At 40.2% G+C, this 72,089-nt stretch overlaps 1 pseudogene; it reads left to right on the plus strand.

Moving 5' to 3' along the window:
- Window positions 1–22,853: 22,853 nt before the first annotated feature.
- LOC101415504 (ferritin heavy chain pseudogene) lies at window positions 22,854–23,568 on the plus strand (annotated as a pseudogene).
- Window positions 23,569–72,089: the final 48,521 nt, after the last annotated feature.

The raw sequence follows: 72,089 nt of genomic DNA on the forward strand, positions 1-72,089 counted from the left end.
TTCTAGTCTACACTTTTATTTTTGTTTTGTTTTGTGTTAAGCATCCTTGTTAACCATTGTTTTGACTTATTCTCTGTCTTTGTAGTTTCCCATCTTAAATTTGAAAATATTGGTTTCTTCCAAATGGAAGAAGAGGAAAAAATAAAAGAAGTAAAGAAGGAAGGAAGAAACAAAATAAGAAACAGAAAAAAATAAGGAGGTAACAGTAATAAAAAGGAAGAAAAATGTTTACAGGTGACAAAAAGAAATGGGAAAAAATGAATTAAAACTAAAGACCTGATAAATGAGAGTAGAAGAAAGAAAGTCAGGACACTGTAATGCAGAGTGGACATAATAGAAAGAAAGAAAATAGGAAGGAAATAAAAAGAGGAAAGTAATAAGAAATAAAAAGTGGCTAAAATCATAATTATACAAAATAAAAAATAAAATGAGAAAAAACATAAAAAGATAAAGGGAAAAAGACAAGGTAAATGGAAAGGGAATACAGAAATGAAGACAGCAGAAGGAAAGAAAATAGGGAAGAGGATGTGAAAAATTAAACAAAACAAAGCAATCCAAAAAAATCTGAACTTCTTCAGACCACCAGTACCACTTAGGCTCCTCCTCTCAGGCTGCATGTTTCAGCCAAGGAATCATAACCTGAATTCCCTCTCTGCAGAGATCTCAGTGGAGAAAAAGAAAAAAAATGAAAACAACACCACCACCACCAACAACAAAAATAAACGAGACCTACCTCACAGGCCACAAGTGCTCCACCAGTCTACTCTCTATCTGCTAGTAACTGAAAATCAGTCATCCCAGAATTGTTCTCTCCACCAGCACCAAGATGAAGAGAAAATAAAAAGGAAAAAGGAAATAGGAAAAATCCTTCTGGCTGTATTTCCTCAGTTCTCCCCATTTCTGCCTCACTCCCCCTAGCCTAAGCAGGCTGTGGTCATGGACACCTGTGGGATCTCTTCTCAGCAACAACCCTCTCCCCAGATTTGACTATGTGGCTCCCCAGCACCCTGGGACAGCAGATATTTCCCTTTTCCCAGGAGCTGGCAGAGTGGTTCCCCTTCTACTCTCACTACTCACCTAGGCCAACTGGAGTGCTCCATTCTTTTAAAGCTGTGAGGCTACTCACTTCCCCAAAGCTAGTTGGATGGCTGCCCTCTATCCAAAGTTGCCTGGACATTTCCCCTCTTTCCCATGGAATGCATGGGGGTTTTCCTCTCCTTGTAGGGCAGCTGGTCTGCTTCCCTCTACCCCAAGGCCAGCTGAGTGGCTCCCCTTTTAATTGGTGCCTAGTTGGCCCTTTCCTCTAAAGCCACCCTCTCCTATCACCACTATGAATTTCTAGCTTCCCTTTTGCCCTGCAAACCTCCCTAACTTCCCAGTCTGGAAAAAGAGTGCAACCTGCCATTCCCTAATGTGTTATTTTGGATCAATTCTGTGTTCTCACTTTTAATTATCTTAAGTTAGTTATTGATTTTTCTTGCAATTTCTTCTTTGATCAACTAATTGTTTAAGAGTGTGTTGTTTAACTTCCATATATTTGTGAATTTCCAATTCTCTGCTCATTATTGATTTCTGGCTTCATTCCTTTTGGTAAGAGAAAGTGATCTGGGTATTTTATTTTCAATCTTTCTAAATTCATTGAGACTTGATCTATGAACTAACTTGTGGTCTATCCTGGAGAATGATCTATAAGCACTTAGGATGAATGTATATCCTGTTCTTTCAGAGCACAATATTCTGTATATTTCTGTGAGGTCTGGTTCATTTATTATATTATTAAAGATCTGTTTCTGGAGGGAAACAGACTTGGCCCAGTGGTTAGGGCATCCATCTACCACATGGGAGGTCCACGGTTCAAACCCCGGGCCTTGACCCGTGTGGAATAGGCCCATGCGTAGGAGTGCCCTGCCACGCAGGGGTGTCCCCTGTGTAGGGGAGCCCCATGCGCAAGGAGTCCACCCCATAAGGAGAGCTTCCCAGCATGAAAGAAAATGCAGCCTGCTCAGGAATGGTGCCACCCACATGGAGAAGTGACACAACAAGATGACACAACAAAAAGAGACAAGATTCCCATGCTGCTGACAACAATAAAAGTGGACAAAGAAGATGAAGAAGATGCAGTAAATAGACACAGCGAACAATGAGGGGCAGGGGAGAGAAATAAATAAATCTTAAAAAAAATATCAGCTGGCTAGAAATGTGAAGGTGGATTTCTGAACTCTATTCAATTCTGTTGGTCTATATAGCTGTCCTTATGACAATACCATGCAGTTTTAATTACAGTGGCTTTGGAGTAAATTTTAAGACCAGAATGCATGCATCCACAAATTTGTTCTTTTTCAAGATGGCTTTTTCTATTTGAAGCTTACCTCTCCATGTACACTTGATGATTGGCTTTTGCATTTCTGCCAAGGCTGGTGAATACTGATTGTGATTGTGTTGAACCAGTAGATGACTTTTGGTGGAATTGACAACTTGACAATATTTAGGCCTTCAATACATGAACTTAGAATATCCACCCATTTATTTTGTCTTCTGTGGTTTTCCTTAGCAACTATTCATAGTGTAGAAGGCCTTTCATACTTGGTAAGATTTATTCATAGATATTTGATTCATTTAAATGACATTTTCTATGTTTTTTTTTTATTTTTCCCTGCAGATAGTTCATTACTAATGATTAGAAACATTACTAGATTTTGCATGTTGATCTTGTACCCTGATATATTGCTGAATTTGTATATTTCTTTTAGAGGCTTTGTTATGGATTGTTAAAATTTTTATTTATATGGGATCATGTCATTTGGAAGTAGGAAAATTTTAATTCTTTCTTTCATTTGAATTAATTTTATTTAATTATATTGTCTAAACAACTTCCAGTGCAATGGTAATTATGGTAGAGACAGTGGGCATTCATCTCTTGTTATGGATTGTACAGGAAAGGCATTCAGGCTTTCAGTATTGAGTCTGAACTTAGCTGTAGGCTTTTCATATTTGCCATCTATCATGTTGAGAAAATTTCCTTCCATTTGCAGTTTTCTAAAAGTTTTGATTAAGAAGTTGCTATATTTTGTCAAATGCCTTTTCTAAGTCAATGTATAGTTGTTTGTATGTGTGTTTCCCTTCATTCTGCTAGTGTGGTATATTATATTACTTAATTTTCTTATGTTGAACCATCCTCAGGTACTGAGATAAATCCCAGTTTTCATGGTATAAAATTATTTTAGTGTTATTTTGTGCATGGCTTTTTAGTATTTTCTTGAAGACTTTTGCAGCTATAAACGTATTGATCTGTAATTTCTTTTACTAGTGTTTTTTTTCTAATTATTTTTTAAAATTATTTATTTATTTTTAAAAATTACATTCAAAAAATATGAGGTCCCAATCAACCCCACTGCCCCCACCCCCCACTCCCCCCACAGCAACACTCTCTCCCATCATTGTGACACATCCATTGCACCCGGTAAGTACATCTCTGAGCATCACTGCACCCCGTAGTCAATGGTCCACATCATAGCCCACACTCTCCCACGTTCCATCTAGTGGGCCCTGGGGGGATCTACAATGTCCTGTAATTGTCCGTGAAGCACCACCCAGGACAATTCCACGTCCCAAAAACGCCTCCACATCTCATCTCTTCCTCCCATTCCCCAAACCCAGCAGCCACCATGGCTACCCTTCCCACACCCATTCCACATTTCCTCTGTGGACATTGGATTGGTTGTGTCCATTGCACATCTATTTCAAGTGGGCGCTTAGATTCCACATGGATACTGGATGCACTCCTCCTGCTTTCAGTTGTAGACACTCTAGGCTCCATGGTGTGGTGGTTGACCTTCTTCAACTCCATGTTAGCTGAGTGGGGTAAGTCCAATAAATCAAAGTGTAGGAGCTGAAGTCTGTTGAGGCTCTGGGCCTGGGTGTCATATTATCAGTCCAGAGATTCAAATCCCCTAAATATACCTTAAACCCCAGCACCAACTACAATTCCAATAAAGTAGCATGCAAGTCTTGTGAGAAGAGATCCCCTCTAAGTCCAATTCCATCATGCAGAAACACCAGCTCCAAAGAAGGGCCATCTGCCATGGCAGTGACCCACATCTGCCATGACCATAGAACCTGTGGGTCTCTTTATCCCTCAAAAGAACCAATACCTGGGGTTGTATCTACTTTATCTGTCTCTTAGACTCTGCTCAGTTGTGCATAAGGGCATTCCTTCTGACAACCTCCAGACTCTTTTTCAGAGACTCCTAGCCTTATAATCTCATTTCTCCTTTCCATTTCCCCCTTACATTAGGTCAAACAGCATTTTGAAGTCATGTTATTATATGTAGACAGGGATATTCTGCTGATCCGTATTGAACCTTTAATTCAAGGTCATTTTCTAGTTGCATCTTCAGCTGGTATGTGGTAGTGATCCCTTGGTGCCAGGGAGACTCATCCCCGGGTGTCATGTCCCACGCTGGGGGGAATGCACTGCATCTACATGCTGAGTTTTGCTGTGAGAGTGGCCACATTTGAGTAACATGAAGGCTGTCAGGAGGAAACTCCCAGGCACAGTGCTGCTCTAGGCCTTGTTCTTATTGCAGGTGTATAGCCTCAAAAGCATAGCCATTAGTATCAGGAGCCCACTGTTGGGCCCTCCTTCCTTCCTGGTTCTTGCCGTTGCACCTGGGGGACTGCCGCTGCTCCCCCAGGGTCCACGACAGTGACCCCCCGGCCAGGGGCCCAGTACACCCCCAGCTGTTGTTTTAATTGTTTCCACTATGAGTATATCTAGACATTACTATATACCCTGGGCATATGCCCTGTATAATTCACTGTCAACCCTATATATCCTGTCAATAACATCCTATATCAGTATTCCTCCGCTGCCATTGTTGAACCACTCTGTGATCCAAAACTTCCTGTAAAGTGAATCCCAACATATTGTCAGCTTCACAAGAGTCTTAGATCACCAAAATTCATATATACAATATACAGTACTTCCCCATATCCACCATAAAACCTTTTCCCTTCCACAGTGATAATCTTTTAGCTTATTCATATCATATTTCCTGATACTGGTGTACAGATTCTGATACAATAGCTTTCAAACAAGATGACATCTGTGCTTACTATGTGGTCCATACTTTAGGTTGTACAGTTTTCTAAATTTTTTAGTTATTCTATGTTTTGCCTTATGGTTTACATTATTAGTCTGTCGTTCCCTATATTTTTTTGGTGTAATATTACATGTTTTATATTCATCCTTGTGTACTCTCACAGAACTCCTCTCTTGCCCCCATATTTACCTTGGTTCCATCCATTCCACATCCATTTTCCCCTCCCCTTGGGGCCCACAACTCCAGCCAATCTCCATTTCCCAAGAAGCCATGCCCAGAGATACTTGCAGCAGTATTCAGGACCTGACTTTCTCAACTGCCCTAATGCCCTGGGAGCCATCCTTTCTCACGAGAGATACAGTTCTCTCAATTTGACGGCATTAGTCCTCCCCAGGATGTGGGTCCACCCCAACTCTCACTTCTTGGGTCTCTTCCCAATGGTACAACCCACCTTGGCAAAATGAGCCTTCAGCTATTCCCCTGAGTCCGTCCCGCATCAGATCATACCCCCTGAGCATCCTAAACAGGTAACCTTCCTACTTATACTTTGATACGATTTTCTCAACATTTTGTTCTCAACGAACACCTGACACCCTCCCATGTTCGTATGTTGCCCCTCCCTCCCCCCAATTTTTGGACAATATTACCCCTCTTCCCATCCCCAGCACCCCTCAAACCCACAAAGCCCCACCCAAAAGCAACCCCTTGCCCCCATTTTGTCCCTTCTTTGTGCTCATACTTACCGCCAGCTCATCACTGATTCCACCCCTGCAGACGTTAACTCACATCCTTCCTCCACCCCCCGATTTCCTGTAAGCCTCTTTTCCAGACTCTAGCTCTCTGAGGCAGTTTGCTTATTTCATATCATTGAGGTCATGTAGTATTTGTTCTTCAATGCCTGGGTTGCTTCACTCAACATAAGATTCTCAAGGTTCATCCATGTTATCACGTGTGATTGTAGTGTATTTGTTCTTACAGCCGAGTAGTATTCCATTGTGTGTATATAACTAGTGGTTTATTTAACTTGTTTTTTCTTAAGATTTTTTTTCTTTCTTTTTTCTCTACTTTTTAAAATGTTACATTCAAAAAATATAAGAGGTCTCCTATATCCTCACCCCCCTCACACCATTCCTCCCACATCAATAACTTCTTTCATCCTTGTGGCACATTCATTGCATTTGGTGAATACATTTTAGAGCACTACCATACCATATAGAGAATGCCTTATATTGCAGATTAAACTCTCCCCCAGTCCACCCAGTGGGCCATGGCAGGACATACAATGTCCAGCATCTGTGCCTGCAGTGCCACCCAGGACAACTCCAAGTTCTGAAAATACCCCCACATCATATCTCTTCTTTCCTCTCTCTACCCTCAGCAGCTACCATGACCACTTTCTCCACTTCAATTCTGCAATTTCTTCTATTACTAATTACAAAATTTCAATTGTACAATATCAGTAAGCACATGGTAATCCGTACTCTATTCTTCCACCCTGTGGACCCTGGGAAGTTTCTGTCCACTCCACCCCTATATGAAGAGGGGGCTTAGATTTCACATGGATGATGGCTGCACTTCTCCTGCTTGCAGTTGTGGGCACCTTTGGCTCCCTGGTGTGGTGTTTGACCTTCTTCACCTCCCTGTTACCTGGTCTGGGTAAGTCCAATAAACCAGAGGGTAAGAGCTGCAAGTCTGCTGAGACTCAGGGCCTGGCTGTCACATGGACAATCCAGAGATTCAGATCTCCTGTGTATACACCAACCCTAGACCAACCACAAATCTGGTAAAAGTAACAGAAGAGGCATGTGTAGAAAGGCCACATCTAAGTCCAACTCCATCATACTCAGGAACACAAATTCCAATGTAGGGCCAACTGACATGGCACTGAACTCCAGAGCATCTGCCATGACCATAGAACCTATGAGTCTCTGTAGCCCTCAGGAGAACTAGTACCTGGGCTTCTATCTACTTTGGCTGTCTCTGGGACCCTGCTGAGGTGTGCATAATGTGACTCCTCTGATGACCTCCTGACTTTTTTGAAGACTCATAGCCATATAAACTCATTTGTCCTTTCCATTTCCCACTATTATTCAAGGACATAAAATAGTTTTTAATATCTGGTATTACGTGTAGGCTGAGATATTCTTGTGGTCTGAGTTCACTCTTTTATTCAGGGTTTTTTTCTAGTTACATTATCCACTGGTGCTTGTTAGTAATCCCTCAGTGCCAGGGAGGCTCATCCCTGGGAGTTATGTCCCATACTGGGGGGAAGGTAATGCATTTACATGCTCAGTCTGTCTTAGAGAGTGGCCACATTTGAGTAACATGGAGATTCTCAGTAGGTAACTCAGGCATCCTGCTGCACTAGGCCTATGTTTGAAACTATAATGTTGAGAAAATTCTTTAGAAAATATACTAAGTAAGTTTACCTGTTTAAGATGCTTAAGGGAGGCATCTGACACAGGGCAGGTTTCTAGGGAGTGTGTGAGTACTCATTTTGTGATAGTGGGTTATATCATTGGATGGAGACCCATACAATGAATGTGAAGGTATACCCACTTCCTGGGGAGGACTGACGTTCTCAAACAGAGGGAATTGCATCTCTCAAGAGAATTGTTGGCTCCCAATGGGTTAGGGCAGTTGAGTATATATAAGTTGTTTTGATATGAGGGTGATGTTGGCCCCCAGAACAAAATTGGGAGTTTTCCATGCTCTTCATTTTTGGGTAAGTTTGAGTAGAATGAGATTTTATTTTTCTTGGAATGTTTGGTAAATATACTGGTGAAGTTAAAATAAACAAATTTCCTATATGAAATGATGAAATGTTTTGGTAATGGGTCGTTGTAGTGATAGAACTACACTACACATGCAGTGAAACCAGAGTTAAACCATGGACTTTAATTAATAGTGCAACTGTACAAATGTGCTATCATGAGTTGTAACAAGTGTCCCATAGCAATAGTAGGTTGATGTTGGAAAATACTGTAGTTAATGCATGATGATTCTTTCAATCCATAAATTTTCTAAAGAAGGAAAAGAAATAAATGAGATGTAACTACACACTTACTATTATGACTAAAATTTTTAAAATCAGTTACAAAAATCCTGGTGAGGATGCAGGAAACCTGGATCATTTGTATAATAGTAGTTGGAATGTAAAATGATACAGCCCCTTTGGAAAACAGTTTGACAATTCTTAGAAAAAGAAATATGCAAATATATGATCCAGCAATTTACTCCTTGGAATATATTCCAGAAAAATTTTTTTCCAAACTAAAACTTGTGCATACATATTTATAGAAGCTTTATTCATAATAACTCCAAACTGGTTACCACCTCAATGTCCTTCAATACATGAAATGTTAAAATATGGCGTATGCATACCATTGAATACTATTCATCAATAAAAAGGAAGAAACTTTTGCTAAACATAACTCCCTGGATGAATTCCCATAGAAGTATTCCATATTAATAAATGTTATATCCCAGGAAGTTAAATATACTATTTCATTAAAAAATACTCTGGTGAAGGGAAGCAGCTGTGGCTCTATCTATTGGGCTCCCATACACTATATAGGAGGCCCTGGGTGCATGTCCCAGGGCCTCCTTGTGAAGGCAAACTGGCCTGTACCTGTGGGGAGCTGACTGTCTGCACCCGTGGAGAGCTGGCACAGCAAGATGATGCAACAAAAGGAGACAAGCAGACACAGAAGAATGTGCAGTGAATGGAACACAGAGAGCAGACAGCAAACAAGCCACAAGGGGGGAAGAATAAATAAATTTTTAAAAAATCTTTTAAAAAAGTACTCTGGTGAAGTCATCTGCTCCTGGGCTTTTAATCATTGGGAGAATTTTGATTACTGAATGATCACTTTACTAGTATTTGGATTGTTGAGTTTTTCTGTTTCTTCTTGAGTCAGTATAGGCAGTCTCTGAGTTTCTAAGTATTAGACCATTCAGTCTTGGTTATTTACTTAGTTGTTCATAGTATCCTCTTATAATTGTTTTTATTTCTGTGGTTTCATTAGTAATGCTCTCTCTTTAATTTATGATTTTACTTATTTGTGTCCTCTTTTTTTCTTTATCAGGACATTAGCTTGCTTCTCAAAAGCATTTTGCAATTTCCACTGCTGGAGACAGAATGTGCAAAATTCTTCACTTGTCATATAAATGTCATAATTTATAAAATGGAGATTCGTTGAAATGAATTAATTTGGGCTCTTTCATGTGTACCTGTAAAAAGCTATTGTGCATAGATTATGTACATCCCTAGTTCTAGACAAAAAGAGAGATGCACAGGTTCATGGTTCTGATCTTCTGGATCTGAAAAGCTAGGCTGAATAAAGAGCACAATTCATCATTCAAGTTTGAGTTAAAGTAGTGGAAATGTCTAGAGCTGAATTGTCCTACATTGCATTCACCAGCCACAAGCAGTTATTTATTACCTGCTATGGAAGTTGTCTAAATTGAGATGTTCTGTGAGTTTAAAGTACATATTGTGGGAAGTGGCCTTGGTGGTTAGGGCATCCGTCTACCACAGGGGAGGTCTGCAGTTCAAACCGTGGGCCTCCTTGACCCATGTGGAGCTGGCCCATGCACAGTGCTGATACACACAAGGAATGCCGTGCCACACATGGGTGCCCCCGCATAGGGGAACCCCACGCACAAGGAGTGCATCCCCTAGGGAGAGCCACCCAGTGTGAAAGAAAGTTCAGCTGGCCCAAGAATGGCACCGCACACACAGAGAACTGATGCAGCAAGATGACACAACAAAAAGAGACACAGATTCCCATGCTGCTGACAACAACAGAAGCGAACAAAGAACACGCAGGAAATGGACACAGAGAACATACAACTGGGGGGAGGAAGGGGAGAGAAATAAATAAAAATAAATCTTAAAATAAAAGATATATAATATCCTGTTTGTCCATGCAATATCATTCAGAACAACTCCAAGTCCCAAAAATGCCCCCATATCACACCTCTTCTTCCTTCTACCTGCCCTCAGCAACTCCTGTGGCCACTGTCTCAATGTCAATGATACAATATCTTCCATTGCTAGATTCACAATGTTTCTATAGTAGAACACTAGTAAGTCCACTCTAACCCATATTTTAGTCCTCTATCTTGTGAAGCCTGTGATGATGATGTCCACTTCACCTCTAAGTTGAGAAAATGTTTAGATCTCACATGGCTGACAGATGCTTGCAGTTGTAGTCTCTCTGTTACCTGGTGTGGTGGTTTACCATCCTCATCTCCCTGTTAGCTGATGTGGGTAAGTCCAACTAATCAGAGAGTAGGTGTTACAACTCTGCTAAGGTTCAGGGCCCAGCTGGCACATGGACAATCCACATTTTCAAGTCTCCTGAGCTATACCAACCCCACCAGCAACCACAGATTCAGTAAAAGTGAAAGAAGAAGAATGTCTAGAGATGTCACATCTGAATCCAACCCCATCACATTCAGGAGCACAAGTTCCAAAGTAGGGCCCACTGGCAAGGCACTGAACTCCAGAGCTACCTGCCATGACTGTAGGACGTGTGTCTCTATACCCTTCAGGAACACCACTACCTGGGGTTGTATCTACTTTGTCTATGAGATCCTGCTAAGATGTGCATCAGAGCAACACCTCTGATGACCTCTTGACACATTTGGAAGTCTCTTAGCCATATGAACACAATTGTCTTTATTATTTCCCCCTTTTTTCAAGCTCTTTTTCTAGTTTATCACCAACTGGTGACTGGTTGTTATCCCTCAGGTCCAAGGAAGCTCATCCCTGGAAGTCATGTCCCACACTGGGGGAAGATAATGCATTTACATTCTGAGTTTGTCTTACAGAGGTCACATTTGAGCAACATGGAGGCTTTCAGGAAGTAACTCTTAGACACCTTGCAGCTCTAGACCTAGTTGAAATTTCAGGCACGCAGACTCATAACCATAGTCATTGTATCAATTGGACTGTTCTTCAGTCACTACGATGTCTCTTAATCATTGTCTCACTTCCAGAATAATATCTGCAACCACCTCTAAATATGCTATATGTGCCAAGCCCACACTATTGAAGCTTGCACTTATGAAACTTATTTCTATAATGATCAAATGAGTCTAATTAAAATAAATGCCTAAGAGTCACCAAAGTAAAACTCCTTGTTACTCAAAAATGACTTCTCTCTAAGCCAAACACTGCAAATAAACTAGTTACCTTCTTTCCAATGTGGCACAATATTCCTTAGAAGGACCTTCTCCAATACCAAGGGAGTAATGAAAAATGTTAATCAGCAATGCTTTAGGAGAAAGATTTGGCTCAAAAAGGAGAAATGTTAAAATAAATAAAACCAAATAGAGTTTCTATAAATAAGAAAATTCAACTAGAGTCTAGATGCCATTCTGCAGGTTTTGAATATGGAGGTCTTGGGAAAACATCACAAACTGCCACAGCATAAAACCTTCAAGTAACAATACACCTGTAAATCCTAAAGAATATGAATAGTTTAAAGAAACAATGTGGCTATGTGGGATCATTACCCCTTAGTGGGCTCCATCTTAGAAACTATGAAAAACGACTTGCCCCAAATTACATGATTATATTCACAAGTGTCTGGATTTTTCCTATGTTGCTTGAGCCCGGAAACCCAGGGGTACAAATCTCTTCAAGAATGATGACCAGGGAGTCATGAAAATTCAGTTTTATACCAAAGATTTCCATTCTTCACATCCTAACCTATGTTCTTAATCAGCAAAAAAGCAGCCAGTGAAATTCTCGAGTATCCATCAAGATTTAGGAATATTCAAAACTCAAGAGGGTATTGAACCAAGTGTGTGCCAAAACCAGTTTGTGGGATTTCCTCTGTTCCCATGCCCTTTTCTTCTAAGCCTGTTTTGCAGGAAGCCAAGCTTAACTACAGGTCATGCAACAGGAGGATGTGTAGAAACCCAGACTATTGTCCTTTAGATAACCTTTGAAATCCCCAGAACAGTGGTCACCTCCCTCAGATCCAAAATTACAAAGACAGAGAAACATAAGAAGCAAATCAGTTGTGAAAGGTCCTTCAATAAGGAAGATCTATCCTAAAGTCCATGCTATCATATAAGGGCAACTCTAAAATTAACCAATCAGGTCTATGCCAAGGTAGATCTCACAAGTTCTGTCCCCACCTCCCACCTCCCTTTTCCATAAAAGTTCCCTTATCTCTCTGATTGGAGATATGTTTTTCAGCCTTACCTCCTATCTCCTTGCCGAGCAACCTCACAGTAAAACTCTTTCCTCAAAATTTTGATGTCATAATGCTGACTTCTGAGTAAGGTGAGCAGCAGGCCATGATAAATAACACAACCAAAATTTAGACTTTTCTCCTAAATAAACACAAAAGGCAAGTATTGAAGAGCAGAACATTAGTCACCGACATATGGAAAATACTTTGTAGTAAATGTTTCCAAAAATCAGAAGTAAGAATAGTTGCAGGGTTAGGAACTACAGGGTTATTGACCAAAATATTATTTGCTTCTCTACAGATATTCCATAAATCAATGTAGAAGTCAACCATAGTCTTTTAAATCAAATTCAGCTTCCTTCTTTTATTTCAAGTATTAGAATGTGAGTATTCTTTTTTTATTATTCTTTGGTTTTCTGAGATTTTAAAACTATTTTTATTTTAATAATGAACTCTTTGCAAAAGGTATTACTCTACTCATGACCATGACATATCCTATCCCACCTTGTTATTCTTTGCACTCATCTGCTCTGTGTCTGTAGCAGTGTGATATGGTTTATGAATTCCAAAAAATAGATATTGGATTATGTTTATAAACTGGTCTTTACCTGGGCATGATTAAATTATGAATTAAGGCTTTGATTGAGCCATGTCAGTAGGACACTGAGTCTCCATCCCCTTGGTGACTGGAAACTCACAGCTAAAACTACACAGCCGAGAAGGGAAGTTGGTTGGAGATTTGATGCTGGAGTCTTGACCTGGAGTCCCAGGAAGTAAGCACAGAGAGGAGCTTGGTTGTGAGAAAAGAGAGAAGGCCTCAGGAAGAGAAACAAGCTGCTCATCCAGTAGTCTACAGCTTACCTTGTGGAGAAAAGAGATGAGCTGAACCTGGAGGGAAATTAACCCTGGGAAGAGAGGAACTCAGGAAGCCTAAGCCCTGGCAGATGTTAGCATCAATCTTGCTCCAGCATGTGGCAAATATTTTTGGGGAGGAAAGTAACTTACTCTTTCTGCCTGGTAACTGAGAACATCTATCCCAAATGAATATCATTGATAAAAACCAATGGATATCTGGTATTTTGAATCAGTTACCCTTTGGCTGACTAATATATTTTCCATTGATTTTGTGTTCTTTCCATGTTCGTTTGTCTTTTCTTCTCATCTTTCTCTGTAGTAGGTACTGGGAACTGATCCCCAGAGCTCTGGTATGGGAGAAAGGCACTCAGTTGCTGGACCACCTCATCTCCCTGATCTGTTGCATCTCTCACTGTCTCTCCTCTGTATCTTCCTTTGTTGCATCATCTTGATGTGCCAACTCTCCATAGCACAGGCCGTCAGCTCTCCAAGTCACAGGCCATCAGCTCTCCTTGGCACAGGCCACATGGCTTATCCATTTAATAAAATATTTTTATTGGCTCTATATCTCAAATTAAACCAGTGTCCTTATTCTCTAAGACACACAAATTCCATCAGTTCACTTCTATTCAGGGTGATTTCCCAGACCAGTTTGAGATTTCTCCTTTCTGCCATATGCTTATTGTTTCAGTTCAAGATGAATTTCTTACACATTATGAGATGGCTACATTCAACCATATACCTTTTCTCCCAGAATACACATAGTAACCAAATAAGGCTTTCCTGATAATTCCATTTCTTTGTTCCCTGTCAAAACCCAAAGAAATCATAGTGAATGGTTACAGGCTATTTTTCATTTATTCATTTATTTTAGCATTTATGATTTTTATTATATTTTTGAAGATACACAGACCACAAAAAATGTTACATTTAAAAATGTAAGAGGTTTCCACATACCCCACATGCCACTTCTCCCACATCAACAACTTCAATCATCATTGCAGCACATCCATTGCATTTGGTGAATACATCTTGGATCACTGCTGCACCACATGGATTATAGTTCACATTGTAGTTTACACTCTCCCCTAGTCCATTTAGTGGGTTATTGCAGGATATATAATGTCCAGCATCTGTCCCTGCAATATCATTTAGGACAACTCCAAGTCCCAAAACTGCCCCACATCACATTTCTTCTTCCTGCTCCCAAGTACCATGGCCAATTTCTACATATCAGTGCTACAGTTTCTTCCATTATTAGTCACAATAGTTCTATAGAAGAATACCAGTAGGTCTACCCTAATCCATATTTTATTCCTCCATCCTGTGGACCTGGGATGGTGATGTCCACTCCACCTCTATAACGAGAGGGGGCTTAGAACCTACATGATTGATGGATGTGATACTCCTGCTTGCAGTTGTAGGCACTCTTGGTTCCCTGGTGTGGTGGTTGATGATTTTCACCTCCCTTTAGCTGACCTAGGTAAATCCAATGAAGAGGAGAGTAGGAGTTGCATCTCTGCTGAGGCTCAGAGTTCAGCTGACACATGGCCAGTTCAGAGATTCAAGTCTCCTGGGAAAGCAACAACCCCAGCACCAACCACAGGTTCAGTAAAAATGACTGAAGAGGAAGGTCACATCTGAATTCAACTCCATCACACTCAGGAACCCAAATTCCAAAGTGGGGCCCAGTGACAAGGCACTGATCTCCAGAGCCAACTGCCATGACCTTAGAAAATGTGTGTCTCTGCAGCCCTCAGGAGCACCAGTAGCTGGGGTTGAATTTACTTTGTCTGTCTATGGGATCCTGCTGAGGTATGCATAAGCACTACCTCTCTGATGACCTCCCAACTCTGATTTGAATATTCTTAGCCATATAAACTCATTTGTCTTTACCATTTCCACCTTTTATTCAAGGTCTTTTTCTAGTTGCATCACCAGTTAGTGATTGTCAGTTATCCCTCGGCATCAGGGAAACACATCCCCAGGAGTCATGTCCCATGCTGGAGGGAAGGTTATGCTTTTACATGCTAAGTTTGACTTAAAGAGAGGCCACATTTGGACAACATGGTGGTTTTCAGGAGATAACTCTTAGACACCTTGCAGCCCCAAGCCTAGTTGAAATTTCAGGCACACAGGCTTATAAGCATACTCATCAGTATCAAGGGCTCATTATTGGACCATTTTTCTTCACTGATCTTTGCCTTTGCACTTGGGGGATTGTTGCTGTTTGATTGGAGAATGTGACAGAGCTCCCCTGGATAGGAACTCAGCACTCCCTCAGTTGTCATTTCTATCTGGAACTACTATGAAAATACCCAACAAGTACCCAAACATTTTTATATACCCTATGTACATGCCCTGGAGAACTCTCTTGAAACCATGTGCCTCCCATCAATAACACCCCACAACAGTGTTCCTCCATGCCATAGTTGAACCCTTCTGTGGTTCAAAACTTCTTCAAATATGAAGTCTATTACATTGTCAAATTCAATTAATAGGAAAATGAAATAGTAATGATAGGTTTAAAGATTAGAAATAGAATCCATACTAATTTAGATATACTAAAATTAAGTAAACATAAGTTGGGGTATTAAAAAATGAAAAATAGAATAAAACTTTGTTTTTGACATTTTGCCTTTCACAATTCCCTCTGTTTGAGAACATCAGGCCTCCACAGGATGTGGGTACACCTTCCTACTCATTGTATGGGCCTCCATCCAATGATATAACACACTATGTCAAGATGAGCACTCACAAACTCCCTAGAAGCCTGCCCCTATGGCAGATGTCCCCCTTAAGCACCTTCAACAGGTAATCCTTCCTTATTATATTTTCTAGAGAGTTTCCTCAATCTTACAGTTTCAACCACATACTTACAATCTCCAATGTTCAACTCTTCCCCCTGACCAGCCCCCAAGTTCCTTGGACCATCTGTCCCATACTATGAACCCTAGCTCCCCTCTAGCCTGCAAACCTCCAATAGTATCCCTATGCCCCCGTCTTATCACTTCCCTGTATAAATACTTACATCCACTTTATCATAGATTTCACTCATATTACCCAGGAGAAACACATATAAACCTTCTGGAATATAGAATTGGATCTCTTCCCAAGGTGTTTACATGAAAATGTAAACCCAAATGCCCACCAACAGATGAATGGATAAACAAAATGTGGTACATACATATGATGGAATATTGCTCAGCTGTAAGAAGGAATACAGTGCTAACACACAGGATAACATGAATGAATCTTTACTACCTTAAGTTGAGTGAAACAAGCCAGGCATTGAAGGACAAATATGACATGATCTCACTGATATGACTTAAGGAAATCAAGGAGACTCAGAGAGCTATTGTCTGGAAGATAGGTTTATAGGAAATAGAAAGGGAGAAGAAGGTTGTGAGTCAATGCCCATAAGGACAAGGTGGCAGTGTGTAGTTGGACAGTGAAGAGATATGACAGAGTGTAGTGATCCTACTGGGTTGGGTAGCACAGGCTTGACAGGGGTGTGGAGAAGGATGTGTATGTTGGCCCATCCATGGAACTGGGGAGAAGGTTGGGGAGGGGCCTGTTGAATTGCTGGGTGCTTGAAAGTACAAAGTTGGGAATGGTCTTATGGCAATATCACAAGGGAGGATTACTGGTTTATGGTGTTGGTATTCCTTAATACTTAAGAAGTATTACTGGTTTATTCAGGACAAGGCACACCAGGTTTCTAGGGTGTGTGTAAGTGATTATTTTGTCATAATGTGCTGTATCAGTGGGTGGATACCCACATAATGAGCAGGAAGAAATCGGACTCCCATCCTGGGGAGGACCAATATGTTCTCAAACAGAGGGGAGGGAGTCTCTTGAGATCACGGGCACTTCCTAGTAGGGGAGGACAAGCTGGTATGTCAAGATCTCAGTGTTGTTGCAAATAACTATGAATTTTGCCACCAAGAATTGAAGCTGGGTGGTCTCCATGGGCCCCAAGGGAAGGGAGAGAGAGTATTAGAATAGATGGAATAAGGGCTATTTAGGGGGCATTGAAGGTGATCTACATGATTTTGCAATGAGGGACACAGGCAAAGTTAAACATCTTCAACATTTATAAAAGTGTTCGGTGAAAATGTAAACCATAATGTAAGCTGTTGACGATAGTTAATAGCTATGTTTCCATATTTGTGTATCAGTTGTAACAAATATACCATCCATATATAAAAAGGCATTAATACAGGAAGGGGAAAAGGGGGAGGATATTGGGTGTATGGGAGTCCCCTGTATTCTGTATGTTAATTTACTATGAACTGTATCTTCTTTGGAAACAAAATGAAAAAAGTTCACACTGGGGAAAAATGGAAGAAAATGTCACTGTGATGAAAGGCAAAATGTCAAAAAGTTTTAAATATTTTTCATTTTTTTATTATCTTAATTTTTAAATTTAGTTTTTCATTTTTAAAAATGTTTATGTATTTTATTTCATATATTTATAACTATCATTATTATTTTATTTTATTTTAACTTTATTTGGTTATTTTATTGGCTTCTTTTTTTAAGAAGCTGCACATCCCAGAAGGTGTATAACTGGGCTAGGGGATGATAATTGGCATGGCATGTCAGTGATGGGGAATACATTAGAGGAAATTCACCTGGATATATATATATATATGTTCAAATGTGCACAAGGCATTGTCATAGTGTGTAGAGATTCACATAGTAACTGAAAGAATATTGAATTCTCATTCTGGAGTGTTCTGCCACATTGTCCAATGGAACAGCAACAATCCCACAAGTATAGGGGCAATGACTAGCCAAGGAAGATGGTTCATTGGTGGGTCCTTGATATTGATGACTATGCTTATGAGCCTTTGCTCTTGAAATTGAAATTTAGCCTAGTGTTTTGGGTGCCTAAGAATTACCTCCTGAGAGCCCCCTTATTGCACAAATGTGGCCTCTCTCTAAGACAAACTCAGCAGATAAATGCATTATTTCCCCTCAGCATGGGACATGACTCCAGGGGAGAAGGTTTCCTGGCATCAATGGGTTACTACCAAGCACCAACAACAGAGCAACTGGAAAAAAGACTTTGAACAAAAGGGGGAAGAGGTAAAGACAAATGAGTTTATATGGCTAAGAGACTTCAAAGTGAGCCAGGAGGTCATCCCAGAGGTAACACTTATGCATATCTCAACTGGATCTCATAGATTGCCAAAGTAGCTATTACCCTAAATTGTGGGGCTCCTAAGGACTCAAGACACCTAGGTCCTATGGTCAGAGTGTGGTGCTCTGCCAGTGGGCCCTACTTTGGAGCTTGTGCACCTGAGAGTGACAGAGTTGGGTTCAGTTAAAGCTTTCCTAAACATGGCTCATCCATCCATTCTATTTGAACCTATAGCTTGTTCAGGAGTTCCTATGTATATGTCCAAGAGACTTGAATCTTTGCACTGTCCATGTGTCAGCTGGGCTATGAGCCTAAGCAGAGTTGCAACTCCTACTCTCCAGCTCATTGTACTCAACCAGGACAACTAACAAGGAAGTGAGGTTGGACAACCACCATGCTAAGGAAATGGGAGAGCCTACAACTGTGAGCAATAACATCTCTTCCATCAGCTGTACTGAATTGAAGCCCTCTCTCAATTAGAGGTATAGTGGACATCACCATCCCAGAATCCTCAGGATTAGGGAATGAACTATGGACAAGACTGGGCTTACAGGTATTCTGCTATAGGCTTATTGTGATTCTACAATGGAAAAAATTACAACATCGATGTGGAGGCAGTGGCCAATGGAGGCTCTGAGAGCAAGGAGAAGGAAAAACAGGTATAAAGTGGGGGCATTTTTGAGACTTGGGATTTGTCCTGAATGAAATTGCAATGACAGATATAGGCCATTATATATCTACCCACAACCAACAGAATTGTATGGGAAAGAGTGCAAACTACAATGTAAACTATAATCCATGCTCAGTGGCAATGAACCAAGATGCATTTATCAATTTTAATGAATTCTGCACACTAATGAAGGATGTTGTTTATGTGGGAAAATGTGGGAGGCATTGGGAGCAGTGCCTATGAGATTCCCCATATTTTTTAATGTAATCTAAGTATCTTTGACAAAATAAAAAATACATATAAAAAAAGTAGTTATGACTTTAGTCCTCCTTCTTGATACACATTTTCTTCCAAATTGGCATGTATTATAAATAATTTCATAATTCATGAGAGGTTTTGATATCCATTCTTTCATTTGATTATTCCAATAGCTCTCTGAGGTAGAAGAACTAAAACTCAGAGATGTTTAAGTAACTTTCCAAGAATCATAAATAATTAACATGGGGATTGGTTTATGCTTCCAGATCCGTGTTGTTAACACAACATTGTTTCAAGAATAATGGAAGCTTCTTAAACTACCTGATTAAGTCAAGCAATCAAATTATTTCCCAAAGCAAATTTTCTCATTTTTATTTTATTTGCACCTAATTTCAAACTTAGAAAAGTTGCAAACATATAATATTTCAAGCAACATCTATATACTCTTTTCCTAGGTTCCAATATCTTTAACAGTTTGCTCCATTTCCTTTATCATTTTCTCAACCTTGCCCTATGCATACAGCATATACATAGAGACAAATATATGAATGTAGGTTAAATACATCATGACCTTCACCAATAAATACTTCAGAGTGAATTTCTTAAGAAATTTACATCATTACAGTATTTTATTTAAAGTAGTTCATATTCTAATTTTTTATGACCTAATGTTAGGCCTCAAGGCAGGGTCTTTGAGTGGATAACCAGAGACAGCATGAAGGAATAATCAGCATGAGAGTTAGGCAAACTCATATTTATTGCATCTGTTGAGGTAAGAAGCCAAGGCCTGTCTAAAGTGACTCACACCTGACTCCCTGTGCAGCAGTTTCACTCTTATTTAAGTGCCTAAGTTACTACTTAGCATTTGTTTTTATCATACATCAGTTTTTATGCATATGGATGAACACATATCGTTGGTTATATAATCGTATGATTATTATGTTCAGGAAATCACACTTTCACAAAATTGCATGATCAAGAAAGGGGTAGATAACCCCACCTCTGGGTGGAGATTTACTATGTTAATTAAGCAAATTGAAGTGAGGACAGCAATGGACTTCTGTGCAGGTCTAGCTAACTGGTTGAAGCTGGTTTTCATACTTCATTATTTCAACAGAATATTCTTGACCACCAAAAGCAGAATTTGGCACCAAGACAGGGTTCAATCTCATTATCTTCTAATTAACATACAATTCTTTCCTTCATATCCTAGCAACAGGGACAGAAACAAGTTACTTTCAGGTATTTGGTCATCCTACATCCGTCAATTGCCTCCTTCTAGTTTTTGGTGGTATTCTTATCATGGGGAAAAAGGATGAAACTTAGATCTTCTGTAACTACTTTCTACGGACACTATGGGTGTATATCTCTTAGAAAATTATAGTAAGATGGTATTCTGAGGAGAAAAAGTTAGTCTGTTAGAGCTTGCAATAGCTTTTAACTAAAGCATTGCATGTATAGTATTGTTGTGGCAGCAGAGAGAAGTCAGTGTTCACGATACCGAAGGCCAGGATGTGAGAATTTTCTGAGAAGAAAGATTTATTATGACTGGCTGGGTCTAGTGGACTTCTGTCCCACCCCCCCAAAAAAAAACCTCAGAGTATGGCCTTTAGGTTACTTTATAAAAGAGACACATGGGGTGGGGTCATGAGAGGTTTTGGCATCAAAAAGACTTTGTTTGGATACCAGGTAAGAGTGAATTAACATACTGCCCACATTCCATCTGTATGTAAGATCTAATACACATTGTTTACATCCTTCCTGAATACATAAAGCCTATAGTTTATATCAGTTAATTGGTTCTCCAGAAACTAGACAAACTTGGATACAAAATTAGATAAGTTTGAATATATGCATATACACGTACAGGCTATATTATCCCCTCCCCCTTTGATGCTTGCTTAAGTTTGCTAAGCTTTGGCATCACTATTTTTGGAGTTATGAGGTGGGTGGTTGTCTTTGTTTTTACTGCATCATTTATTAAAGCATGTGCCCTAGCTATAATTAAGGGGAGGAAGCAGGAAAGTATGATGAGAGCATGGTAAGAGTTCCTGTTGCTTTCTGCTTTGACTGCTTATTTTTCCCATTAGTTTTCCAGGAGTATTCAATGATAAAATTCTTGGGGAGTAATTGTGTTCCTCCTGGCCTCAGGAGGAAGTCTTCTGAGCAGCAGAATCTTGGGGAGGGTTTTCCAGCAGCCACCTTGGCGGCCATTGATGTCCACATGGACTCCTCACCAGGTTTCAGATCCATCTGATAGAGCCTGTGCATAAATTCAAAATTGTTTCCAAGTATACCTAGTCCCTAAAAGTCCAAATAAGTAATATAGGCCCTACAGTCTTTGAATATTCTGAAAGGATGTAAGACTGAATGCATATTCAAGGTTGCATCCAGATGGAATGTGGAAGATATGCTAAATTCAAGCTGGCTTGGAATGTGGGGAATATGTAACTTATCTGGAGAAAATAACCCATTTGATACTCAGATCAAACACTGAAGAAACAAACCAAAGGTCTGTTCACATACCATCACCATTTGTCTCCCTAATCCTACTTCCTCTGTATAAAAGGGTCCAAAAAAGGCTATTTGGGGCTCGGTTTTTATTAGGACAAGAGTCCGCTGAGTCCGGCCAGTAGAAATAAACCAACTTCCTTCTCAGAGTTCACATGTCCTGGCCTTCAATACTGCACACACCCCACTTCTCTACAATGCATCCACTGATATTTTATCTTGCTAGACTGCTTTATTACCCCTTAAGAGTTCACACCTTTACTCTTAAAGAGGGTCTGATGGGAGATGATCTTTTTTCTGTAGCTACTTCCTGCTGGTTAAGGGCAGTAGTTCCTACCTGACAAGGTATAAAACCCTCTGCTATTCTAGGTTAGAGGAAGATGGATCTGACATCTTGGGCAAAGCTGGATGAAGTTCCCATATGGACAACAAGATGTTATTCTGGAAGAAATAAACTTAATTAGAATTTTGAGAATATGTGGTCCCACTCAAAAGACATTGGATAAAAGGTCAGGTGCCTGCAAAGTCTGCATTTTCATAAAGTTAGTGGGAAGCAGTATTTTATCTTGAGTTATTTTATGCTCTTGGTTAACTTTAGAGAGAAATTGCAATTAACAATGGGGTTAGGTATAAGTTGCCAATTTTAATTTTTATGATAGGAGAGAAGAATGGAAGAAGCATTGCCCTTTTAGTTAAGTTAAAGGATATGAACACAAACAACGTCTGGTTTGCTTTTTCCCTAGCAATAGGCATTTGGGTTAGAGTTAGAGTGAATAATTGTTTTTGATGTAATACACTACTTAGATTTATTTATTGAAGAGGTATTTCAGGCTGTCCAATGACTGGCAATTGTATACCCCATAAGGTGCTTCTGGTGTACTGGCATTTTCTTGCACTGTTGTAGAATTTGAGAGAGGTTCAATTATTTGTGTATAGAAAGGCCAGGACTCAAGACGTCTTCGCGGAGAGTCGCCATGTTTTCCTGCTTCAACCGTGCTTGAACGGAACCCAGCACTCATCCCTGTAGGCCAGCCATCCCCAGCTGCTTGCCACCGTCCGTTCAGTGTCACATAGCCACCGCTTCTCAACCACCCATCATGACAAACACATCCCCGTTGCAGGTGCGCCAGAACTACAACCGGGACTCGGAGGCCGCCATCAACCGCCAGATCAACCTGGGGCTCTACACCTCTTACGTCTACCTGTCGATGTCTTACTACTTTGACCATGATGATGTGGCTTTGAAGAACTTTGCCAAATATTTTCTTCACCAATCTCATGAGGAGAGGGAACATGCTGAGAAACTAATGAAGTTGCAGAACCAACGAGGCGGCCGAATCTTCCTTCAGGATATCAAGGAACCAGAATGAGAGGACTGGGAAAGCAGATTGAATGCGATGGAGTGTGCATTACACTTGGAAAAAAGGGTGAATCAGTCACTACTGGAACTGCACAAACTGGCTACTGACAAAAATGACCCCCATTTGTGTGACTTCATTGAGACCCATTACCTGAATGAGCAGGTGAAGTCCATCAAAGAACTGGGTGACTATGTAACCAACCTGTTACAAGATAGGGGCCCCGGATTCTGGCTTGGCAGAGTATCTCTTTGACAAGCACACTCTGAGAAGCAGTGATGAGCGCTAAACCTTATGTTGGCTTCCCCAGAGCCACAGGGTAGTAGTGCATGTGTGTTGGGTTTACCTTTTCTATAAGTTGTATCAACGTCTACCAAGTTCTTTCATTGGTACCATTCCTTCAAATAAAGTTATTTGGTACCAAAAAAAAAAAAAAAAAAAAGAAAGAAAGAAAGGCCAGGACTCAGGAATGATTTGAGAAGGAAAAATGGTTCATTGATGGCCGGCCGGACTCGGGAGCTTCCTGTTGCAAACCCAAGCCCCAAACAAGATTTCCAAGACTTCTGAGTTTCTTTTATACAGAGAGGAAAGTTTAAATGGTCCTTTTGTTTCAGTTCTCAATAGGCTTGAATTAGCATATATATCTTCCACATCTTAGGTAAGCTTTTAGCATGGACATCAAACATTCTAGATAAGCTTTTAGCTTATTTTGGTTTGCATTTCCCCTGAATATTCAAAGTCTATAGAGTTTGCACTGATAAACTGTTTCCTGGGACTGGGGTCATTGCCATGTTCACCAAGGGCAGGACTGCAGCCTGTTATCATCCCACACCCAAAAGTCACAGACAGCTTAGGTTATCTCTTAAGAGACAAAGAACTTCCCACCCATAGCTCACATCATTTCCCCCCTTTGCCAAAGTTTAACTTGCTAAGTTTTGGCATAATTATTGCTGGAGCTATGAGGTGGATGGCTGTTTGTTGTTTTGATTGATTATTTATCAATCTTTGTTGTAGCATCCAGGACTTTGTTTTTAGAAGTTTAGAAGTTTTTATTCTGGACAGCAGAGTCCTGGGGCTGTGGTTCCCCTGCAGTCATCCTGGGGCCACTGGCACTCATATGGATTTCCAGTCAGGGCCCAGATCCATCTATTAGCTTTTTTTTACATTTAAAGAGTTTACACCTTTAATCTAAAAGGGGTGCTGAAGGGAGATGATCTCTTTTCTGTAACTGCTACCTTCTGGCCATGGACTGTAGTCATTGCCTAACAAGGTGTAAAACTCTTATTTTATTTTAACTGGAGGAAGAAGGATCTGGCATTCTGTATGAAGTTGGATAAAGTTTTCATATGGTTAATAAGATGTTCACTCTGAAAGAAACAAACAATTAAAAATTTGGAATACACATTTTTAAGAGGACATTGGATTACAGAGAAAGAAAAGGTTAGGTGCCTATAAAGATGGCACTTCTTTTTAAAATGACGAGTGTTGTTGGGGGGGAGAGGGGGGGTGGGGGGTGGGGCTGAATGGGACCTCACATATATATTTTTAATGTAATATTATTACAAAGTCAATAAAAAAAGAGTAAATAAAATATGATTCTGTTTTTATGAAAAAAAAAAGCTGGTGGGAACAGTGTATATATATATACTTTTTCTAAGTTATTTCTTTTTAGAGAGAAATTGCAATAGATACTTAGCTTTGTTTGAAGACACATTTCAAGCTGTTTAATGATTGGCACTCATTCACTGTCAGATGCTCCTGGTGAACTGGCACCCTTTGGGCAATTGGTTTCATTCAGGATTAGTACACCAAGTTGGAAATTTTCTTAGTTTTTAGCTGTGGGAGTGATCAGAACTACAGAATAAAGGTTTTGTTTTTTTTTTACATTTTGGTTTTAATTGCACAATTTTTAGTAATTTTGCCTTGTTCAATAGGTGACTCATTATTAGCAAGTAAGCCTCATTTTTGCAACACAGTTGAGTACAGTAGAATATAGTAGGCTCACTGAGCCTGACTGAAACTGCCACCTTATTCTATAGACATGTTTATTAACTGTTTAGTAAATGAATTTACTAGCAATTTAACATGTCTAATATACTTCTGCACTTGATCAAAAATAGAAAAGATAACATCATAATTATTAGGCATATATTTATTACAGGATAAGAGTACAGCACTTAATATTAATTAATGTATTAATTAATGCAAAGGATTTAGAGTTGCAATTAATAGTTTTAAGTTTCAGATTTGTAATACTTTACATGTTATCTCTCCATGAGAGCAGGCCATAATGCCAATTGTGTTTAAGTTTTACTTACAGTATCCTGGTATTATGGCTCCACTTAGCATGTTCTTCATGCATTGAGCAGGTTGTAGCATTGTTGATCCTAGAGAGATTTTCCAGTATTCTACTAGACTGGTGCATAGTGCTCTCTGGCACTATGGAATAGTGCCAGTCTGGAGGTGATATCCATTGTACACTTGGCTGTACCGAGTCATCATTGGCTGCTGCAGGAGCTTGAAACTGCAACGTAGTTTACATCGACTTCAGGAGCAGAACAAGAGGCTGATATAGCAAATATATTTAATTGAGGGGTCAGTGACCAGCCTAGTCAATAACTCACATGGAGAGGCAACCAGTAATGTATTCAAGGCTTGCTTTGAATGCACAAAAGAATTTGACAATGCTAAAGTTTATTCCTTGTTTTTATATATATTTTAAACAATTTAATGCAACACATCATATATCAAATGACTGTTTACTTATATAATTTTACCATGAAGATAATAGGTATTTTACTTTAGTAATAGAGGGAAATAAACTATTTTCATTGTTAAAATGAAAACAGAAGATTCCCAATAGAATCAAGATAAATTTTTATTACCACTTACTTAAATATGCACCTTGCAGTGGCCTTCAGACAGATTTTATTACCAGCAAGTTTTTTTTTTTTTTTTTACAACCAATACCAATCCAAGTTTTTAGTTAACAATGACTTCTAGAACTAGAATTATTTAAATGTTTTCCATTTGGAAGATGTTTTACAACTTTTTATAATTGACTACAACCACATTGACTAGTTACCTTACATTTAAATAAACTTAGTAAATTATAATTACTAACCAAAGAAATTTATTTTTTTAAGAGAGCATATTTAAAATCTTTTTAGCTTAATTTTATTAACATGAACTTAAATTTTTAGTACTTTAAAGATTTTGTAAATATAATGTTAATTTAGATTATAAGTTAACTATGGGAGATTACACTCAAGTTAAATAAAATTGAAAACATTATAGTTTATGCAAGGAATGTTCTCTTTTTTTCCTTACAGGAAGCTGAAACTTTCTTTGTTAAAGTTATGAAAATGAATAATATTTAAAAGCACATTGATTACCAGGTTTCAAAACACATTACACAATTACTTAATTCGTTTAATCATAATTCCGGAAAGATTTCTCCATAGTTTTTATGGACTTTCTTTACTTACTGTAATTTGTCAACAGAGCCACTAATTACCTTTATTGTTGTTGGAAAGAAATCTTCTCGAAGAAAATAAGGCTCACCCAATTGTGGAGAAGAAAAGAATTTATTCTCAATCTTGCAAGAAGGGGCACACAACCAGAAAATATGGCTGGCACTTCAAACAAAGAAAAATGACACAATTTATGCCTCTAAGCCTAGCACACAAGCTCTTTCTCTGTTTTTTCATAGATTGGATACTTTAGCAGTTACAGCTTATCTGAGAAGATGTAATTTTCCTGTGCAAAAGTTTGTGATTTAACTGCTTCCTCTATTATTTTCCAACCATTTTAGTTTTTATCTGCTCCCCTTTGTCAAATAAGGGATGGAAGTTAGTGCTGAATTGGTATTGATTTAGCTCTTTCTTGGGCATCTTTTATTGCCTATAGGACTGGCTTAAGCTGGTTTCCTTTGTTGCTGTTTAACCCGGGAATGGGAGACTGAGGCAGTAGGCTGCCAGGTTGCATTAATCAATATTTCTTTCCTTTATGTGAAAACTAAACTAATCTTTGTTTTTTATGTTTTATGGCTGACCAAAAGGTTTACACTGGGAAATTACAGGGCAAACTGATTCTTAATTCCCTAGCCTAGTAGCTATGTTTAATCTGCCACACTTAGTCTTGCCTTCAAAACTCTTGCAAAGAGGAGACCCTTTCCCAATAGTTTCTATAATCAGATTTTTATATGACTTTTTCATCCTGCTTAGTTTAATTTGGGCTCCAAGAATATTTATTCATATATATAACTGCATATTTAATTTTTAACTATTTAAATAGAGCTCTTTTAGGAATTTTCAGTTGTTAATTTGATATTATCATCTTGATGTATGAAGACACACACTGAGCAAATGGGCAGACACAAAAAGAGTTAGACACAGAGACAAAATTCATTGATGTTACTTATAATTTGCACTACTTTATATACTGCTCAGCTAAATTTGGCTTCCAGAAATATATATTACTTATATAACTGCATATTTAACCTCAACAATTTGAGTAAATAGGCAGACATGAATAGTTTGACACAAAAACATAACTTTAGTTACTTAAAACTGCCATTTTTTACAAAAAAGTGTGACTGCAAAACATTTCAAAGACTCAATTTTTCTTAATTTGCACTATGACTATGCAGTTTTACACTATGACCATGCAGTTATACACATGAATTTTGTTTCTTAACTAATGGCTTGTAACCAAAATGTTCCCAATGTTTTAACATGATTCTCTTTCGTTTCAGAACTTTATATTTTACATTGAATTTAGCAGAATTTTGATAAGCAACAAGATTAATTTTATGTATATTTACTGAGGCTATTGGAAGCCTCAGGGAGACTGGTTTCTCTCATGAATTGCCACTCTTAGGAACACTGACAGTTAAGGCAGGAGACTCCCTTTATTCCCCCCAGTCCTTGGAGATAATAAAACTCCAGTGGTCATTTAAACCCAAGGGCTGGGAAACGGACTTTGGCCCAGTGGTTAGGGCATCTGTCTACCATATGGGAGGTCTGCGGTTCAAACCCTGGGCCTCCTTGACCCGTGTGGAGCTGGCCATGCACAGTGCTGATGCGCGCAAGGAGTGCCGTGCCACGCAAGGGTGTCCCCTGCGTAGGGGAGCCCCACGCGCAAGGAGTGCGCCCATGAGGAGAGCCGCCCAGCGTGAAAAGAAAGAGCAGCCTGCCCAGGAATGGTGCCGCCCACACTTCCCGTGCCACTGACGACAACAGAAGCGGACAAAGAAACAAGACACAACAAATAGACACCAAGAACAGACAACCAGGGGAGGGGGGGGGAATTAAATAAATAAATAAATCTTTAAAAAAATAAAATAAAATAAACCCAAGGGCTAAGTATTCCACTAGGCAGTAATTTAGTTGGATTCATGAAAGAAAGCAGGGTTACTAATACCAGTAGGACAGTAGCTTTTATGAAATAACCATAGGCAAAGGCAAGGGTTGAGGCTAGCCTTGAAGTAACCATACACAAAGTTAAGGTTAGTTTAGAATTTACACTTACAATAATAGTTTCAGGCTAAATTCACCCAGTTATAATTTCAGTTATTATCTTTTCACTGTTTTATAATATAAATGCATTTATATATGATCTTAACTCAGTTACAGTTTTTATTAATTTTTTAACCTGTTTATTTTATAACACCTTTAAACAACTATCTTTTGACCTCTTGAATGAACTTAACTAATACTTTAATTTTTCTTTTAAGGTAAAAGAACAAATGTCTTCCAGTTAGTTTGAAATAAAAAGCTGCTTTTCAGGATTTGATTTCTAGAACATAATGTTCTTTTAAGAGAGATAAGACTCTTTCTACTTTAAACACTGAGGAAATGATGAGGTTAAAGCACAAGAAGCTATTTTGATAAAACAGATTTTCTTTGTATATTGATTATTCAGGAAACTTTTACTAAAAGAGACTAATGACTTGAGAGACTTTGAGAAAGAACAAAATTTTAACTTTGCATAAGTATACTACTTGATACTAAACCCTTTAAAACTTTATATAGACTTACTAGATCTTACTCAATTTTAATCATAAAAATTTTCCTTCCACAAACCTTCTACACGTTCAGTATTCATTCAGGTTTTGTCCCACACTCTACTCTTTCCAATAATCAATCATTTTATCTTAGGACAAAATCATCTCCTTTTCCTTAACAATAAAAACACATTCCATATATTCCACTAAGTTACCAGGTAAACTTCTTAAAACATATAATTGCCATTAACACTAAACAAGCTTGTTAAAATAATGAACGTTTCTTCATTTTAAATACTTAGTAGCATGTAATACCAGAAACAGTTTTTTTAGAAGCAAGTTGGCAGGGGAAGCTGGCCACCAACAAGTTTTCCTGTTATAAATTACCTTTTATTAGTAGTATTATCAATTCAGGTTTTCTTTAATAAAGACTTTTTGGAATTAGCCATTTAAATACCTTAATTTAAACAATGCTTCATTAAACTTTTCATAATTATTTATAATTTTAAGAATTTTACCTTCACAGAACACATTCCCATACTTAAAGTTACCACAATACCTTCTAAGAACGTGGGCAGAATGCAAACTTGTTTTGGACTTGACACCCTAGGAAGGGAACTTTACTGCATTTATTTTGATTCTGCTTTTCATCCCCTTCACTTCCCCCCCTTCCAGGCAGTCAGGTGCACAACAATCAAATAGGAATATGGCTTATGAATAGAAGGTGTGGATTCACTGGAAAAGGCAAGCTGCTCCCCCCTTTCCAGCTTTCTGCTAAAATGGGCAGACGGAATTTACTTAAATCTGGCACCTTTCCTGGGGACTCAGCACCCTGACTGGGGCAGCCCCAACAAACCTGGGTGCATGGCACAGACACAGATGGCCTCCAAGCCCCAGCAAAGGGGTGGACCAGAGAAAAGACAGCAGAGCATGTGCAACATCCAGACTCTGCAGTTTTGCCCCATAATCAATTCACCCCCTTGCCAATGAAGGTTCCAGCTTAATTAAATTCTACTTTATATAACCACACAACTCCAACACTAGCATTGAGCTGACACAGACAGAAACCTAAAGGTTATTAATCTGACTCACAATTTATATATATATAAATTTATATATATGTATATATATATATATATGTATATATATATATTTTTTTTTTCAGCATGGCTGCCCCCACAACCATCACAAACTTTAGAGAGAACACTTAACATTAACATCTGGTATGAAGCAAATTCATTCACAATTCAGCACCATAACAAAAGATTCCAGCTGACCTTTTTCACTGTTTAACTTTACACCCAGACCAAGCTTCACTAGAAAAGCCAATCTATTTTCCTGTAGCCAAGTTTTTTTTTTTTAAATCCAGACCAATTTCCAGGACATTAGGACTTGAACCTATAAACATTCCTTCCTATTATAACCAAGCCTCCACTCCTTCAGTGGATATAAGACCAGTACCAGATCCCAACATGCAGTTAGACAAACCCAAAACACCAGGTTTTTTCCTGCTTATTTTTCTCCCTTTTTCCAGACCTAGAGAGAAAGGCTTTCCCCCAATTTTCTGGGGCTACTAGGGTTCTCTCAGGAGGTGATCAGCCTCCCCCTCCTAGCAATTAAAGCTAGGGCTTTCCAGACTGTGCTCACCCAGGGAGTCTTACCTTCTTCCATGTTTGGAGTTCTTTTTTATTCCCAGAATCCTTCTCTTCAGACCTTCCATTGTCCTCGATTCTTTTCCGGAAGACTCTGGTGGAGCCCACATCTTTTCTGGATTAAATTTAATCCAGGGGCACCCGGATTTGGAGTTCACCTGAGTTCTCCCAGCTCCCTCAGGGAATTGGAAAGGGCAGCAAAAATGCTACCATCTCTGACCTTCATTTGCAATGCCAGGAGAGCCCCCAAAAATGTAGAATTTGAGAGATGTTCAATAATTTGCATATAGAAAGGCCAGGACTCAGGAATGATTTGAGAAAGAAAAATGGTTTATTGATGGTCGGCCAGATTCGGGAGCTTCCTGTTGCAAACCCGAGCCCTGAACAAGATTTTCCAAGATTTTCGTGTTTCTTTTATACAGAGAGGAAAGGTTAAATGGTCCTTTTGTTTCAGTTCTCAATAGGCTTGAATTAGCATATATATCTTCCTCATCTTAGGTAAGCTTTTAGCATGGACCTCATATATTCTAGATAAGCTTTTAGTTCATCTTGGTTTGCATTTCCCCTGAATATTCAAAGTCTATAGAGTTTGCACTGATAAACTGTTTCCTGGGACGGAAGTCATTGCCATGTTCACCAAGGGCAGGACTGCAGCCTCTTATCATCCCACACCCAAAAGTCACAGACAGCTTAGGTTATCTCTTAAGAGACAAAGAGCTTTCCACCAATAGCCCACAGCAGCACAGCTGGTTTCATTCAGGATTAGCACACCAAGCCAAACATTCCTTTACCTTTAATAGTTGTGGGACTGATTAGAACTACAGAGTAATGTGTTTTTGATTTTTGGTTTCTTTTACATTTTTGGCTCTAATTGAGTAATTCCTAGTAATTTCTTTGACTGTTTTTACCAGGCTTTGTTTTTTGAAAGCCCATTTGGCTAAGCTGATTAGGTCATCCCTCCCCAGATGAGTGTCTTGATGAAGTTCATGAAGGACTTTCCACTGCACTGATCCTGACAGGTAGACTTGAGTATCCTTAACAAGCCACTCACCAGCTTTCAGGGTGACTAGCTGACCTGGTTTGTTCATTCTGGGTATACTGTGGAACTTCAACTGGTACTGGAATAAGGGGTAGGAGGGAAACCTGGGATTGTGCTTCTGCTTTAGCAGCTGCATCAACTCGATCATTTTCCTTTGCTACAGCAGTGTCTGTTTTCTGATGCCCTGCAAAATGCATAACTGCTATTTCTTGAGGTAACAATAAGGCTTCTATTAAATCTAGGAATTCTTGCCTGTGCTTAATAGGCGATGCACTGTTGGCAAGTAAGCTTCATTCTCATCACATGGCAGAGTGAGTGTGAAGGACAAGGAAAACATACTTAGAGTCTGTGAAAATATTAGCCCCATTTCTCAGCTGCTAGCTTTAAACTTTGGGTAAGAGCAATTATCTCTGCTTTCTGGGCTGAATTTCCAGGTGGAAGATCTTTGGTCTTGATGTTTTTAAATTGAAAAATCACTGCATAGCTTGCCTTTTTAATTCTTTCCTTAATAAAACTGCTTTCATTTGTGAACCCTTCAATGTTTGGGTTCACAAGAGGCTCATCTTTTAAATCTGGCTTGCTTGAGTAGTTTTGGTTAAGAGCCTTAAGGCAGGAGTGGAGAAGGGGTTCTTTAGGATGTGACTTTGGGTCCTTTACCAGTAGTAGGGTGAATAGCTTGAGAGTTTGAAACACCCTGATCTCAGAGGTTTTTAGTAATTGAGACTGGTATTAACTGGCTACCTGTAAGCCACTGATGGCCTCTGGCCTTAAGCTCATCCTTCACCTGGTGTGGAGTGAAGACTGAGAAGTTGCCCCCTAAAAGGCTGTTGGCCCCACTGCTTTCAGGCAAGGTGTTCATTTTTTTTAATCTTACAGAAATGTTCATTAACTACTCAGAAAATGAAGTTGACCAGGACTTTTAACTTGTTTAATGTCTTTCTGCATATGATTTAATATAAATATTACAATAATCATCAGATATATATCTAGAATAGGATATAGGTATCATATGTAATACTAATTAATGTACTACTCAATGCATAACTTTCTCCTTGAGATGCAATTAATAGCTTCAAGTTTCAGGTTTGAAATACCATACATGTTGCCTCTCCATGGAAGCAAGCTCTAGTGCCAATTGTGTTTCAGTTCTATTTACAGTACTCTGGTAGTCATTGCTCCACTTAGTATGTTCTTGACAGAAGCTGCAGCCCTGTTGACTCTAGAGAGAAAATAGGGAAGCAACTTCCAGTATTCCACCAGCCTGGTGCATAGAGCTCTTTGGCACTATGAAACAGTGCCAGACTAGAGGTGATATCCATTGTAAATCTGGCTATATTGAGACATTATTGGTTGTTGCAAGAGTTTGAAATTGTAATGTCATTTCCATTGATTTCAGAAGCACAACCAGAGAAGAAGTGGATAACTTTATTGTTTTAGGTGTCAGTGACCAACCTAGCCAATAACTCATGTGAAGAGACATCCTGCAGTGTTTTGAATGCCCAGTTTGAATGCACAAGAGAGTTTGACAATGTTGAAGTCTATCTCTTGATTTTTTATACTTTTTAAACATTTTCAATGCAATGTGTTACATATTAAATGAACTTTTTAATACTTTGCTTTTTCACTTCTACACTTTTACCATAAAGATATCAATTACACAAGTATTTTACTTTAGAAATAGAGGAAAAACTGTTTTTACCATTTTTAAAATGAAAACTGAAGATTCCCAATGGAATCAAGGTAACTTTTCATTACCACCACTTGAGTATGCACATTAAGGTGACTTCCAGTCAGGTTTTACTGCTACAGAGTCAATTTTTGTCATTAATATTAATTTAGGCTTCTAGTTAATAATCGCTTCTTAGAACTAGCCATTTAAATGTTTCAGGTTAGAAGATGTTTTATAAACTCTTTAAAACTACCACAATCACACAGACTGATTAATTTACCTTAGGTTACAATTAGCAAGTGATGGAATTTGCATTATTCTTTTAAAAGAGGGCAGATCTACATTTTGTTCCTTAGCTTAATTTTATTAAACATGAACTTACAACTTTTATCATTTTAAACATTTAATACATATAATGCTAATTTATTAACTTGCTATTTTATAAACCAAAAAGATAACACCTAAGCTAAATAAATTGAAACTGTTATAGTTTATACAAAGGATGTTTTTTTAATTTCTTTACAGGGGGCTAATCCACTTTTTAATACAAACTCATTCTTAATTCCTTCTGCCTAGAAGGGTTCTAATCTGTTACACCTAGCCCCTCCCTCAGAGCTCTTGCAAAGAGAAGGTCCTGGGGGTTGGGTAGGTTAAAAAGCTCAGGAAAATCCTTTTCCCTTTATTAATAGGTGCTATATTTGGATTTTTATATGACTTTTCTGTTTTAACCTAATTTGGGCTCTAGGAATATTTATCACATATACAACTGCATATTTAATTTTTAACAATTTGAATAGGGCTCTTTTATGAATTATTTGTTAATTTGATATTATCATCCTGACATGTAGATATATACTGAGCAAATAGACAGACATGAATAGTTTGACATGGAAACTTTCATTCTTTTACAAAACAAATTTAATTGCAAAACTGATGTGGGCTATGGGTGGAAGGCTCTTTGTCTCTTCAGAGATAACCTAAGCTGAAGGCTGTGGGTGTGGAATGGTAAGAGGCTACAGTCCTGCCCTTAGGGACAATGGCAACAGGCTCTAGTCCCAAGAAACAGTTTAACAATGCAAGAGCTATAAACTTTAAGTATTTAGGGGAAATGCAAAAACCAAATATGCTAAAAGCTTATCTAGACTATCTGAAGTCCATGCTAAAAGCTTACCTAAGAAGTGGAAGATATATATGCTAATCGAAGCCTATTGAGAACTGAAACAAAGGGACCATTTGGCCTTTCCTCCCTGTATAAAAGACGTTTGAAAATCTTGTTCAGGGCTCAGGATTCAAACAGAAAGCTCCCGAGTCCGGCCGGCCGTCAATAAACCATTTTTCCTTCTCAAAATCATTCCTGAGTCCTGGCCTCTCTATACTCAAATAATTGAACTTCTCTCAAATTCTACAACAAAACAACATTTGAAATATTTCCCAGAAGGCTTTTTATAATTTGCATTATGACAATGCAGTTTTGCACAAGACTTTTGTTTTTAGTTAATAGCTTATAACCAAAATGTTCCCAATGCTTTAACAAAATTTTCCTTTACTTCAGAACTTTATATTTTACCTTGACTTCAGCAGACTCTGGATGAGCACGACCAATTGCATGTATATTCACTGAGGGTATTAAAGCATCAGGGAAAATGGTTTCTCATGAATTGCTACCTTTAGGAACCCTGACAGTTAAGGCAGGAGGCTTCCTTTACTTCCCAGTCCTTGGAGATAACAGGACTCCACATCCACTGGACTGGAAGAGTGGACATCCAACCTTGAGTGTCAAGAATTCCATCAGGCAGTAACTTAGTCCACACTTGGAGCCATGAGAGAAAGCAGAGTTATTAACACCAGTAGAATAGGAGGCAGGGATATCTAAAACTTGTTTTTCCTGAGCCATAGAGGCAGAGGTTGTCAAGAATTTACTATAAGCAGAGGCAACAGTGGGGGAAGACTTCCAGTAACCATAAACAAAGGCAAACTCAGATTATAATCACCAATATAGTAGCTGAAGTTTAAAGGCTAGGTCAGGCTAGTTATAAAATAACCATAATAAAAAGTAAGTTTAAGTTATAATTAACATTACTATAGCAAGCATAAGAAAGACTTGAAGTAGCCATAAACAAAGGTAAATTACCATTACAATAGCTGAAATATAAGCTACATTTACTCTGTTGTAATAATTTCCATTATTATTTTTCTGCTGTTTTATATATAAAAGCATTTATACAATGACTTTAACTCTTAGTTTCTAGAAGGTTTTCATTTAAAATCAATTTGGCCACTTTCACTTATTAACTAAGTAATTAAAATTTTTATTGGTAACAACTTTGTGCAGTTTCTCTGTTTATTTTTTCAGCAACTACATAAATTTCACTTGTGATGTATGCATTAAATTCACTAGCAAGACAATATTGACATTTAAAGACTTATTTTTAGTTTACTTTTCACTGTTAATTTTTAACAGGTGAATTCTAAATCTGATTTCCTAGGCATAAGCAAACTGACAAAGTTAAATGTAGGTTTTAAAGTTGAAGACAGAGGGACAGGGCAAGATGGATTCTGACATCGTCATTATCTCTCTTGCAAAGGACTGGCCATGTGGTGATGGAATTCTGCCTGAGTGGGCTGTTTTGGGAACCTACAGGGCAGGAGGTGTCTGGACATTGATCTGGAGAGACAGCAGCAGAATTAGTGCTTGCTCAAGGTAGAACTGTGGTTTCTAATACTGAACTTGGAAGCCTTGGGAAGATAAATCCCTTCCCCCTAGGACTGAGGGTGTAGCACTCCTTGAGAACTGCCAGCCTTATGGCAGTGTTCCCAAGCCCTGTGTTCCCCAATGTATGAACCCCAAGCCTATATTCCCTGAACACTCACAACCCACATATAGCAGACCTACATATCCCAAGTCCACATTCAACCAGAGTTCTGTTTCCTGAACCCATCACTCCCATAAATCTGGCATTGTGCTACAGTTCCAGTCACAGACTAACTCCGGGAGTGGGAGGTTTAGGTGGAATGTGCAGAGGGACCCAAGGAGTGCAGGTTCAATTTTCTGGTGACCCCCTTTTATTGAGATTGGAGGAGCATATCAGGTGACTTGGGGAGAGCCTAGGAAGAGAGGAGAGATGAATCTGTTGAGAGAGACCAATTTACCTAAATGCCCTGGGATAGGAAACTTGGTCTGGGAGAAGGTGGAGTCAGAAAATGAACAGGCCCCCTTGTAGCACACCTAAGGGAGAAGGACAGTAGGACATGCTTTACAGACTTCCAATAGCATATTTAGAGTTCCTGGCATGGGGTGGTACTCTCTCTAAAGAAATTAAGAGACATTATTTTCTCAGGAGAATTAGTTCACCAGGGACCCATTTGAATATCTTATAGGAGTCCTCACACAGCCTTCCTGCTGCCCTGGGAGAAAGGGAAGTGAGGAATGGTGAAAGGGGGAAGGTCAGTCTCCTAAGCAGTTTATTCAATTGCAAAGAGGATTCCTTGCCTGAGGCCATATTTGGTCCTTTTTGTTGGTTTGTTTTCTTGTTTTTCTTTCCTATGTATCCTCCCCCGCCCCCAACAAGGCCCATTTTTTGTTTTTGTTTTTCTCTTTCTCTTGCTTGCTTATAATATTTTTCTTCTTTTTTCTTTTTTTATATTATGTGCTGCAGGCAATGCTTCTTATATGCTGTGCTTCCTCATCTTCAATTTCCTCTTTTTTGTGTTTACTGATTTTGCCTACCAATGCTATCCCCTTTCCTTTCCATGATTCTATCCTTGATCATTTGTTGTTTCTCTTACATTAACCTCTCTTTTTTTAGCCCCCAATATTTCGATTTTTATCTCTAATACCTCTAATCTGTTTTCTATCTTTTATGCACTCTTTTTTTTTGTTAAAAGAAATTTATTTTATTTTATTTTTTATTGACTTTGTAATAATATTACATTAAAAATATATATATATGAGGTCCCATTGAACCCTACCACCCCCCCCCCACCTCCCCCCCCCCCCCCAGCAACACTCCTTCCCATCATCATGACACATCCATTGCATTTGGCAAATACATCTCTGGGCACCCCTGCACCCCATGGTCAACGGTCCACACCATGGCCCACACTCTCCCCCATTCCATCCAGTGGGCCCTGTGAGGATTTACAATGTCTGGTGATTGCCCCTGAAGCACCATCCAGGGCAGCTCCATGTCCCAAAGACGCCTCCACCTCTCATCTCTTCCTGCCTTTCCCCATACCCATCAGCCATCATGTCCACTTTTCTCAATCCAATGCCACCTTTTCTATGTGGACATTGGATTGGTTGTGTCCATTGCACCTCTATGTCAAGAGGAGGCTCAGATTCCACATGGATGCTGGATGCAATCCTCCCACTTTCAGTTGTAATCACTCTAGGCTCCATGGTGTGGTGGTTGTCCTTCTTCAACTCCATCTTAGCTGAGTGTGGTGAGCCCAATAAGTCAGACTGTAGGTGCTGGAGTCTGTTGAGGCTCAGGACCTGGCTTTCACATTGTCAGTCCAGAGATTCAAATCCCCTAAATATATCTTAAACCCTGACACTAACTGCACCTCCAGCACATTAGCATGAAAGTCTTATGAAGAGAGATCCCATCTGAGTCCAGATTCGTCACACATAAACACCAGTTCCAAAGAGGGGCCATCTGACCTGGTAGTTAACCCCATCGGCCATGACCATAACTCCCATGGGTCTCTTTAGCCCTCGAAGGAACCGATATCTGGGGGTTGTATCTGCTTTATCTGTCTCTCAGACTCTGCTCAGTTGTGCATAAGGGCAATCCTTCTGACAGCCTCCAGACTCTTTTTTAGAGACTCGTAGCCATATAAACTCATTTCTCCTTTCCATTTCCCCCTTACATTAGGTCAAACAGCATTTTAAAGTCATGTTATTTTATGTAGATAGGGATATTCCACTGATCCGCGTTGAACCTTCCGTATGAGGTCATTTTCCAGTTGCATCATCAGTTGGTAGTTGATAGTGGTCCCTCGGTGCCAGGGAGGCTCATCCCCGGGTGTCATGTCCCATGCTGGGGGGAAGTTTTATGCACTCTTTATACTACTGTTTTTTCCTTTCTCTTCCCCCCTCTCCTGTCCACACTGGCCTTTTAATTCATACTATATTCCTCCCCATATTCAGTTTACTATCTCAATGTAGGTACTCCACTTTTTTATGGTTATAACTATACACAGCTTATGTAAATGCAATATCCATTCCCCTAGATCTCACATGGTTCTTCTGCTAACATTCATTATCAATACTGCTATTATATTTTATTTTCTTAACCCTTTGGCTTTCTCTGGCCATAATATTTTCCTTCAAGGTAACTTAGCCAACAAAAAGTAAATAGAATAAGAAGAACAAAGTGACAAAGAGAAGACTTAACATGCATACAAAAACAAAAACTAATAAACCCCAAGACAAAGAAACAAATCAACTGAATAAACCCAACAAGATGAAATGATGACCAGACAGCAACAAAAAAACTACAAAACATGCTAATAATCAGGAAAATATGACCCAATCCAATGAACAAACTAAAAACAAAACAAAGAGCTGGTTCTTTGAGAAGATCAACAAAATTGACAAACCCTTAGCCAGACTAAGAAAAAAGAGAGAAGATGCAAATACAGAAAATTAGTTAATGAGAAAGGGAATATCATCACTGACCCCACTGAAATAAAGATGATCATAAGAGAATACTTTGAAAAACTATATTCCAATGAAAAACTATATTCCAACAAGACAGACAATTTAGAAGAAATGGACAAATTCCTAGATACACATAAACAGCCTACTTTGATGAAAGAAGAAATTGATGACCTCAACAACCAATCACAATTAAAGAGATAGAATCAGTCATTATAAATGTCCCACCTAAGAAGAGCCCTGGGCCAGATGGCTTCACAGGTGAATTCTACCAAACATTCTGGAAAGAATGAACACCAATCTTGCTTAAAATCTTATAAAAAATTGAAATAGGAGGAACATTGCCTAACTCATTTTATGATGCCAACATTACCCTAATACCAAAGTCAAACAAAGACACCACAAGAAAGGAAAATTACAGATCAATCTCTCTAATGGATCTAGATACAAAAATCCTCAAAAAAATTCAACAACACATTAAATGAATTATACACCACAATCAAGTAGGTTTTATTCCTGGTGTGCAAGGATGGCTCAACATCAGAAAATCAATTAATGTAATACACCATATAAACATTGAAGAAAAAAATCACAGGATCATATCCACAGATGCAGAAAAATCATTTGACAAAATACAACATGTTTCTTTATAAAAACACTGCAAAAGGCAGGAATAGAAGGAAACTGAGTATGATAAAGGGTATATATGAAAAACCCATAGCTAACATCATTTAAAATGATGAAATCCTGAAATCTTTCCTTCTAAGATCAGGAAACAGACAAGGATGTCCACTATCACCCCTTCTATTTAACATTCTGTTAGAAGTACTTGCTCAAGCACTAAGGCAAGATCCAGTTATAAAAGGGATCCAAATAAGTGAAGAATAAAAATTTCACTATTTACAGATGACATGATCTTATACATAGAAAATAGTCTGAGAAGTCTACAACAAAACATGTAGAACATATAAATGAGTTCAGTAAAGTCACAGGGTATACAATCAATGCAAAAAAATCAGTAGCATTTCTATACACCGATGATGAGCAATCTGAGGAGGAAATCAAGAAACAAATACTATTTAATATAGTAAATTAAAAAATCAAATACCTAAAAATAAATTTAACTATAGATGTAAAACTACACAGCACTGTTCAAGGAAATCAGAGAAGACCTAAATAAATTGAAGACTATTCCCTGTTCATGGATAGAAAGGCTAAATAGTATTAAGATGTCTATCCTACCAAAACTAATCTACAGATTCAATGCAATCACAATAAAAATCAACACAACATTTTTTAATGAACTAGAAAAACTAACTATGTAATTTATTTGGAAAGAAAGAGACCCCAAATAGCCAAAGACATATTGAAAAAGAAAAATAAAACTGAAGGAATCACACTACCAGACTTCAAACCATACTACAAAGCTAGAGTAGTGAATATGGCATGGTATTGTCACAAGGATAGACACACTGACCAGTGGAACGGAATTGAGAGTTCTGATACAGATCCTCAAAAATACCCTAATCTGATATTCAACAAGTTCACCAAACCCAATCAACTGGGAGAGAATGGCCTCCTCAAAAAAATGTTGCCTTGAGAATTGGATATCCATACGCATAAAAAGGACACCTTATGTTGAGTGAAGCAACCCAGGCATTGAAGGACAAATACTACATGACCTCAATGATATGAAATAAACAAGCTACCTCAGAGAGCTAGAGACTGAACGATAGGCTTACAGGAAATCAGGGGGTGGAGGAAGGATGTGAGCCGACGTCTGCAGGGGTGGAATTTATGATGAGCTGGCGGTAAGTATGAACACAAAGAAGAGATAAAAGGGGGGCAAGGGGTTGCCTTTGGGTGGGGCTTTGCGGATTTGAGGAGGGCTGGGGATGGGCGGATGGGTAATATTGCCCAAAAAGTGGTGGGAGGGAGGGGTAGCATACGAACACAGGAGAGTGTCAGGTGTTGGTTGAGAGTAAAATGCTGAGAAAATCGTATCAAAATATAATTAAGAGGGTTACCTGTTTAGGATGCTCGGAAGGGATGGTCCGATGCGGGACAGGCTCCTGGGGAATGTCTGAATGCTCATTTTGCCAGAGTGGGTGATACCATTGGGTAGAGACCCAAGTAGTGAGAGTGGGGGTGGACCCACATCCTGGGGAGGACTAATGCCATCAAATAGAGGGAACTGTATCTCTCTAGAGAAAGGGTGGTTCCCAGGGCATTGGGGCAGCTGAGCAAGTTAGGACCTGAACACTATTGCAAGTATCTCTGGACGTGGCTCCTCGGGAAACGGAGGTTGGCTGTCACTGTGGGCACCAAGGGGATGGGAAAATGGATGTTAAATGTGTGAAACCAAGGTAAATGTGGGGTAAGAGAGGAGTTTCATGAGAGTACACAAGGATGGATATAAAATATGTAATATTACATCATAAACATATAGGGGACGACAGAATGATAATGTAAACCATAATGTAAAACATAGGATAACTAAAAATGTTAGAAAACTGTGTGTCCTAAAGTATGCACCACAATGTAAGCACAGATGTCACCTGGTTTGAAAGCTATTGTCTCAGACTCTGTACATCACTTTAAGTAAATATGTTGTGAATAGGTTGTAAGAGTATCGCTGTGGAAGGGAAAAGGTTTTGTGGTTGATGTGTGGGAGTGCTGTATATTGCATACATGAATTGCTGTGTCTAGGGCTCTTGTGAAGAGAAGTTCAATAATTAGGGGGAAAAAAAAAGGAAAAGAAAAAGATAGGATGTAGAATTTTTCCAAGTCAACACGTATTCTATATCTAACCTTTAAACCCATCGCTATATCCCATTTTGCTTGTAAGAGATCCTGACATTATATTGGGGCTTCAATATTCAGGAAGTTCTGGATCCCAGAGTGGTCCAACAATGGCAGTGGAGGAATACTGGTATAGGATACTATTGACAGGTGATATATGGCTGACAGGGAGCTATACAGGGCATATGTCCAGGGTGCATGGTAATGTTTGGATATACTCATAGGGGCAAAAATTAAAAACTAAAGCTGGGGGGGTACTGGGTCCCTGGCCGGGGGTGCTGTGCCATGGTCCCTAGGGGAGCAGCGGCAGTCCTCCAAGTGCAGTGGCAAGGACCGAGAAGGAATGAGGGTCCAACAGTGAGCCCCTGATACTAATGACTATGCTTGTGAGCCTATACGCCTGAAATAAGAACAAGGCCTAGAGCAGCTCTGTGCCTACTGTGCCTGGGAATTTCCTCCTGACAGCCTTCATGTTACTCAAATGTGGCCAGTCTGGAAGCCTAACTCAGCATCTAAATGCAATGCCTTCCCCCCAGCATGGGACATGACACCCGGGGATGAGCCTCCCTGACACCGAGGGATCACTATCAACTAACAACTGATAATGCAACTGGAAAATGACCTTGAATTGAAGGTTCGATGCAGAACAGTAGAATATCCCTGTTTACATAGAATAATATGACTTTAAAATGCTGTTTGATCTAATGTAAGGGAGAAATAGAAAGGAGAAATGAGTTTACATGGCTGAGTCTCTAAAAAAAAAGTCTGGAGGCTGTCAGAAGGATTGCCCTTATTCACAACTGAGCAGAGTCTAAGAGACAGATAAAGTAGATACAATCCCCAGGTATTGGTTCCTTTGAGGGCTAAAGGGACCCACGGGTTCTATGGTCATGGCAGATAGGGTTCACTGCCATGTCAGATGGCCCTTCTTTTGGAGCTGGTGTTTCTGCGTGATGAAACTGGACCCAGAGGGGATCTCTTTTCATAAGACTATCATGCTACTTTACTGGAATTGTATTTGGTATTGGGGTTTAAGTTATATTTAGGGGATTGAATCTTTTTACTGACAATATGATAGCCAGGCCCTGAGCCTCAACAGACTCCAGCTCCTACAATCTAATTTATTGGACTCACCTCACTCAGCTAAGATGGAGTTGAAGAAGGACAACCACCACACCATGGAGCCTAGAGTGCCTACAACTAAAAGCAGGAGGATTGCATCCAGTAACCATGTGCAATCTTAGCCTCCTCTTGACATAGAGGTGCAATGGACACAACCAATCCAAGGACCACAGAGAAAAGGTGGCATTGGAGTGGGAAAAGTGGACATGGTGGCTGATGGGTATGGGGAAAGGCAGGAAGAGATGAGATGTGGAGGCGCTTTTGGGACTTGGAGTTTCCCTGGATGGTGCTTCAGGGGCAATCACTGGACATTGTAAATCCTCCCAGGGCTCACTGGATGGAATGGGGGAGAGTGTGGGCCATGATGTCGACCAATGACCATGAGGTGCAGAGATACCCAGAGATGTACTTACCAAATGCAATGGATGTATCGTAATGGTGGGAGTGAGTGTTGCTGGTGGGGGGAGGGGTGCGGTGGGGGTGTTGGGGTTGAATGGGACCTCATATTTTTTAATGTAATATTTTTACAAAATCAAAAAAAAAAAAAAAAAGGACAGAGGATTACCATCTCACACCTTATACAAAAATAAATTCAGCATGGATCAAAGACCTAAATGTAAGAGCCAAGACCATAAAGACTTTAGAAAACAACGTAGGGAAGCATCTACAGGACCTTTTAAAAGGAAATGACTTCATGAACTTCATACCCAAAGCACGAGCAGTCAAACAACAAATAGATAAATGGTGTTTTCTCAAAATTAAACCTTTTGTACCTCAAAGAAATTTGTCAAGAAAGTGAAAAGAGAGCCTACACAATGGGAGAAAATATTTGGTAACCATGTGTCTGAGAGGAGACTTACATCCTTCATGTATAAAGAACTCCTATCTCTAGAAAATAAAAAGACAAACAACCTGTTTAAAAAATTGGTCAAAGATTTTAACAGACACTTCTCCAAAGAAGAAATACAAATGGCTAAAAAGCACATTAAAAATGCTCAAAATCACTAGCTATTAGGGAAATGTGAATCAAAACTACAATAAGATATCATCTTACTCCCATATGTTTGGCAGCTATCAGAAAAACAGAAGACTCCAAGTGCTGGAGAGGATGTGGAGGACTTGGGACATTCATTCACTGCTGGTGGGAATGCAGAATGATCCAGTCACTCTGGAGGACTGTTTGGTGGTTTCTCATAAAACTAGCTATAGATTTGCCATATGACCCAGCAATTCCACTTCTGGATATATACCCAGAAGAAATGAAGATAAGGGCACAAACCGATACATGCACACCAATGTTCATAGCAGCATTACTCACTATTGCCAGAAATTGGAATCAACCCAAATGCTCATCAACAGATGAATGGATAAATAAAATGTGGAATACACATACAATGGAGTAGTACTCAGTAATAAGAACAAATACAGAAGAAACATATGTGGTAATATGGATGACTCTTGGAGACCTTATGTTGAGTGAAGCAAGCCAGGCATTGAGGGACAAATACTACATGACCTCTCTGATATGAAATAAGTAAACCAACTGGCTCAGAAATCAAGAGACTAGATGATAGGCTTAAAGGAAGTTGGGGGTAGCAGAAGGTTGTGAGCTGACACTTACATGGTGAAATCTATGATAAGCTGGAGATAAGTATTTGTACAGGGAAGGAATAATATGGGGGCATCAGGATACCTTTGAGTGGGGTTTTGCAGGCTTTAGGGGGGCTAGGGATGGGAGGATGTGTCAGATGGCCCAGGAAATTGGGGGGAGTGCTGGGGGAATATCTGAACATGGGAGATTGTTAGGTATGTGGTTGAAACTATAATGTTGGGAAAACTCTTTAGAAAATATAATAAGGAAGGCTATCTGTTTAAGATGCTTAAGGGGGGACATCTGACACCGGGCAGACTTCTAGGGAGTGTGTGAGTGCTTATTTTGTTAGTGGGTTATATCATTGGATGGAGACCCATACAGTGAGAGTGAAGTTAAGCCCACATCCTTGGGAGGACTGATGTTCTCAAATAGAGGAAATTGTATCTCTTGAGATAATTGGTGGCTCCCAATGGGTTAGGGTAGTTGAGCATGTCAAGCCCTAAACATTGTTGCAAGTAACTCTGAGTATGTTCCTTCAAGTAATGAAGAGTGATTGTCACTGTGGGTCCTGAGGGGAGGGGGAAAGAGGTATTGAATAGATGGAATCAGTGTAAATGTGGGGCAATGGAAGTATTCCACAAGATCATGCAATGATGGATATAGAACAGGTTAAATTACACCAAGAATGTAAAGTAGTCTATATGCTAAAATGTAAACCAAAATGTAAAACATAAGATTACTAAAGATTTGTAAAATTGTATGGTCTAAAATATAAACCAAAATGTAAACCCAAATAGAGCCATGTTTGAAAGCTATTGCTTCAATATCTGTAAATTGGCTGCAGCAAATTTAACATGAACATATAAAAAGATCATTGCTGGGGAAGGGACAAATGGTTTGATGTTGGATATGTGGGAGTACCATATAATGTATATGTGAATTACTGTGATCTAAAATCTTTGTGAAGACAAACTTAATTAGAAAAAAGCAAAAAAAAAAAGGTTGTAGACACTGAGGAAGAAATGGAAGAAATTGCCTTGCCACTGTACATAGAGGACAACACTTATTACAGTGATGAAAGGCAAAATGTCAAACACAAAGCTTTTTCATTTTTTCATTCTTTGATATTTTTACTTTATTTTTTTTCAAATTAAATAAGCCTATCACTATACCCCAGTTAAACCTGGAATATAACCTGTAAACCCATCACTGTATTCCAGTTTACCATTAATGGAACGTGGTAAATATATTAGGCTTCATTTTTGAAGAAGTTTTGGACCACAGAGAAGTTGGCAAGGGTGGAACACTTGTGTGGGGTGTTATTGATAGGGGCCACATGGTTGGAAGGGAGTTCTCCAGGGCATATATAAAGGGTACATAAAATGTTTGGATATTTTCATAGTGGTTACAGTTAAAAATGACAACTGAAGGAGTGCTGAGTTCCTAGCCAGGGGAGCTCTGTCACATTCCCCAATGGGACAGCAACAATCCCCCAAGTGCAAAGACAAATACCAATAAAGAAGGATGGTCCAACAATGAGCCCTTGATACTGATGACTATGTTTATGAGCCTGTGCACCTGAAATATGAACTAGGCCTAGAGTTGCAGGATGCCTAATAGTTACCTCCTGAGATCCTCCATGTTGCTCAAATGGGGCCATTCTCTAAGCCAAATTTAGCATGTAAGTGCATTACCTTTCCTTGAGCATGGGCCATGAGTCCCGGGGATCAGCCTCCCTGATGCCAAGAGATTGCTACCAAGCACCAGTTGACGATGAAACTAGAAAAAGACCATAAATAAAAGGGTCAACTCAGACCAACAGAATATCTCAGTCTACATGCAATACCAGGTATTAAAAACTGCCTTTGACCTTGAATAAAAGGAGGAAGGAGGAAGTGGAAAGGACAAATGAGTTTATATGACTATGAGTCTCCAAAAAAGTCAGGAAGTCATTAGTGGGGTCATGCTTATGCATGCCTCAGCAGGGTCCCAGAGACAGTCAAAGTAGATACAAGCCGAGGTACTGGTTCTGCTGAAGGCTACATTGACCTACAGGTTCTATGGCCATAGCAGATGGCCAGTTGTCCCTACTTTGGAGTTTGTGTTCCTGAGTGTGATGGAGTTGAACTCAGATGTGACCTTTCTACACATGCCTCTTGTTATATTTACTGGTTGGCACTGGGGTTAGTATATACTCAGGGGACCTGAATTTCTGGACAGTCCATGTGACAGCCAGGCCCTGAGCCTCAGCAGACTTGCAACTCCTACCCACTGGTTTATTGGACTTACCCCAGCCAGCTAACAGGAAGGTGAAGAAGGTCAACCACCACACCAGTGAGCCAAGAGTGCCCACAATTGCAAGCAAGAGAATTGTATCCATCATCCATGTGGAATCTAAGCCACCTCTTGATATAGAGATGGAGTGGACATAGCCATCCCAGGGTCCATTGGATGGAGGAATAGTGTATGGATTAGAATGGACTTACTGGTGTTCTGCTGGGGAACTATTGGGATTAGTAAGGGAAGAAATTGTAGCATTGATGTGGAGAAAGTGGCCACGGTAGCTGTTGAGGGTAGGGAGGGGGAAGAAGAGATATGATGTGGGGGCATTTTCAGGACTTGGAGTTGTCCTGGGTGGTACTACAGGGACAATTCCTGGACGTTGTATGTCCTACCATGGCCCACTGTGTGGAATGGAGGAGAGTGCAAACTACAATGTAAACCATTATCCATGTGATGCAGCAGTACTCCTAAATGTATTTACAGAATGCAATAAGTGTCCCAGGATAATGAGAGAGGTTGTTGATGTGGGAGGAGTGTGGTGAGGGGGGTGGGGTGTACAAGAGGACCTCTTTCTTTTTGAATGTAACATTTTTTAAAAAAAGAAAAAATAAAGTAAGTACTTAGAATTTTAAAAAATCGATGGAAATTCCATGTCCTTGTGTTTTATAGTTTTCATACCAGTAAAATGCCGATTCAAGAATGGTTTTTACAATTTGTCATTCACTGGCAGAATTACATCTATTTGTACATTAAAGCTATGGCAATAAAGTTGCTTCCAAAAGTAAAAATAAATAAATATATTTATATTGATATGTCCACATTAATTTTAATTTTAAATAATTTAATTATTTTGATGTAACTCCCATATTTCCCAATTCATCCATTAAAAGTGAAAAATTCAATGGCTTTAATGTAGTCACAAAGATGTCCAAAATGACACTATCAATTTTGGTGCTTTCTCATCCATAAAATAATCCTTGATCCAGAAATAATAATCCCAGCTTTTACAACTCTAGCTCTAAGCAACCAGCTCTAGGAAACTACTATACTACCATCTATCATCATGGATTTGCCTGTTTTGGTCTTTCAAATAAACGGACATTTCAAAGAATGGTCTTTCATGATTGGCTTTTTTTCCCACTGATCATAGATGTTTTCAAATTTTGCCCTTGTTTTAGCATGAGCCTGTAAACTTTTTCTCTTGCTTGAGAACATTTGATTATATGTAAATACTAAATTTTATTTATTCATTTATCAGGTGTTTTATTTTCCTAGAGTGCTCAAGCAAATGCCTTGAAATTGGTTGGGTTACGTAATGGAAATTTATTTCCTCATAGTTTGAGGATGAAAAATTTCCAAACCAAGGTTTCTTAAAACCAAAGCTTTCTTTCTGAAGACTGTAGTATTTTGGGACTTGCTGCCATGATTCTTGGTTCTTAGTTTGTCACTTGGCAAGGCACATGGTAGAGTCTTCTTATTTCTCCCTTCTCTTTTTGGTTCTGCTGATGTTTAATTTCTTGCTTCTTGTGGCTTTTCCTCTCTGTCTGAATTTCAATTCACTTTAAGGATTCCATTTGAAATGACTAAGACCCTGTCTTATAGTGCTAGGCCACACATTAAGTAACCTTGTCAAAAAGTCCTAATTATAATAAGTTCACACCCAAGGGATGAATTAGGTTTGCAAATATGTTTTTATGGGTCTTATATATAACTTCACCATCACATTAAAACCCTGGTCCACAAAATGACATCTTTTTATACATTATCAATACTTTCACCACAACATTTCAAAAGCCTTAAGTTGTTTCAGTAATATTGCTAAGTACATAGTTTCATCAAAATCAGTTATGTGTGTAGTTTGCCTTGGGGCACAATTCCTTCTGTGTGAGAACCTGAGAAACAGAGAGAACAAGTTATCTGTCTCCATTATAAAATGGAGGGACAGGCTAAGAGTAAAAATTTCCATTCCAGATGGGATTAATTGGAAGGGAAACAGGGGTAACCAGTCCCCTGAAATTTTGAAACACAGTAGGGCCTATTCAATTAGATTTCAAGGTCTGATGGTCATTTATGGAATGATGATTTTTCCTCCATGCCTGATGAATTGATAGCCCCACCCCATCCAACTTCTTGCACTGACCCTACTCTCGTAGAACACTGAGATGTGTGTTCCTCTCTGAGTATTGTGGTGGTGGCCAGATTCTCCACACTCTCTGGGGCACATGTTCCTCCTTCTCTGGCCTCTGGGTTGGCATGCATGTTCTCTTTGAATTCCAGAGAACAGACCCCACAGTCCCTGAACCTTGTCGTGGCAGTCTTTTTTTTCTGAAAAATGGTCAGAGTTCTGCCCTCTTCAAGCCCTGAGGCAGACTCACCCTTTCCATCCACTTTGGAAGCCTGCTCTCTTTGCCTGAGGTGATATCTTCCCTCCAAATCTCTGTTTCCGTGGTTCTGACCTTGAAGTGATTCTTCCTTCAATTATACCCTTTAAGTCCAGGCTGGCAGTGGTTCCATTCTTACAAATTATGCAAAAATCTTGTCAGGTTCACAAGAGTCCTCACCTTCAGAAACTAGGAATTTCCACAAATCCTTCATGGATAACTGCAGCTGTAATCATGTCTTACACTGAAATTTCCAGCTGGTTCCCTATTCAGTTAAACCCTCTCATGAAGCACTATAATCTGGGCACTTGTTTTCTGGAAGCTCAGAATTTTCCAAGCCATCAATTTCTGGTTTCTTTGTGCCCAGATGTACATTTCTCAGCTCATCACCTTTCTATCTCATTTTAATATAATCCACAAGGAGAAACCAGGCTGCCCCTTCCATATTTAGCTTGGCAGTTTTCCTCAGCTAAGTGTCCAAATTCATCACTTTCAAGTTCTGCCTACCTTTCCAATTTCAGAACTCAATTTCCCCAATTTCTCTGCCACTTTGAAAAAAGGATGACCTTTCCTCCAGTTTCCAGTAACACACTAATCATTCTCTTCTAAACCCTCATCATGAGTAATTTTAGTACCCATATTGCTACCAACATTATCTTCAATGTAATCTCGGACTTTTCTTTCAGGCACCTTATAATTCTTCCAGCCTCTACTCATTACCCAATTGCAACACTGTTTCCACATTTTTTTAATTTGCAATTGCAGCAGTTTCTTACACTGCCCAAGTAAATACCATGAAATTAGTTGGATTAAATAATGAGATTATTTTTTATTTTAAATTTCTTTCTTTCTTTGTTTTTAATAATAAATTCTTTTTTAATGTAAGGAAATCACAAAAAAAGTTACATTAAAAAATATAAGTATTTCCCATATACCCCACTTCCCACCCCACCCCCCCATTCCTCCCAAAATAACAACATTTTTTATCATTGTGGCCCATTCATTAATTTGGTGAATACATTTTGGAGCGCTGCTGCACTGCATTGATAATAGTTTACATTGTAGTTTACACAGTCCCCCAGTCCATTCAATGGGTTATGGCAGGATATATAATGTTCTGTCCCTGCAATATCATTTAGGACAACTCCAAGTCCTAAAAATGCCTCTATATCTCATCTCTACTTCCCTCTCCCTGCCCTCAGCAACTACCTTAGCCACTTTCTCTGGATCAGTGCTACAGTTTCTTCCATTACTAGTCACAATTGTTCTGTTATTGAATACCTATAAGTTCATTCTATTCCATATTTTATTCCTCCATCCTGTGCACCCTGGGTTGGTGATGTCTCTCCACCTCTATATTTAGAGGGGGCTTAGATCCCACATAATTGATGGATGTGATTCTCCTGCTTGGAATGGTATGCACTCTTGGTTCCTTGGTGTGGTGGTTGACCATCTTCACATTCTTGTTACCTGACCTGTGGAATTCAAACAAACCAGAGAGTAAGAACTGCTACTCTGTTGAGGCTTAGGGCCCAGCTGGCACATGGCCAGTCCAGAAATTCAAGTCTCCTGATTATATATCAACTGAGCACCAACCACACGTTCAGTAAAAGTGTTAGATGAGGTATGAGTAGAAAGTTCACATCTGAGTCCAACGTCATCACACTCAGGAACACAAATTCCCAGGTAGGGGCCACTGACAAGGCACTTAATTCCAGAGCCTACCACCATGGTAATACAACCTGTGTATCTCCATATCCCGCAGGAGAACCAGTACCTGGGATTGTGTCTACTTTGCTGTCTCTGGGATCCGCTGAGATGTGTTTATGCACATCTCACCCTCTAATGCCATCCAGACTCTATTTTTTCCTTCTTCTTTTTCCTTTTTTCTCATTATTTTTTAATGTTACATTAAAAAAATATGAGGTTCCCATATATTCCCCATCCACCTCACCCCACTCCTCCCATATCAATAACCTCTTTCATCATCATGGGGCATTCATTGCATTTGGTGAATATATTTTTGAGCACTGCTGCACTACATGGATAATGGCTTACATTATAGTTTACACTTTCCCCCAATCAACCCAGTGGAAGGACATACAATGTCCAGCAACTGTCCCTACAGTACCACCCAGGACAACTCCAAGTCCTGAAAATGCCCCCACATCATATATCTTCTTCCCTCTCTCTACCCTCAGCAGTTACCATGGCCACTTTCTCCACATCAATGCTACAATTTCTTCCATTACTAATCCCAATAGTTCCACAGTAGAATATCAGTAAATCAGGTCTAATCCATACTCTATTCCTCCATCCTGTGGACTCTGGGATGGTTATGTCCACTCCATCTCTATATCAAGAGGGGGCTTAGATTCCACATAGTTAATGAATGTGTTATTTACTTTCCCTTTTTTTTTTTTTGCTTTTGTTCCTATCTTTTCCTTAATTATAGTCATCCTAACATGTGTAAAGTTGAATGTCATTGTGGTATGAATTTCCATTTCCCTGTTGGCTAATGATTTTGAGAATTTTTATGTTTACTTTTGATTTTTTTTACTTCTCTGGAAAATTCTCTCTTGTCAATTTTAAGTTGTGTTATTTGTAATTTTTTGAGTGGTATGATTAATTAAAGATTAGATACAATCCTTTATTAAATACAAAGTTCAATTTTTATAAAAATTTGAATGAAATCTAATTTATCTGTATTACGATATGGGCTGTGTGTATATTCAAGAATGATATGGGCTGGGAAACGGACTTGGCCCAGTGGTTAGGGCATCCGTCTACCATATGGGAGGTCCGTGGTTCAAACCCCGGGCCTCCTTGACCGGTGTGGAGCTGGCCTATGCTCAGTGCTGATGCACACAAGGAGTGCCCTGCCACGCAGGGTTGTCCCCCGCGTAGGGGAGCCCAACGCGCAAGGAGTGCACCCATAAGGAGAGCCGCCCAGCATGAAAGAAAGTGCAGCCTGCCCAGGAATGGTGCCGCCCACACTTCCCATGCCGCTGACAACAACAGAAGCGGACAAAGAAACGAGACGCAGCAAACAGACACAGAGAACAGACAACCAGAGGAAGGGGGGAATTAAATAAAATAAATAAATCTTAAAAAAAAAAAAAAAGAATGATATGGGCTGAGTATTTATTCAAGCTTACCTAGTTCCTGGAAATCCCCCAAGCCCTGAGAAATGAAAACTTAAACATTTCATGCCAAATGCGTCTTTCTTTCCTTCTTTCCTTCTTTCTCTCTCTTTCCTTCTTTCTTTCTCTTTCTCTCTTTCTCTCTCTCTCTCTTTCTTTCTTTCATGTTACATCAAAAATGTGAGGGAAGTGAACTTGGCTCAGTGGTTAGGGCATCTGTCTACCACATGGGAGGTCCATGGTTCAAACTCCGGGCTTCCTTGACCCATGTGGAGCTGACCCACGCACAATGCTGATGTGCACAAAGAGTGCCATGCCACACAGGGGTGTCTCCTGCATAGGGGAGACCCACGCACAAGGAGTGTGCCCCATAAGGAGAGCCTCCTAGCATGAAAGAAAGTGCAGCCTGCCTAAGAATGGCACTGCCCACATGGAGAGCTGACACAAGATGACACAACCAAAAGAAACAGATTCCTGTTCCACTGACAACAAAAGTAGACAAAAAAGAAGATGCAGCAAATAGACACAGAGAACAGACAACCAGGGTGGGGGGGGTGGGGGGAAAGGGGAGATAAATAAATAAATAAATAAAATCATTTTAAAAATGTGAGGTCCCCATATAGCCTCCACCTCCCTCACCCCACTCTTCCCACATCAACATCCTCTTTCATCATTGTGGCACATTCATTGCATTTGGTGAATACATTTTGGAGCATGACTGCACTACATGGATAATGGTTTACATTGTAGTTTACACTCTCCCACAGTCCACCCAGCGGGCCATGGGAGGACATACAATGTCCAGCAATTGTCCTTGCAGTACCACCCAGGACAACTCCAAGTCCTGAAAATGCCCCCACATCATATCTCTTCTTCCCTCTCTCTACCCTCAGCAGCTACCATGGCCACTTTCTCCACATCAATGCCACAATTTTTTCCATTACTAATCACAGTAGTTCCATAGTAGAATATCAGTAAGTCCACTCTAATCTGTACTCTATTCCTCCATCCTGTGGACCCTCGGATGGTTATGTCCATTCCATCCCTCTACCGAGAGGGGGCCTAGATTCCACATGGATGATGGATGCAATTCTCCTGCTTGCAGTTGACGTTACTCTTGGTTCCCTGGTGTGGTCATTGACATTCTTCACCTCATTAGGTGGCTGGAGTAGTTTCACTAAACCAGAGGGTAGGAGTTGCAGGTCTGTTGAGGCTCAGGACCTGTCTATCACATGTACAGTCCAGAGATTCAGATCTCCTGAGTATACACCAACCCCAGTGCCAACCACAGGTCTGGTAAAAGTAACAGGAGAGGCTTGTGAACAAAGATCACATCTGAGTTCAACTCCATCACAATCAGGAACACAAACTCTAAAGTAGGGCCAACTGACATGGTCCTGAACTCCCTCTGCCATGACCATAGAGACTGCGGGTCTCTGTAGCCCTCAGAAGAACCAATACCTGGGCTTGTATCTACTTTGCCTGTCTCTGGAACCCTGCTGAGGTGTGTGTAAGAGTGACCTCTCTGATGACCTCCTGACTCCATTTTGGAGACTTATAGCCATATAAACTCATTTTTCCTTTCCATTTCCCCCTTTTATTCCAGGTCAAAAAGCATTTTTGACACCTGATATTACATATAGGCTGAGATATTCTGCTGGTCTGAGTTGACCCTTTTATTCAAGGTAGTTTTCTAGTTACATCATCAGCTGGTACTTGGTAGTAATCCTTCTGTGCCAGGGAGGCTCATCCCCAGGAGTCATATCCCATACTGGAGGGAATGTAGTGCATTTACATGCTGAGTTTGGCTTTGAGACTGGCCACATTTGAGCAACATGGAGGCTCTCAGGAGGTAACTCTTAGGCACCCTGCAGCTCCAGGCCTAGTTCTTCAGGTGCACAGGCTCATAAGCATAGTCATTAGTAGCAAGGGCTCATTGTTGGACTACCCTTCTTTATTGCTCTTAGCCATTGCAGTTGGGGGATTGTTGGTGTTCCATTGGGGAATGTGATAGAATCCCTCCCCTGTGCCTAGGAAATCAGCACTCCCTCAGTTGTCATTTTTTACTGTAACCACTATGAAAATATGCAAGCATTTTTATGTACCCTGCATACAGGCCCTGGAGAACTCCCTTCCAATCATGTGCCCGATAGGCACATGTCCCACACCAGTATTCCTCCCCTGACATAGTTGCACCACTTTGTGATCCAAAACTTCTTCAAAACTGAAACCTAATATATTGCCAGGTTCCCATTACTAATAAAATGGAGTATAGTGATGTGTTTAAAGTTTAGATATAGAATATATACTAATTTAGAAAAGGTAAAGTAAAAATAAATTGGGTATCAAAAAATTAAAAAAATTAAAAAGCTTTGTTTTTGATGTTTTGCCTTTTTCACTGCTGTGTTACCCTGTATGTACAGTGGCAAGGCAATTTCTTCCATTTCTTCCTCAGTGTCTACATCCTTTCTTTTCTTTTTTTTTTCCTAATTATTAAGTTTGTCTTCACAAAAGTTTTAGATCACAGTAATTCATATATACAACATACATAACTCACACATATCCAGCATCAAACATTTTGTTACTTCCTCAGCAATGATCTTTTTACATGTTCATATTATATTTGCTGCAACAGATGGACAGATATTGAGACAATAGCTTCCAACATGGTTACACTTGGATTTTCCTTATGATTTACATTTTAGCCTATAGACTTTTATACATTTTTGGTGTATTTTAATGTGTCTTATATCCATCTTTGAAATAATCTTGTAGAACACTTCCATTGCCCCACATTTACACTGATTCCATCTATTCAATACATCTTTCCTCCTCCCCTCAGGGCCCACAGTGACAATCTATCTTTGTTACTTGAAGGATCAGATTCAGACATATTTGCAGCAATGTTGAGGGCTTGACATGCTCGACTGCCCTAACCCCCTGGGAGCCACCAATTCTCTCCAGAGGTATAATTCCCTCTATTTGAGAACATCAGTCCTCCCCAGAACCAAATGCTTCTTAACCCCACCCCACCCATGCTGCCTATATAAAGGCAACATAAAAGACTGCCTTGGGGCTCAGTTTTTTAGACTCATGCCCACCGGGCCTGGCTGGTTGTAATAAACTGCCTTCCCATGAAGGTCTTAAGTCCTGGCTTTTAATACCATGGTCATAGAAACCTCCTCATAGAAACCATAACATTTCTGGCAGCTCATTTGGGAATGCTCAGAAAGTCAGAGAAGATTGGATCCCCTGCAGAGACCAGGAGAGTCCAAGTTAACCCCCTGCCCGAGGCAACCCTGGACTCTCTTATTCAGTATAAGGTTGCAGGCTCTGCCAAGGCCCTCCCAGGGAACCAGGAATGCCAAAAGTTCTGGAGGACACCCTAGGAATGAAGTAGAGGAACACCATGCATCAGATGGGTAAGTCCCCAAAGGGCATAGTATAGGGAAAGCCTGACACTGGAAGTCAGAAGGGGAGCCAGATCACCTCCCAGGAAGATCCAAGTACTCCCAAGATGGAAGGAAACTGTCCTCTCCAGGTCTGAGAAAGAAAGAGAAAGAGGGTGGTTGTGTGTGTGTGATTCAGAAGTGAGAATGTGTGAGACACAAACGAGGGGCAAATGAGGAGTCTCAATCCGCAGTTCTGCAGAGACCTTGTATGGTTAGAGGCAGTGGAGGAGCTCTCTTAAGTGTCCTTCATCCAAGATGGGCCTTATACTGTCCTGCCATACTAAAAGGTGTTCAAATTCCCCAAGAGGGGAGTGGCTGGAGACAGGCAAAGTGAAAGACCGTGTGTTGCACAGTGCTGGCACAGTGCAGGAACATGGGAAACACACAAAGTAGGACCCCACTAGGCTTCATCCTGAAAGACTTTCCCAAGGAGTCTATGAGGATGTATATGGCATAAGGTTCCAACTAGGAAAACTCAAAACCCTTTGTGAGCTAGAATGGCCAACTATCAGCATGGGCTGTTCCCCAGAGGGCACTTTCCACCTCTGCATCATCCATAAGGTTTATGATGTGGTGACCTGAAAACCAGGGCACCCTGACCAGTTCTCATATATTGACACCTAGCAGGACATTGTGGGTCCATGTCCACCCTGGTTAAAGAAATGTATGACTGGAGAGGCCAGGATTTGCCTGATTCACATGCCCAAGGGAACCATTCTGGGGCCTGGGCAGGGGCACAAGTCAGCCAAAGACCCTGCAAAAGGCCCAGGAAGAGTAAGCCTAAAATCCAAACCAGATGCATCCATTCTGAGGGGCCAGATGAGGATGACCTCTCACTGCCTTATGTGACCACCCCCAATACACCAGCAGCAGGGAATGAAGACAAGGCACCTTCTCCAAATAGTGCAGCAGTATCATTCCCACAGCTGCTGTCTCCACTGACTCTGTCCCCCAGCAGTTCAATGTACACCCAGGCCCAGGCACCAACAGTGAGGACGGTGCCCCTGAAAGATGGTAACTCAGATCATAGGCAGCTATGAAAACAAGTTCAACAGGGATGGTCACCCTACAATTGCCTCTCCATGAAATCTGAGCCCCAATTTACTGTGATATTGATGGTCAGGTCCAAGGAGGAAATGGGACATTCATATAACAACCTTTTACAACCACCAACCTCTTCAACTGGAAAAGTCACACAACATCACACTAGGAGAATCCTCAAGCTATGACAGATCTCTTCCAGTCCATCTTTTAAACCCACAGACCCACCTGGGCAAACAACTCCTCATGACTTTTCTCAACTTCAAGGAGAGAATATAGGTCACACCTGACTCAAAGAACACCCACCCATGGTAACTCTGGATAGTGACCAATATATTCACATACAGTTCCCAGATGAGGACTCTGATGGGATCCCAATGAAGTGATCAAGTTCAACCAACTAGAAACTTTCCACAGGGCCTTAGTCGCAGGTTTCAGGGTTGGAAGCCAAAAGGCAGTAAACATGGCTATGACCACCCAAGTCCTAAAGACTCTTGATGAAAGTCTTGCTCAGTTCTATGAGCAGTTATGTGAGGCATTTTGTGTATACACACCCTTCAACCAGGACACACCCTGGAGCCAAACGTTGGTCAATGTGGCATTTGTTGTCCAATCACAGGCTGACATCTGAAGAAAATTACAAAAGTTGGATGTGTTTGCTGATATGAACATCTCCCAGCTCATGGAGGTGGCCACCAAAGTCTATATCAACCATTATGTGGAGACCAAGAGAGAGAAAAATAGGAAAATGAAAAAGTAAGTGGGCCTTCTCACAGTACAGTAGTTGCAAGAAGCAACCCTATGTAAAGGAGCATGAACCAGGTCACCCCTGCCACAAAGAGGGGCTGTCCACCCCTAGGACAAAATAATGTGTGTACTGCAAGGATGAAGGGTGCTGGAAGCAGGAGTGTCCCAACATACCATTCAACCCCATCACATCCAAGAAGGTGGCTAAAACATTGGCCAGGAAAGCAAATGAGGCACCACAAACTAAACCTTGGGCTCATAGAAATTCAGAAGGAAAGCCTGCAAATCAACTCATTGCACTTGCAGGAATAGAGTGCTCTGATGAAGACTATTAAGACAGACCAAGCTCCATGGTCAAAATCCAAGTTGGCAGCCACATCATACATATGGTGGTCAACACTGGAGCCCAATATTCTGTGATGATGAGGGCATTTGGGTCATTATCAATAAGGCAGGCCACTACTGTAGGGGCAACTAGTAAAAGCACCCAGCAGCCCTTCCTCCAAGTCAGAACCAGTAACATTGGGGTAAAGAAGTCACTCACAAGTTCTGTATTTCCTGGAATGCCCAGTCCCTCTGCTGGGTTGGGACCTGCTGCCTAAACTGCAATCTCAGATTATCTTTGATGCCATGGACCAATCCACACTAACACTCAGACCACCAAAGCCTCTAACAGTGGTGCCAACCCTTCCTCTGCAGGAAGGAAGGAGACTGTTCTGCCTCACTGAAGCTGGTCAATTCACTCCTGTATCACTCCCCTTTGAAAATGTGCCTAAAGTATGGGCAGAAGGCATCCCAATGGGGATGCCACACACCATTCCTTCAACTGTTGTTGAAATAAAGCCTGCTGCCAACAATATCCAGCATAAAACAATATTCCATTCCATGTGAAACACAAAAAAGAATCTGGTTACATATTCAAAGGTTGCTGAATGAAGGCATACAGACACTGTGCCAGTTCCCATGGAATATCCCACTCTTCCCAGTTAAAAAGGCCGATGGGGATTACCACCTAGTCCAGGACCTGCAAGCAGTCAACTCAGTGGTAATGACCCTACATCCAGCAGTCGCCACCACTTACACACTCCTCAGCTTGATACCCTCATCAGCAGCCTACTTTTCCTGCCTGGACCTCAAGGATGTTTTCTTCTGCATTCAGGTAGCACCCTGAAATCAAATGATCTTCACCTTTACATGGGACGATCCAAGCTCTGGCAAAAAGCAAAATCTCACCTGCACATGGCTCCCTCAAGGATTCCAAAATGCAACAACTATTTTTGGATAAGCCCTGTCCAATGATCTTAAGTCCTTTGAAACAAAAAGCCATAATTATTTTCTCCTCCAATATGTAGATGACCTCATCTTTAGAAGTCCCACCTACCCAAGACTGTGCCAGTAGAACCCACGACCTCTTATAGCATCTGCAGCAAAAGGGTTACTGGGTGTCCAAAAGGAAGGCCCAAATCTGCTTGCCTCAAGTCTAATATCTGAGTTACAGAATAGTACAGGGTCTCCAGGAATTGGGACCTAAAAGAAAGGAGACAATCTGCAGGCACCCTGAGCCCAGCACTCACTGAAAACTATGAGAATTCCTCAGAGAGACCAGATTCTCCCACCTTTGGAGCCCTAATTTTGGAGTCCTCACATGCCTTCTATATGAGACCACAAAGAGGGTAGATCGTAAAATCCTGCCCTGGGAGAGCCCACAGAAAACTGCTTTCACAGCTTTCAAGCAGCCCTTGATGGAAGCACCAACCCTCCAAATTCCAGATCTCAGGAAATTATTCTACCTCTATGTCCATAATTGACAGAGTGTCATGGTGGGAGAGCTCCGTTCCTGGGTTCCTGGCAAAGACCTCTAGACTACCTGTTCAAACAGCTTGACACTGTAGCTCAAGGATGTCCTTCATGTCTGCAAGCTGTAGCTGCCATTAGTGGAAGCCAAGAAAATAACCTTTAGGCAATCCATGATGCTAAGAGTTCTGCACACAGTGGCCACAATCTTAGAGGCCAAGGGAACACACTGGCTCACCAACAGCTGCCTGGTTAAATATCCAGTCCTATTATGTGAAAATCCATCTATCCATCCAATTAGAACTAGTGAAAACTCTGAATCCTGCTACTCTCCTACCTGTCGACCCAGGAGTTCAAATCGATGACTACCTCAAAACATTGCAAGAGGTGTATTCCAGCAGGCTGCACCTTCAAGACCAGCTGCTATCCAATTCTGATGTGGAGTTCTTCATGGATGGGAGTAGCTTCATTCAGGGAGTGACCAGTAAGTGGAATATGCTGTGGTAATCTCCAAGACCATAGTAGAGACCCAGAGTCTCCTGGATAACAGTTCGGGGCAAAAAGCCAAACTCATTGTCCTCACCCAAGCTGTACAACTTTTGGCTGGAGCCAAGATTAACATCTACATAGACCTCAAATAGACCTTCCTTATCCTGAAATGAATGGAGCCTTATACAAGCACAAAGGACTCATCAACTCAGGAGGTAACTGTATTAAATATGCCACACAAATTCTAGAGCTACTAGTAGTTTGGAAGCTCACCAAAATGGCAATAAGGCACAGAAAAGAACACCAAACAGGCCACAACCCCATCACTCCAGGGAATCAAAGGGCAGATGCTGAAGTGAAAAGAGCTGCACGGGAGGGATCCCTATTTGAGGAACTGGTCACTGTCCTCATTCCCCAACCTCTTAATTATCAAAATCTCCAGTACACACAGCCTGCTGTCATCCCACAGCCACAGAATCACTGGGAGCTGCAATATACTAGAGAAGAGAGGGAATGGATACTCTCTGAGAGTGGAACACAGGAAGAAGATGGGTAGTGTATACTGCCCAATGACAGAATAATTGTGTCCAAATATTTGCCCCAACCATAGTACAGGATTGTCATGAAGGCTCACACCTGGGAAAAACTCAAGGAAATATTAGAAAGGTTCTTCTACATTCCAAACCTGGCAGCTGTAGTCCACACTGTGTGTCAATGATGTGTAACCTGCATGAGGAACAACCCACATCAAGGGCCCAAGGGAGCCCCAGGATTCCAGCAAACAGGCAACATGCCTTTTGAAGACTTAGAAGTTGATTTCACTAAAATGCTGTGATCTGGGGGCTATAGGAACATATTAGTTCTTGTCTGTACCTTTTCTGGCTGGGTAGAGCCCTTCCCCACTCGAACCAAGAAGGCTGAGGAAGTGGCCAAAGTTCTGCTCAGGGAAATCTTCCCTCACTACAAGTTTCCCCTCTCACTTGGCTCCAACAACAAACCCACCTTCATCACTGAGATCACCCAAAAGATTGCCAAAGCACTATCCATTCAATGGAAACTGCACATCGCTTACCATACTCAAAGCTCAGGAAAAGTAGAGCAAATGAACTGCACAAAAAAGACTTATATTGCCAAAATATGCCAAGAAACTGGAATAACATGGGTGCAAGTGCTCCAGAGTGCCCTCCTCCAAGTTTGAGCCAGCCCAAGCTGAAAGCTAGGTCTATCTCCTTATGAATTCCTCTTTGGGAAACCCCTCCATTAATTTGCAGTATAATAGGAGACCTCAGGGAAAAGGAGAACTTATCAATAACTCATTAATTGATCAGTTTAAGTAGGACCCTGCAAAATATTCACCACTGGGTCCAGGAAAGGACCCCCATTACCCTAAGCAGCTTCATACACCCATACCAATTGGGAGATGCAGTCTGGATCAAAGCCTGGAAATCAGCCCCACTAACCCCTTGATGATGAGGACCCTATCTTGTCATTCTATTTACCCCTACTACAGTTAATGTGGCAGAAGTCACACTATGGATACATCACATCCCAGTCAAATGAGATGCCCTAAAATCTTGGACCTGAATTCTGGATACCCACAACGTAGCCAAACTCATCTGGCAAAAGGACAAGACACTGAGCCCTGCTCCAGTCACACCCTGGAAGCTGACTGGTCCATACATGGCCAAAAATTGAGGACAGAATATCGAGCTCTGCTCCAGTCACATTCCAGAAGCTGACTGGTCCAAGTATGGGCTGAAAATTGAGGATGGAATGCTGAGCACTGCTCCAATCACACCCTGGAAGCTGATTGGTCTATGCACAGTCAAAAATCAAAAGTCTAGTCCAACATTGGTTAAAAATGCCCCATCATTTACTCCCTTGACTCCTCCCCTTCATCATAAACAGGGTATATGCCTTAATAAATAGCATGGTAAAAGCACAGTCACCCACCTCATGGCCCTGTATACATACCAGCCAGTTCAAGAAGACTCTGACAACAGTAATGCTGAAGCTTAATGAATTTAAGAAGGCATCAAATGGGGAATCATACGGGCTATGTGTGTATTCAAGAATGATATGGGCTGAGTGTGTATTCCAGCTTACCTGGTTCACAGAAAGCCCCCAAGCCCAAAGAAACCAAAACTTAAACCTTTCACACCAAATGCTTCTTAATCCCCTCCCATGCTTTCTGTATAAAAGCAACCTAAAAGGCTGGCTCAGGGCTTGATTTTTGGACTCAAGTCCACTGGGCCCAGTTGGTTGTAATAAACTTCCTTTCCACAAAGGTCTCAATTCCTGACTTTCAATATCATAATCATAGAATCCTCCCCAATGCCACAACATTCCCTTTTGTCACTTATCTTTGGGTATAATATCTAAAAACAGTTGCCAATCTCAAAGATCACAAAACTGTACTCCTATATAACCTTCCAAGATTTTTATACCTTTAGTTTTAATGTATAATTCTATTATCCATTTAGAGTTAAAATTTTTATATAGTGTGAGATAAGGGTTTAATTTTTACCTTTTGTATATGGATATCCAGTTTTCCTATGACCATGGTTTAAAATACTATTTTTCCTACTGAGTTGTGTTAGTATCCTTTTCAAAACCTAACTGACCATTAAAATAAGGGTTTAATTCTGAACTCCCAATATTATTTCATTTATGTATGTGATTTTCTTTACAGCAGTACCACATTGTTGATAAATGCAAGTTTTCAGTGTATTTGGAAATTTAGAAGTATTTCCTTCAATTTTGCATTTCTTCTCAAGATTATTCAGCTATTCTTGGCCTCTTGTATTTCCATATGAATTGGAAGATTTGAATATGAATTTCTTTTTTTTAATTATTTATTTATTTTTTAAAATTACATTAAAAAAATATGAGGTCCCATTCAACCCCACCGCCCCCACACTCCACTCCCCCCACAGCAACACTCTCTCCCATCATCGTGACACATCCATTGCACCCGGTAAGTACATCTCTGAACATCACTGCACCCCGTAGTCAATGGTCCACATCACAGCCCACACTCTCCCACGTTCCATCCAGTGGGCCCTGGGGGGATCTACAATGTCCCCTAGTTGTCCATGAAGCACCACCCAGGACAACTCCATGTCCCCAAAACGCCTCCACATCTCATCTCTTCCTCCCATTCCCCAAACCCAGCAGCCACCATGGCCACCCTTCCCACACCAATGCCACATTTTCTCTGTGGACATTGGATTGGTTGTGTCCATTGCACATCTATGTCAAGTGGGGGCTTAGATTCCACATGGATACTGGATGCAATCCTCCTGCTTTCAGTTGTAGGCACTCTAGGCTCCATGGTGTGGTGGTTGACCTTCTTCAACTCCATGTTAGCTGAGTGGGGTAAGTCCAATAAATCAGAGTGTAGGAGCTGAAGTCTGTTGAGGCTCAGGGCCTGGCTATCATATTGTCAGTCCAGAGATTCAAATCCCCTAAATATATCTTAAACCCCAGCACCAACTACAATTCCAATAAAGTAGCATGCAAGTCTTGTGAAAAGAGATCCCCTCTGAGTCCAATTCCATCATGCAGAAACACCAGCTCCAAAGAAGGGCCATCTGCCATGGCAGTGAACCCCATCAGCCATGACCATAGAACCCGTGGGTCTCTTTATTCCTCAAAAGAACCAATACCTGGGGTTGTATCTACTTTATCTGTCTCTCAGACTGCTCAGTTGTGCATAAGGGGATTCCTTCTGACAACCTCCAGACTCTTTTGTAGAGACTCATAGCCTTATATTCTCATTTCTCCTTTCCATTTGCCCCTTACATTAGGTCAAACAGCATTTTGAAGTCATGTTATTATATGTAGACTGGGATATTTTGCTGGTCCTTGTTGAACCTTTAATTCAAGGTCCTTTTCTAGTTGCATCTTCAGCTGGTATGTGGTAGTGATCCCTCGGTGCCAGGGAGGCTCATCCCCGGGTGTCATGTCCCACGCTGGGGGGAATGCACTGCATCTATATGCTAAGTTTGGCTGTGAGAGTGGCCACATTTGAGTAACATGAAGGCTGTCAGGAGGAAACTTCCAGGCACAGTGCTACTCTAGGCCTTATTCTTATTGCAGGTGTATAGGCTCAAAAGCATAGCCATTAGAATCAGGAGCCCACTGTTGGGCCCTCTTCCTTCCTGGTTCTTGCCGTTGCACCTGGGGGACTGCCGCTGCTCCCCCAGGGTCCACGACAGTGACCCCCGGCCAGGGGCCCAGTACCCCCCCAGCTGTTGTTTTTAATTGTTTCCACTATGACTATATCTAGACATTACTATATACCCTGGGCATATGCCCTGTATAACTCCCTGTCAAACATATATATCCTGTCAATAACATCCTATATCAGTATTCCTCCACTGCCATTGTTGAACCACTCTGTGATCCAAAACTTCCTGTAAAGTGAATCCCAACATAATGTCAGCTTCACAAGAGTCTTAAATCACCGAAATTCATATATACAATATACAGTACTTCCCCAGATTCACCATAAAACCTTTTTGCTTCCACAGCAATAATCTCTTAACTTGTTCATATCATATTTCCTGAAACTGATGTACAGATTCTGATACAATAGCTTTCAAACAAGATGACATCTGTGCTTACTATGTGGTCCATACTTTAGGTTGTACAGTTTTCTAAATTTTTTAGTTATCCTATGTTTTGCCTTATGGTTTACATTATTAGTCTGTTGCTCCCTATATGTTTTTGGTGTAATATTGCATGTTTTATATTCATCTTCGTGTACTCTCACAAAACTCCTCTCTTGCCCCCATATTTACCTTGGTTCCATCCATTCCACATCCATTTTCCCCTCCCCTTGGGGCCCACAACACCAGCCAATCTCCATTTCCTGAGAAGCCATGTCCAGAGATACTTGCAGCAGTATTCAGGGCCTGACTTTCTCAACTGCCCTAATGCCCTGGGAGCCATTCTTTCTCACTAGAGATACAGTTCTCTCTATTTGACAGCATTAGTCCTCCCCAGGATGTGGGTCCACCCCAACTCTCACTTCTTGGGTCTCTTCACAATGGTACAACCCACCTTGGCAAAATGAGCCTTTAGCTATTCACCGAGAGTCCGTCCCACATCAGACCATACCCCCTGAGCATCCTAAACAGGTAACCCTCCTACGTATACTTTGATACGAATTTTTCAACATTTTGTTCCCAACGAACACCTGACACTCTCCCATGTTCGTATGTTGCCCCTCCCTCCCCCCAATTTTTGGACAATATTACACCTCTGCCCATCCCCAGCCCCCTTCAAACCCACAAAGCCCCACCAGAAGGCAACCCCTTGCCCCCATTTTGTCCTTTCTTTGTGCTCATACTTACCACCAGCTCATCACAGATTCCACCCCTGCTGACTTTAACTCATATCCTTCCTCCACCCCCTGATTTCCTATTAGCCTCTTTTCCGGAGTCTAGCTCTCTGAGGCAGTTTGCTTATTTCATATCATTGAGGTCATGTAGTATTTGTCCTTCAATGCCTGGGTTGCTTCACTCAGCATAAGATTCTCAAGGTTCATCCATGTTATCACGTGTGATTGCAGTGTATTTGTTCTAACAGCCGAGTAGTATTCCATTGTGTGTATATACCACATTTTATTGATCCACTCATCTGTTGATGGACATTTGGACTGATTACAACTTTTGGCGATAGTAAACAATGCTGCTATGAACATTGGTGTACATATATCTGTTTGTGTCCTTGTTTTCAGTTCTGATGTGTATATACCCAGCAGTGGTATTGCTGGGCCATATGGCAAATCTATGGTTAGTTTTTTGAGAAACCGCCAAACTGTCCTCCAGAATGGTTGGCACCTTCTGCATTCCCACCAGCAGTGGGTGAGTGTTCCCCTTTCTTCACATCCTCTCCAGCATTTGTATTCTTCTGTTTTCTTCATAGCTGCCAATCTTATGGGAGTAAGACGGTATCTCATTGTAGTTTTGATTTGTATTTCCCTGATAGCTAGAAATTTGGAGCATTTTTTCATGTGCTTTTTAGCCATTTGTATTTCTTCTTTGGAGAAGTGTCTGTTTAAATCTTTTTCCCATTTTTTAAATGGGTTGTTTATCTTTTTGTTTTCAAGATTTATGAGTTCTTTATATATGCAAGTTATAAGCCTCTTATCAGATATATGGTTGCCAAATATTTTCTCCCATTGTGTGGGTTCCCTTTTTACTTTCTTGACAAACTCCTTTGAGGTGCAGAAGGCTTTAATTTTGAAGAAGTCCCATTTATCTATTTGTTTTTTGCTGCTCGTCCTTTTGATGTGATATTCATGAAGCCATTTCCTATTACAAGGTGCTGTAGATGTTTCCCTACACTGCTTTCCAAGGTCTTTATGGTCTTGGCTCTTATATTTAGGTCTTTGGTCCATCTTGAGTTGATCTTTGTATAAGGTGTGAGATGGTAATCCTCTTTCATTCTTCTACATATGGCTATCCAGTTCTCCAGGCACCATTTGTTGAATAGGCCATTCTCTCCCAGTTGAGAGGGTTTGGTGGCTTTATCGAATATTATATGGCTATATACATGAGGTTCTATATCTGAACTTTCAATTTGATTCCATTGGTCTGTGTATCTCTCCTTATGCCAATACCATGCTGTTTTCATTACTGTAGCTTTTTAGTATGTTTTGAAGTCAGGAAGTGTGATTCCTCCAATTTCGTTTTTCTTTTTCAATATGTCTTTGGCTATTCAGGGCCTCTTTCCTTTCCAAATAAATTTCATAGTTAGTTTTTCTAGTTCCTTAAAGAAGGCTGTGTTGATTTTTATTGGGATTGCATTGAATGTGTAGATCAGTTTTGGTAGGATAGACATCTTAATAATATTCAGTCTTCCTATGCATGAACAAGGAATATTCTTCCATTTATTTCGGTCTTCTTTGATTTCCTTGAACAGCCTTGTATAGTTCTTGGTGTATAAGTTTTTTACCTCTTTAGTTAAATTTATTCCTATGTATTTGATTTTTTTATTTACTATTGTGAATGGTATTTGTTTCTTGATTACCTCCTGATCTTGTTCATTATTGGTGTACAGAAATGCTACTGAATTTTGCGCATTGATCTTATAACCTGTGAATTTGCTGAACTCATTTATGAGTTCAAGAAGCTTTGTTGTAGATCTCTCAGGGTTTTCTATTCATAGGATCATGTCATCTGCAAATAATGAAATTTTGAATTCTTTCCTTCCTAATTTGAGTGCCTTTTATATCTGGTTCTTGCCTCAGTGCTCGTGCAAGTACTTCCAAGACAATGTTAAATAGGAGTGGAGAGAATGGGCATCCTTGTCTTGTTCCTGAGTTTAGAGGAAAGGATTTCAGGATTTTGCCATTGTAAACAATGTTGGCTATAGGTTTTTCATATATACTCTTTATCATGTTCAAAAAGTTTCCCTGTATTCCTATCTTTTGGAGTGTTTTTATCAAGAAGGGGTGCTGTATTTTGTCAAATGCCTTTTCTGCATCTATAGATATAATCATGTGATTTTTTTCCTTCAATCTGTTTATATGGTGTATCACATTAATTGATTTTCTTATGTTGAACCATCCTTGCATACCTGGAATAAATCCCACTTGGTCATGGGGTATAATTCGTTTAATGTGTTGTTGAATACGATTAGCAAGTATGTTGTTAAGTATTTTTGAGTCTAGGTTCATTAGAAAAATTGGTCTGTAATTTTCCTTTCTTGTGGTGTCTTTGTTTGGCTTTGGTACTAGGATAATGCTGGCCTCATAGAAGGAGTTCAGCAATGTTCCTTCTTTTTCGATTTTTTGGAATAGTTTCAACAGGATTGGTTTTAGTTCTTTCAGGAATGTTTTGTAGAATTCACCTGTGAAGCCGTCTGGCCCTGGGCTCTTAGTTGGGAGATTTTTAATGACTGATTCTGTCTCTTTGCTTGTGATTGTTTTGTTAAGATCCTCAATTTCTTCTTTCGTCAATATGGGCTGCTTATGTGTTTCTAGGAATTTGTCCATTTCCCCTAAATTGTCATTTTTGTTGGAATATAGTTTTTCAAAGTATCCTCTTATGATAGTCTTTATTTCTGTGGGGTCAGTGGTGATATTGCCTTTCTCATTTCTTATTTTGTGTATTTGCATCTTTTCTCTTTTTTTACTTTGTCAATCTCGCTAAAGGTTTGTCAATTTTGTTGATCTTATCAAAAAACCAGCTCTTGTTCTTGTTTATTTTTTCAAGTGCTTTCTTATTTTCTATTTCACTTAGTTCCGCTCTTGTCTTTGTTATTTCCTTCCTTCTTCTTCCTGTTGGGTTACTTTGTTGTTGTTTTTCTAATTCCATCAAAAGTGCAGTTAGTTCTTCAATTTTTGCTCTTTTTTCTTTTTGATATATGAATTTATGCTATAAATTTCCCTCTAATACTGCTTTTGCTGCATCCCATAAATTTTGGTGTGTTGTGTTATCATTAACATTTGATTCAAGGAAGTCATTGATTTCTTTTGAGATTTCCTCTTTGACCCACTGTTTTTCTAAGAGTGTGCTGTTTAATTTCCAAATTGTGTTGTGAAGTCTGGGCCTCCATCCCTTGAAAATTTCCAGCTTCACTCCACTGTGATCAGAGATATTGTTTTGTATGATTTCAATCTTTCTGAATTCATTCAGCCTTTCTTTGTGGCCTAGCATATGGTCTATCTTGGAGCATGTTCCATGTGCGCTTGAGAAAAATGTATATCCTGCTGTGTTTGGGTGTAATGATCTATATATGTCTATTAGATCCAGCTCTTCTAATATACTGTTCAAATGTTTTGTTTCTTTAGTGATTCTCTTTTGAGATGTTCTGTCCAGATTTGATAGTGGTGTATTAAAATCCCCCACTATAATTGTAGATGCATCTATTTTTTCACTTAGTTTTTCCAGCATTTGTCTCACGTATTTAGAGGCACCCATGTTAGGAGCATAAATATTTATGTTTGTTCGATCTTCTTGACAAATTGTCCCTTTCACTAAAATGTAGTATCCTTTGTCTCTCACAATTGTTTCACATTTAAAGTCTATTTTGTCTGACATTAATATAGCTACTCCTGCCTTTTTTTGTTTGTTGTTTGCTTGTATGATTGTTTTCCAGCCATTCACTTTCAACCTCCATGAGTCTCTGGGTCTAATATGTGTCTCTTGTAGACAGCATATAGTTGGGTCATATTTCCTTATCCAGTGTCCCAGTCTGAATCTTTTGATAGGTGAGTTTAATCCGTGGACATTCAGTGTTATTATGTTCAGAGAATTATTTGTGGTAGCCATATTTTGGTTGGATTTATATTTGTTATATTTTGTTTGTAATATTTTATTTTGCCCTTCTATTTTTGGCTTTTTTGTTGCTCTTACACTCTCCTCCATCTCTGACTGTCCTGTTTTTTCCTTTCTTCCTGCAGAACTCCCTTAAGAATTTCTTGAAGGGGAGGTTTCTTGTTGATATACTCTTTCAGTTTCTGTTTATCTTTGAATAAAAACCCTCCATCATTTTTGAATGCTAGTTTAGCTGGATAGGGTATTCTTGGTTGGAAATTTTTTTCCTTTAGTACCTTGACTGTATCATACCACTGCCTTCTTGCCTCCATGGTTTCAGATGAGAAATCAGCACTTAATCTTATGGAGCTTCCCTTGTATGTGATGGTTTTCTTTTCTCTTGCTGCTTTTAGAATTTTCTCTTTGTCTTGAGCATTGGATAATTTGACAAGTATATGTCTTGGGGTGGGCCTGTTTGGGTTTATGACCAGTGGAGTGCACTGTGCTTCTTGGATATGTACATCTGTCTCTTTCAGTAGATTTGGGAAGTTTTCAGTCATTATTTCCTGCAACACTCCTTCTGACCCCTTTCCCTTCTCTTCTCCTTCTGGAATGCCTATAATATGTATGTTTGAGCGTTTTGCATTATCATTCAAGTCCCTAAGTCCTATCTGGAATTTTTCTACCTTTTTATTGACCACTTCTACTATCTGTTTGATTTCCAATGTATTGTCTTCCACATCACTAATTCTCTGCTCTGCCTCTTCTAATCTGCTGATATTTGCTGCAAGTGTATTTTTGATTTCTTGAATTGTGGTGTTCATTTCCATCATATCTGTTATTTTTTTGCGCATGTCTGCAATTTCCCCTCCAAGTGTTGTCTTCATGTTGTTAACCTCTTTCATTACTTCATCAAATTTGTCGGTGATAAATGTTCTGAGATCTTTCATTGCTTGTGTGAAGATCTGCTCCCCTTCCTGATTTTTAGTTTGTTGATTGTATTCAGCCATGTTTTCCTGATTACTGGTTTGGTTTGTAGATTTTTGTTGCTGTCTTGTCAATATTTTTTCTTGACGGGTTTAATCAGTTCCTTAGCTTCTTTGTCTAGTCTTGGAGATTAATTAGCTGTTGTTTTTGCATAAGTGTTATATCTTTTCTTTGTCCCTTTGTTCTTCTTCTTCCAACTTCTTATTGCTGGTTAAGTTCACTTTAAAGGAAAGTATTAGACCTGGGGAAAGGCAATTGTGTAAGGAAGGAAAAAGTGTAAAGTAGTATTGGTGATATATGTTAACAAAGCAACAATATGAGTTCTGGGAGGATGGAGGTTAGATCATGTAAATTGTGTAGAGTTATAGTAGTAGGAAAGTATGTATAATGAGGTAGATGACTCAATATGGGAGGAATATGGTACGTACTAAGAAGCTATTGTTTTCGTAAGAGAGGGAAAGAGAAAAGAGAGGTAATAGTTTCAAGGGCGGATACCAGATGGAAAACTAAACAAAGGTATTAGAAATTAGGAGTTAGACACTTTGTGTGTCAAAGAAAGGGAGGTGGAATATAGGAGAGATAGCAGATGGTGGAGGATATCAAGTTGTAGGGGAAAGGGGATAGTGTAGATAGCCTAAATCTATTCACAGAGAAATGAGGCAGTGGAGGATGAGGAAACCCAGCAAATGTGAGGTGTTTCCTGCAGGACCTATTGTATTGTTAAGATAAAATAGAATAATAAGAAGATTAGGGACAAGAAAGAGAGGATATAAAAAAAAAAGAGACTTTGGTGGATATGCTGGGAGAAAAGACTAGGGGATAATGCAATGCCAGGAATCAGAACATTAAAAAACTAGAATAAAAAATAGAAATAGAATAAAAATAAAAACAAAACAAAATAAAACAAAGAAGAAAAAATGCAAACATTGAGGGCTAGGACATTCAAGGGCCTCAGATGAACCTCAGGGTGTGGTGGATTCAGGGATGGACAGTCTGAGGTACTGAGGCCTCAAGAGGTGTGAGTCTCTGGCATGTGGGCTGCCAGAGTCTAGGGAACTCAGACCTGGCAACCTCAAGTCCAGTTAACAGTAAGCCTGGGTGCACCACAGTGCTTCACTGCCTTCAGGGATCCCCGCAGCTGGGTGCCAGCCCTATGGGTGAGGTCTCATCCACAAGCTCTATCCTGTGTTCTGTGTTCTACAATTCACTTACTTACTAGGGTCTATTGTGTGGATATATCACCAATTGACTTCAGGAACCCTCCCACCCTGTGGTCCCCGGGAAAGTGCACCTGGGGGCTCCTCTAGGCTGCGGTCAATTTAATGACTCAGATCAATATCCAGGTCTGGTGGAGGGGCTCCAGCCAGAAACGCTAATAACAGAGTCCAAACCCGAAATTCCCACACGCTTCACAAAATATTCCCCTAATCAGCTTCCAAACGTCTGCCACCCGGCGAGACCCTGGTAGCGTCTCTTTGTTGCTATCCCTTTGAGACTGCTGTAGGTCAGCAGCCAGGCTTGGGGGGGCATGGCTCTAGGCAGAAACACTATTGTTTGTGTCCGCAATCAACAATTGCCCCCACTTTGCCCTAAAATCCCCATTTGTCTGCCCAAATGGGTCTGCAAGCACCTCCCTTCCCACCAACCCCCAATAGGCTGCCCAGGGCCCATGAACTCCCCAGTACTGCAGAGCCTAAAACAAAGAACAGAAACCCCACCACCGGGCTCGGCCCAGCTCCCCCGGCCGCCGCCGCTCGGCTCAGCTCCCCCCACCATCGCGGTGCTAGATGCCTTGGCTCGGCCTACCCAAGGAGGGAATCCTCCACACATAGCTGGGAT

Source organism: Dasypus novemcinctus, chromosome 22, assembly GCF_030445035.2.
Source record: "Dasypus novemcinctus isolate mDasNov1 chromosome 22, mDasNov1.1.hap2, whole genome shotgun sequence".
NCBI lineage: Eukaryota > Metazoa > Chordata > Mammalia > Cingulata > Dasypodidae > Dasypus > Dasypus novemcinctus.